The sequence below is a fragment of the Sarcophilus harrisii genome, chromosome 6 (assembly GCF_902635505.1).
Source record: "Sarcophilus harrisii chromosome 6, mSarHar1.11, whole genome shotgun sequence".
NCBI lineage: Eukaryota > Metazoa > Chordata > Mammalia > Dasyuromorphia > Dasyuridae > Sarcophilus > Sarcophilus harrisii.
The window spans coordinates 138,792,509-138,864,597 of NC_045431.1; positions in this window are offsets into that span (position 1 = coordinate 138,792,509).

The window sequence follows — 72,089 nt, forward strand, 5'->3', positions numbered from 1 at the left end:
TACCAAAAAAAATGAGGTTGGCATTACATAGCTTTCTAAGTGTATGGATTTTCAGTTTCTAAGTATATTTGCTTTCAAAATAGTTTCATTTCTAAGTCACTCAAACTCCTTGATTTTGTTCTTTATACTCATAAGAGCAAGAGATGAAAGGAGAGAATATCATATGGTCCAATCTCTGTCTTTTAAGAACCTGATGCCAAGAAAGAAGGTCACCAACGCACAAAAGAGGTACCCAGAAGGAGGCAGGGCTCAGACTTCACATCCTGGTCTCTTTGCATTGAACCAGTCACTCTCTAGTCTGCTACTACATTTCAGGGACTTCTCTGAACATTTGTTCAAGGGTGAGAACAGATCATGATGTCACTGTTGGGGAAAAAAAAAAAAAACTCTTGAGGTCCCTCATTTTAAAGATAAAGAAATTAGACCCAGGGAAGTTCAGTTCAGTTCAGTTCAGTGACCCAAAGTCACACAGGTGGCACAATCAAGATTTCACCTTAGATCTTCTACCATTCAGTCTAGCATTCTTTTCCCTGGCCCCTATTACTAGTTCATTGAAAGGAAGAGAAAGAAAACTGATTGTCAGTTTTCTAATTTCTTCAAGTTTCTGATGAAAGGAGGAATAGGAAAGAAGAAGTTTGGGACAAGAAGTATTTTTGCATTTTTTTTATCTTTATTTTTGTATTTTTCTTTGTTCAGTTCCCATTTACCATGAGGATACTGCCAGTTTATGAAGACTGTGCAGTCACAAATTCAGTGCTTCATGTGACAGCATTGAGCAGAGTGTGGCTTATGGAGCAATAAAGAAGTAACAAAGGTCTGCATAAGTGCTTGGAAAGGACCTGCAAGCATCCTTTAAGCAGGAGATTCTCCTAGTAACAAGCTGAGTTGTACATATTTTCCCCAGGATCCATGAGTTTTGAAATAATATTCACATTTTAAAATTTTGAACCAGACCTGGGATTTCATTAAAATAAAGAAATCCCAGTGAGGAAATTCCCTCTACTCATGCAGTTGTTTGGCCTCTTCTGGTCTTAAAAAGTATCCTAAGTTTCTAAGAGGTTATATGGCTTGTCCAGAATCACATAGTCAATATGTGTCAAAAGAGACATTTAAATTCACATTGCAGCAGTAGTATCTGTCTAGTAGCTACAGAGTTAGAAGATCTGGATTCAAGTCCCACCTAGTGTATGTACTAATAGAAAGATCTTGATTCTGGGAATGGATGTCTCCAAGATCAGCTCTCCATCTACTATGCCATACTACCTTTCTGCAGAAATATAGTGAATACAAAATTAGTAATTCCCCAGACAGAAATGAAAGATTTTTTGATTCCCTGGTATCACTTACCACCATCTTAATATTAAAGTGTTTTCATATATGTAGTTCTATGCTAGAAAAAGATAATCACAGTAACCATGTACTTAGCTTCTCCTGTCTGGGTGTTAAATGCTAAAAGAGACTACATGGATGAGATGCTGATGTGGTGCAACCCTTAGGAATATCCCTGAGGTTATCTGATCTTGAGAATGATGTAATTAGGAATGATGTATTTCTTCCCTTGGGCTATCTTGTCTTAGTTTACTTTATATAGCACTGAAGCTAAGCCCAAAAGATTGCTGATTGTCAACAGCCTGTTGGTCAGTGATAATGGGTTTCTGAAAATAACAAACAACAATAATGAAGTGTTTAAAGTTAATGCACGCACAAAACAAAATTGGGTGCTAGTCACTTAACTTAGTAACCAGGCCTAAAAACTCACCCCTGGAAGGATCCCCCGCCCTCTCCCCACCCTGGCACCTATATACAAAATCAGAACCGATGACTCCTCAATTTTACCTCTAAGTCATAAAATTAGCACATCAGTGATGTGAAGTACCTAATTTCTCTAACTTTTCCCTATAAATTTAACTTATTTTGGAATTTAGTATGTTTTAATTGGAGTTACAATTATAACAAACTTTGCCCCTTGAGCTAGAGATGGGTCTGAGCTTGCAAATTCTTTTTGAGACACCTTGCAACACTGATTTTTAGGGAACCCTCTGGGATATCAACAATACTTAATCTTATACAAGTTAAAATTGTCAAATTAGCTCTATAAGCAAACAATACTGTAATTGAATGAAAAAAATAGAAATAAAATTTTGGCAGACTTTTAAAATAAAGTAAAAGATTACTAATTTTTCATCTGCTACAGAGTTTACCTTTATTTCTTCCATAGAATTTCAGGTTTGGGGATATTCCATCTCTGAAATAAGTAAAGAAAATGGAAAATTGTTGACAATATTGCACTTCACAAGAATTCTGCAGAAGAGGTGGTGGTTCCATTTAAGATACAAAATACAGCTGTGTGGAGGAGCTATCTGCCAATGTAGCTGAGATACCCATTGGTCCCAGAAGGAACAGGTATTGCCTGAGATCATTGAAGTGATCTCTGGGAAATGGTATTCATTTCAGTGACCCAAGAGGTATACCATTGCAGATAGCAGGGACCCAGGAGTGATCTCCTGAAATTCTTATTGCCTTAAAATAATATAGCATATATATATATATATATATATATATATATATATATATCATGTGACATATATATCATAGACTATTTATTTAGCACTTATGCCATACTATCTTCTTTCTTAATTCATTTAGCATATATCTGTGATTTCACTGGCTTAAGAAGTTCCTGGTGAAGAAATCACCTCTACACAGCATTTCAACATCTGCTCTATAATTTATAGTCCAAGAGTATGAGTGGGTACTAGGGTATGGAGGGAAGCTTGAAAAGTTTGAGTAACTGACCCAGAAGCAGTTTGCTTTTTGCCCACAACTATTGTTCTAAACCTTCTCTTCTTAAACCTCCCATTTCTCTCTTCCCCATATTTTCTCAGCTCATGATCCAATCTTATACTTTACTTAATAGCCAAATCTAATGACCTTTTCTTAATAGTTTCACCTTTCTTGACTTCTCTGCAGCATGACATTGTGAACCTCCTAAATAGCACTCCCCCGTCCCCTCTCCCCCCCTTCTCTTTCTTTCTCTCTCTCTCTCTCTCTCTCTCTCTCTCTCTCTCTTTTTTTTTTGGAATTACCTGGTGAGTTAAAATATGGTCTCAAACATTTATTAGCTATATAACCCCAAACAAGTCATTCAAATCTCCATTTACCTCAATTTCTTCAACTGTAAAATTGAGATAATAATAACACCTAGTTTTCAGGATTGTTATAAGGATCAAATGAGATATGGTTTTTTTTTTTTTTAAGTTCTCAGCATACTATTTGTTTATACAAATTAGCTCTATAAGCTAATTTAATAGCTTAATAAAATAAAATAATAATAAAAAGTAAGCACCATATACATATTTATTCCTTGCCCTTATCCATCCCCCAAATTCACCTTTCTAAACTTCCCTATTTCTGTCCAAGTCACCACCATCCTTCCACTTGTCCAAATTGACGGGCCCAGTGTTATCCTTGACTATTCATTTTTCTTTACTTCTCATATCCAGTCACCTATCAAATCTTCATTTCTTTCTTCTCAATATCTTTTTCATCTGTTCATTTATCTCCACTCAGGCAGCACCTTAGCTCAAATCCTTATGACCTCTAGTCTCTGAGATTGCAATGGTGTCCTAAATTTGATTTGAAAAGATGAGGGATGGGGTCTTGGGCCTCAGGTTTCAGGAAGTCACATGATTCCTATTCCTAGGCCTTGAACCATGGGAAAAAAAGAGGGTCTAGCACTCATCCCACACAAACTCAAGTGTGATCTTTTGCCTGAGCCCTTTAGTGATTTCCTTATTTCTTGGTTCCTTCCTGTGCAAGATTCCTTTGTATCTGTTCTGTACAAGCCTGTATGTATGCATGCTATCTCTTATATTTTGGTATTATATCTTCAGCACTTAAAACAAAGCCTGTTACAAAGCTGGCATTTAACAAGTGATAACTGATTGATTATTTGGTTGATGATTTCTAACATCCAGAGCTTTTTTTTCCACTATGTTATATTGCCTCTATTGTTGATTATTTTTAGGTATATACAATATGTATTTAATTGCATATTCTAAGCATGAAGTACTGTTGGAAGAACTAGACATTTTAAATATCTGGCAAAATCAAACTATCTCTCTAATGAACACTGGAACTCCACATAAACTTTTCCCCATTCCACAATTTATCTCACATAGGTCTCAAAGCTACTTGCCTATGGTATTTCAGGATTTTAAATCATAAGCACAGTCAAGGGTCATTTTTCCCCTATCCAAGTTAACAGTCCTCTTAAAACCTATCCAAAGAGCCTTTGAATACCAGTGGACCTCAAACTAAGTATCTCTATCCTAAAGAATTGCCAGTTTCAGGTTGGAGAAATAGTCATCTCTGTCTGGAATGAGCACAGAAAGTGGACAATTGTTGACAACTTCCATCTCTGAACTTTGTTTTGCCATTCTCTGTGTCTGGAATTCCCTCCTTCTCCTCACCAAAAATCATCCAACCTATCAATCAATGTCATGTCAAGTCTCGCCTTCTCAGTAAAAACCTCCCTCATTGCCCCTATTGGAAAAGGGTCTCTCCTTTCTGCATTCATCTCTTCCGTAATCTTATAGCATGTGAACTGTGTTCTACTTGGTTATTTAAACTTAACACATACAAGGGTTGGCTTTTCATGAGCATATTGCTTAGTTGCAGAATGCCTCACTCTAGAATGGGATCAAAAAAAGTTCACTTGATTTGGCTTTACCACTGTCTGATTCTTGATTGTACCACATACCATAGCAATTCACAACAAAGTAAGTTGCTTTAATCAAACCAAATTGAGCAGCAATTTCAAAGTTCCCCATATCTCAAAAACAATTATTGGCCTATAACTTTACACCATGGTTTCCCAACAGAGGCACAGGTACTCTATCTTTTCCTGATTCAATTTCTGTAGTCATAGTTGACTCAAATGCTGAATCATTGTTCTAATGCATGATACATACATTTGTATTTTTCTGTAGTCTGTTGAAACCATTTGATATATTTATTCAACTTGATACTATAGAATCTGACCTTTCTCTAGTCATAGAACTAGACAATTGGGATGGACTTCAGTAGACTCTGAGTCACATTTACCAACCAATTAAAAAATTCTTTCTACAATATCTCTATCGCATGCCCATCCTTCTTCATGAACACTTCTGATGATAAACAACTCACCCTTTGGGGGCCTGATAGAAAATTTTTCTTTCTGTTGAGGTATAACTCCCACATACTGGTTCTACTTCAATTCAATTTGAAAAACATTCATTTAATCTCTACCAGGTGTAGGTCATCAAAGTATATGCTGGGCTCAGGAGCCTGATCTAGAAACACAGACTAAACAGTTCCTTCCTTCAAAGAGGTTAGGGGGAAATGGAATAAGAGGATAAAGAGAGACATGAAATGGCTACTTTTCTTTTGGACTAAGCCTGTGCTTGGTGACTACTGAAAATTTCCTTTTGCAAATGCTTATCAGCAGGTGGTTTTAAGGTGTTATCTAAGGCCCTGAGAGATTAAGTGATCTCCTAGGGGTCAAAAACCCAGTAGATAGCAGAGGCAGACCTGAAACACAGGTCTTCCTAACTCCAAAACTGTCTTTATAATCACTGTTCCATAGTATCTCTACCAAGCAAAAGTACACAAATAAATATGATATAAAACAGAATATGACCAAAGGGACATCAAAGCAAAGTGCTCTAGAAAAATTTAAGAAGGAAGAGAACAATTTTACTTAAAGGCATCACAGAATGTCATGTAAACTGAACTTTGAAGGAAGGAAAGGATTTGATAGGTAACTATTTAATTCCAATTACTCTAATTAATAGGAAGCTAATTAATTCCAATCGTGGAGAAAGTTTGCTGAAATACACAAAGGCAGCAGGCATATTGAATCCAACCTGATAGATAATTTGACCTGATAGAATATGTGAAAGAGAATAATGTATACAATAATGGAAGCTTAGGCTAGATCCAGAATGTCAGGGCCCAAAATAAGGAATTTGTATTTCACCTTTTAAACATTAGGAAGCCACCAAAGATTGGAAGGTTTGAGAGGACATTTAAGCCGGAGAAAAACAGATTTCAGGAAGGACACTCATGATAGCTGTCTTCAACTATTGGAAGAACTTCTCCAAAGAAGGATTTGATTTCTTCTATTTGGCTTCAGAAAGCAGAAGTAGGTGCAATGAGTGAAAGTTGCAAAGAGGCAAATCTATATCTAATATAAGGGAAAAATTCCTAACAGAGAGGAATGTCTATTTTAAGAAATAGGGTGTTGCTTTTAAGCTAGAGCTCTTAAAGTAAAAACTAAAAGATCGTGTGTCAGGCATATTGCAGAGGGAACGCATTCTCATGTATTGATTGGCCTTGAAACCCAACCTTAATATCCCTTTCAAGTCTCAAATTCTGTGATTTTTATAACAATGAAGGACTGGATAAAAAGTCATTGGATTGGGCTATTTTGAAAACTACTCTTTCTCAAAGTTTAGCAGAGGGTAGGAGAGATAAAGAATAACAGCTGCAGTGAATGGCAAAGAATTTTATTTTAGGTTAGGAGAGAACTGAGTTTATGGTAGGGGAAAGTCAGTAGAAAGGCAAAGAAGAGAGTTAAAAAAAAAACAGGAATGACAAATGAAACAAGATTCTAGAAGAGAATGGGAGAATGGAGAGGAAAGATGCAATCAAAAGCAAAGTGTAGAAATACTAATCTTGGCAAGAAATGACATTGTTTGAGTGGGAGAGTTCATGACAGTGTCAATTTTCATAAAAGTCCTCAGAAAGATCTGTACAAAGAGAAGGGTCTGAAGATGGACTTGCCTTGAAGAAGAAAGAGATTTGGAAAAGTTACTATGGGGAATATGATAAAGTCAGAGACAATATTAAGATTGCATTGTTGGGATTTAGACAATTGGAAATAGCATGAATTTACAATGGCCTAAGTCAGCAAGGTTTTGTGACTTACCAACAGGGTATGGCACCCTAGGAGGAAGAATGGAAAAAGATAAATGCATCTACTCTTGGAAGCAAATAATTACTTGCTCTCTTCTTAATATCAGACATTCAAACATTTGACGATTGCTGTTGTATGTCCTTGTAGTCTTCTTTTTCAGGCTAAATAGCTCCAGTTTCCTTAACTATTTATATAATGGTTTTTACACCTCTTCACCATTTTAGCTTTCCTATGAAAACAATGTAGGTTATATTGTCCTTCTTAAAACTTGATGCCCAAGATTGAACCATATATTACCCAGGTGGTCTTACTTATGCAGGATTTGGTACTGTCCCTGCCCAGAAGCAGCTGTATTGCTTAATGGGTAGAGCAATATGCCTGAAGTCTCTGACATCTAATTTTCAATCCTGACCCAGATATTTACTAGTTGTGTGGTAGGTACTATACAAGTTACTTAACCTCTGTTTGCCTCAGTTTTCTCAAATATAAAACAAGATAACCAAAGTTTGTGAGGATCAAATGGGATATCTGTATGTGTGTCAGGGATGCCTGACACACAGCAATCATTTAATAAATGCTTCTTTCCTTCCTCCCTTGATTCCATAAGCTCTCCTAACAATTAAATCAAATTATTAGATCAACTTGAGATTTTGATAAACCAGGTCACTCACAGTCTCTACTTGGGCAATTAATTATTTTAAAACAGCTGCACAAGATTTACATATATTGCTATTCAATTTCATATTACTGGTTTCAATCTTTCAACTTTTTGAGTCTTTGAATGACTGTGCTACTGATGTGACTTTGACACAGTATTAACTATCTCCCATATTTATGTCAACTATAAATTTGATAACCATTTCCATCAGTCTTATTTCAGGTCATTAATAAAAATATTGGACATGATAGGATCAAGGATGGAGATCTGTGATGCTTCCCTGACAATTTGTTGTTTATTTGTTAGGAATAAGATGTTGGAGAAGGGATTCTTAGATGTTGATAGGTCTAGTGGCCAGTAAAGACCCTTCTTTCTTGCATATAGACAAATTCCTATCACACATAAAGTTGTTGGGTTGGGACCTCTGGAAAAGAAATCAACTGAAAATTTTCAACTCTGTAAAGTCTGGTGATGATTGAATATTCCAAAATAAGTAAAATAAAGATTATTAGGAAAATCTAAGTATGAGTAGGCAAAGGACTGCACTAAATGATATTGAGTATGGAAAGGGAAAAAATGTAAAAAGACTTTTTCAAGGAAGAATAAACAGGGTATAGTGACTATAGCCCAATAATAATGATGTATATCTCTATAGTACTTTTAGGTTTCAAAATGCCCCTGGGAGGGCAAATGTTACCATCTGAATTTTACAGATGATGAAATTGAAACTCAGAGACATTAAAGAGGTCCCTGTGGCAGGTGTAAGACTCAAATGTAGGTTGGGATTTGAGGAAGAAGTAGGTTGAATCAAAGGTGAATTTAAGATTTCCTGTCATGAGTGATAGAGTTCTATGTAAGTTGGTCTGATTTTCTATTCTATATAGTGCTGACACTGTAATCTTGTTTTAACACCATTTTCATCCTATCTATTCTGAATCAAAAATTTTCTATGAGTCTTAACAGTATTCTATCTAAGCTTCTCTGGATTGTTTTCAAGTTCTTCAGTAACTACTGTACCCATCTAAACAATTCCCTCTCTCCAATATGTACCCTTTCCTCCAAATGGTCTCATTTTCCAATAAATACACTACTGTCTTTCCTGAAATGCTCATCCCTTGACACTCCATCTATCCATATTCTCATTCTTCTGAAGGTTCTGCTCAAGGTTCTTATTAAGAGAAAGGGGTAAGAAAAGAGTTTATAGAAATGATGGTGTTTTTAGAATTGTTTATGACAAGACATATAATGGAAATTTCTAGTGGAAGTTAGCAATATAACTCTGAAGCCCAGGAGAGAAACAAGGACTAAACATATAGATATGGAAGTTATCTGTCAGAATTCTGAAGGAGACCAAATGTAGAGAGAAAGGAGACACAGCTAAAATATTTTTGAATTATTCTAGTGTTTAATATATTTGTTGAAAAAATCAAATACAGTTATTCATATCTTCTGCTTCGTATTCTTTAAAGATAATTTTGGGTCTTCTCAGAAATATCTACCTAACTTTTTCTTTCCCCCCTGAGGCAATTGGGGTTAAGGAACTTGCCCAGGGTCACACAGCTAGGAAGTGTTAAGTGTCTGAGGGCAAATTTGAACTTAGGTCCTCCTGATTTCAGGGATGGTGCTCTATTCACTGCACCACCTAACTGCCCCTACCTAGCTTTTAAAAGGAAATAAGAGATAAAAAATATCATTTCACAGTCTGCTCTTAAATTTTCTAATGAACATAATAGTGTAAATTCAAATACTACCCCGAATGAGCCATTGATTTGAGAATAAGGTGCATAGCCCTGTGAAATGAATTAACCTTTCTTTAGCATTAGGCTGTGTGAAAAATAAACTCTACCAATGGACAAAGCTGTTTCTCTAGAAGAGGCCATTGACCTCAGGTTGTTGTATACACAATTTATCTTTATGTTATACTGCTTAGAGATTTGTTTGTCATTAAATAGATATGTAAACCTTTGATGGTCCATGATATAGTGTAGCAGAATTAATACAATCTGGAGTTAGAAGACTTTAGTTTGACACGTTACTCTGCCAATTACATTGCCTGGCCTTGAGTAAGTTGCTTAAATTCCTGGGGACCAACCTTCCTCATCTGTAAAATAAGGGAATTACATTAGGTGAACCATTAGGGAATTTCCAGTTCTAAATCTATGATTTATGTGAATACTCCTTTTTAAAACACTTTTGATCTCATTTAATGATGGTCTTTTTCATCTTTACATGTTGTTTTTCCAAACTACTTCAAGGATAATTATGAAATATAATCTCTGTGCATAATAGGTACCCAGCTAATGATAATTAACAAATGATAATAACATTAATTTTCAAATTACTAAAATTAGACCATTTGATCTAAATTAATAATTGAAATTAGTTTCTCCTCCCCCTTCCTTTCAGTGTATAAGGGATTTTATATCCAACTTCCACTTTTGTCATGACTCATCAGAACACATTTATTCCTTACTTTTTCAGTTAACAGTTTTCTATTGTTTAATTGGTCAGTACATTCTGAATATCTTACATTACTACAGACACAAATATTGCACAGTATCCTAGCCCCTTGCAAGATCTTCACATATCTTTTTAAAGGTGATAAAAGGAAATCAATCCAGTTTGTGCATAACCTCCCTTCAGTCTCCTCTTAAATTGGCTTTCCAAATAGCTCCTCAATTCCTACCAATCTTAAACAATAACTAATAAACCCTAATAGCTAGTATTACAATAGCTAGTCATGCCTGCTACATAGCTTTGGAAGAGCTATTTAATCTCTCAGAATCAGTTTTCCTTTCTCTAAAATCGGGAATAATAATGCTTTCATGACATTCTCACAGAGTTGGTATTAGCTCAGAAATCCCATACATAAAATATTTTGTAACAAGAGATACTATGGTATAGAGAATGGGACTTGAGGTCTAAAAGACTAGTTATGGTTCAAATCCTGACTGAAATGTTGTCTATATGACTCTGAGTCAGTCTATTTTCTTATCTATAAAATGGGTATAGTAATAGCCCCTGTTTAAGATCGCTTAATTATCAGTCTGGTTATGTGGGGGAAATAAGGAATGACAAGGGGGACAGCCTGAGGAGTGTTTTATTGGTCTCTTTCCAATGTCAGGAGAAAATAAAGAAGACTCTAGCATGTTAGATGGACCTCAGGCTATCTTAGGGGGAGAGAAGTCACAAGAATTGTGACAAATGTCACATAGATTGGACAAGCAGGCACAGATGAACTTAAAGGGAAGGAGGTGAGGAGGGGGCCTTCCAGCCCTGAGAGACAGCCTGTTCAAAAAAAAAAATAAATACAGAATCTGTATCATCAGAGGGAACCTCTAAATCAGAAAGATCATACATCCATTTGATCAATCATATCACAAGGGTGAAGAGCTGAATGGTATATGAATTGTATTTAAATGAGGCAGAGCTGGACAAAGTCATCAGCCTCACTCTTCCAGAATCACTGAAATTCAGAGATAAGACAAACATCAAGGAGACCTGAGGATCCCCCAGTGGATAAACTTGACCTTTCTAAATTAAGGTCTTTCTCAGGTCTTAGTTTGAAAGTAATACCCATTCAATGACTAAGGATTAGGTGAGAATTGAGACAAAAAATGATCCAATTTATCACCCCAAAACTATCAGTCTAAGAGGAGAAGTTGAGGAATGCCTTAGAAAATGACTCAAAGCTCTCCAAACAAAATTCACTGCCAGCAAAGAAGGAAAACTTGAGGGAGGAGTCACTCCTTTGAGACCTTTAAGCTATCTGTTCAAGTCTCCAACAAATATACTCTGTAGGAACAATTTTGGGAATTACTTTTGTATTGCTGTAATGCTATCCCCAGGGCTGATGTCCAAAGTATCCAGCAACCAATGTGAGTTCTTGATGATATATATATGTGCAGGTGACTCAGCTACAGGAGTAGACCAAGGCAAGGGCAGAGTCAGAGCATAGAGAGTGGAAGCAGGACTATCAATCCAGTTCTGACAGGGTGGGGAACATTCTGATAAATTGAGATTACAGAATAGGGAGAGGCACACAACATTCTGATGATGTCTAAGATAGAAGGTCTTTCTTCTTATCTGGATCATCATGATTAGGAGGGAGGGGTGATGTTGCAGGATTGAACAGAACAATTAGGAACTGAGGCAGAACAATTTAAAGAAACTGAGTCAGGACAATAAAAGGAAACTGTAGCACAACATTCTACACTCTCTCATCTGAATATTCAAATCATTAAATTACCTTCTTCTAGATACCTGGAAGGTCTTAGCACCATAATTTTGACCAACCCCATGTGAAGCAAATAAACCAAAATAAAACTAGAAAAATGCAAGGACTTGTGGCAAGGACAAGTCTGTTCGTGATAACCTCAGAGTTAATCAGCAATACAAAGACTCCCTGTTGCTAGCATGTCAGGTCCTCTGCAGTTCCGGAGCATCTCAGTCAGAGAATCCAGTTTGAGATGGACAGTTCACTGTGAGTTAGGTGGTCTGCAGTCATTTGTGACTCAAAAAAAAAAAAAAAAAAAACAAAACCTCAGTGTCTGCTTAATAGAGCAGCAAGGCTCAAGACAGTCTGGCTACCCATTCAGAAGGGCAACCCACTCCAGGAGAGAAGGGTGAGACTTGGAATGGCTCCACCTGTCCCACCCAGAGAAACAGACAGGGCTACTATTAGGAAACAGAAAGGATCCAGATTTCTGAACAGAGTGTCAGAGTATGCACCATTGGACCATCAAACCCCAACCTTTTAGAAGTCTTATACAAACTTCAAGGTCCTTTGAGAATGCTGAAATACTAATTAAAGAACTGGGGTTACAGGAGTGGAGAAACAGATCAAAGAGACTGCCAGTCACAAAACAGGTGTCTGATTTCTGGTTGTTTCTAAACAATCCCAAAAACTGAGTCTATTAGGGCAATTCCAACAGAATAAGGGATTTCAAACTTAAGCATAATCAGCAAATTATAGTCCAGGAAATTTAAACAAGGAGTAAAAATGAAAAGGACTGTTTAAAGGACTTCTGATTCAGTCTGAACTAGTGAGATAGGGGGTGAGGCAGAAGTGCCTAAGGCAAAGTAAATAGGAACTAGGGGTTACCTTTCTTTCAGGTATTTTGAGAAAAATCTACCAGTTTCCCCAAATTCCTATCTCTTCTTCCCTTTTTTTTTTCTCATGGAAAGGAATTATCAAATAACCATCCTACATATAAATCCCAAGAGTGAATTAAAATTCCTATACTTAACAGACTAGTACAGTAAGGTTTCCTAAAAATCCCTCAAATATAACAGCAATAGTTACACAATTTTAACAATTTCCATCCTAAATCTTAAACACGCAGTAATAGCTGACCCAGTCAGAGTTTAACAGTCATTCATCAACCATTCCCAAATTCCCATATCAGTCCAAAGTACACCAGGAGCAAGGGTGATGGTCTCTCATTCAAAAACTGCTTCGTGCTGAGGACAGGCAGAGACTCTCAGTCCAGGGAGGAGGATAGGTGTGATGTGGTGTGCTGACAATCAAAGCTGAACTAGGTCCCAGATATAGGTGTAATTTGACCAAAATCTAGAACAAAAAAACCCACAAATCTAACAAATAAAAGTTAGAATAGTCTAAGAAAGACTGGTCCACAAGGACTACTACAAGATGTGTGGAGGCCAAAATAGATTGGCCAGTAACTTTGTCCTCTCATTATTTAGAAACCTTTAAAAAACCTTGACTATCCAGACACAATATCCAGTAACAGATAGATGACCAGACTAAATATTTATTTGCCCAAGTATTTAGGATATAATGATTACATATAACCAGATTGGAAATAGCAAGGTATGGTATAATTGAATTGCATTAACAGTTTCTTATTGACCATTACTCTAATTATAGAAATAAATCACAGGAGGAAAAAAATGCAAGGACATAACTATAACATAACATAAGCAATCAAAACTGATTCCTAAGTTCATACAGGATAAATAGCCACTTTAACCCAGTTTTACTCCAGATAATTATCCCAATGAAGTTTAAAACTCCCAAATAGAATTAAGTATAAACCCAAGAAATTTTAACTTCAATAATAAATCCCATTAACCAAAGTTTCAGATAAATCCCAACCAGGTATTTAGCATAACCTTATATTAATAACAGTAAGAAACTTTTCCCAATAAGTTCACAACTTAGAACAATTATCTTTCATATCTAAGCATATATTTCATAAGTGAACATTATACATACAAACCAGTTTGCTTTTAAAATATCCAATACATAGACAAATATCCCAAATTGCATATTGTCCATAACAGAAATATTTTCAAAAGGACAAAGAAAAAAACTATTATTTTCAGAGACCCTTTAAATGACCTCAGGATGACCAAATACAATCAATTAAAAATTAGATAGACTAATTTATATTTTAATATATTTAACATCTACTGGTCATCCTGCCATCTGGGGGAGAGGGTGAGGAGTAAGAGCTGAAAAATTGGAACAAGAGGTTTGGCAATTGTTAATGCTGTAAAGTTACCCATACATATAACCTGTAAATAAAAGGCTATTAAATAAAAAAATTAAAAAAATTAAAAAAAATAGATAGAATATCTTATACAGAATATCCTAATACCACATAAAAGAATCCAAGAGGTTCTTAAAAATATTAAACTTTTAGAAATAACCCAACTAAATTATAAATCACATTTATGACCATATTCCTTAACCAAAGAAACCATTATGTATCAAAAGAAACAAATATTCAGTCAATTAAATTAAATCACAGTTTGTTCCTTTCAGCCAAGAAACAGACAGCTGCAACTTGATTAAAAAAAAAAAAAAAAAAGGCTGGAACACACTTTGGGGGGTGCAGGGCGGGGGAATTCCACATGGCCATCCTTCCCCCTCTTCACCTCCAAGGAGGCAGCCATGGGCAGCGAGTGGCAGGACCCAGCTAAACTGCACCCTGAACAAGATTCCCTCCTGTTTCTCATTCAATTTTCCCCACACAGAAATCCTTCCATTAAAAACTTTCCTCTTTCCTTCTTGCTATATACTTTAACCAATTTCCAACAACCTTTCTAACTAGACTCTTCCATTGCTAAGGTAGCAGAAAGCAGTGGAGGGGTGAGTTGAATCTTCACCTCTGAAGACAAAAGATCCAGTTTCTCCCTACCCCACCCAACCTTTTTTTTTCCACATGCAAATTTTCTTTCTCTTGTCTCTCCTAAATCACTTCATTCTCTTTTTCTTCAAAACTGTTAAGATTCACAATACAGTGAATAGCTAAATGACTCCATAAAATCCATATGTCTAGCAGAGCTGGATTTAAAGCATAATTTACAATGTTAACAAATTACCCAATGTATTTCAGAAGGTAACATACTTTACCTAATTAGAGGCACGTGACCCCTTTCAGGCAAGTTAACAGAACTTCTCTTTAACAAGCCATTGTTCTTAAGATCTTATACTTCAAAGATAACCAAACCTAGCCTATATAGGCAAGAGTAAAATTATTTTAAAACTGCCCAAAAAGATATGTTTTGCTTTGTTTTGTTTCTCATTTAGGTTTAAACTACTTCTCCAAACCTTTCCCCAGGTTTCAAAGCAATTAGCATGAACTCCTTTGTCCTCCAGAGGCCTTATCTACCCAGCCTAGTCTAGGTCAGGCTTGAATTTTATTGCTTTTTTCCTCCTCTCTAACTAGCAGGCTGCTTTTTTTGAGGAAAAAACTTTTCTGCCATTCTTAAAATAGCCAAGTATTTTCTTTTTCCTCTTTAGTAATAAAGGTTTTAATATTCAAACAAATTCCAAGATCTTATACTCAGAATAAACAAATCTAGTATGTAAAGGCAATCATAAAATTATTTCCCACAATTTCAGAATCATCCCAAAATTCCTGATCAAATGTTTTCTCCTGCCTGAGTTTCAATCAGATAAAGTTTTGCAACAGGTTAAAAAGTTTAAAAAAATTTAAAATCACAAACAAATTTTATATTAAGAAGCTTAAAATAAATAAAACTAATTGCAAACTTTTAATCATTTTTTAAACTTAAAGAGTTTAAATTAATAAAAATAAAGACAAATTAAAAAAAATACAAACACAAGACAAAGATTAAGTTAAAATTAAAAAAAATTTATTCACAGACTAGGGGCTTTTCCCCAGGAATACCCCTAAGAGAAGCGTGTTTCAGTTTGAGAATCTTCCTTCCCAGAATCCAAATGGAGCTTTTCATTTTTTTTTTTTTTTTTTTGTTTTTTTTTTTAATTTAATAGCCTTTTATTTTTGGATATTATGGGTAATTTTACAGATTAATAATTGCCAAACTTTGTTCAATTTTTTCACCTTTACTTCCCAGCCCTCCCTAGATGGGGATGATGTAGATGTTAAATATATTAAAATATAAATTAGATACAAATAAGTATAATGACAAAAGTTATTTTGCTGTACAAAAGAATCAGACTTGAAATATTGTAAATTGCATGAAGGAAATCAAAATGCAGGTGGGCAGAATATAGGGATTAATCAATGTAATGGTTTTTATCTTCCGAGTTCTTTTTTCTGGGCATAGCTGGTTGTTCATTACTGCCCATTAGAAATGATTTGGTTGATCTGTTGGAGGATGGCCTTTCCACGCGGTCATCATATTGTATTGTTGTTGAAGTTATAAGATCTCCTGGTCCTGCCTATTTCACTCAGCATCAGTTCGGGTAAGTCTTCCAGGCCTTTCTGAAATCATCCTGTTGGTCATTTCAAGAAAGTAATATTCCATAATATTCATATACAAATTTATTAGCATTTCCAACTGATGGAACCATTCAGTTTCCAGTTTTTAACTAAAAAAGGGCTGCCAAAACATTTTGCAACAGGCCCTTTCCTTCTTTATAATTCTTTTGGGATATAATCCCAGTAGTAAACTGTGGATCAAAGGATATGACAGTTTATAACTTTTTAAGCATAGTTCCAAACATTTCCAAAATGGTTGGATTGCTAAAACCACCAACAATGCATCAATGTCCCAGTTTTCCCTCCCTCCAAAATCATCATTTTTTTCCTGTCATCTTAGCCAATCTGAAGGGGTGTAGTGGTATCTTAGAGTTGTCTTAATTTGATTTCTCTGATTAATAATGACTTGGAGCATCTTTTCATATGACTAGAAAAGTTTCAATTTCTTCATCTGAGAATTTTGTTCATATCCTTTGACCATTTTCAATTGAGAACTTGATTTTTATAAATTAGAGTTTCCAAAATTTTGAAATGAGGCCTTTATCAGAATCCTTTGACTGTAAAAATATTTTCTAGTTTATTGCTTCCTTCTAATTTGTCTGATTAGTTTTGTTTGTCAAAACTTTCAGTTTGGTATATTGAAATTTTCATTTTGTGATCTGTAATGATTCTAGTTCTTTCTTTGGTCATAAAGACCTTTCCCTTCCACAGGTTTAAGGTAAACTATCCTGTGTTCCTCTAATTTATTAATAATTTTATTTTTTTGCCTAGGTCATGAACCCATTTGACCTTATCTTGGGTGTATTTAAGTATGGATCAATGCCTAGTTTCTGCCATATTAGTTTCCAATTTTCCCAGCAATTTTTATCAAACAGTAAGTTCTTATCCCAAAAGCTGGGGTCTTTGGGTTTGTCAAAGACTAGGTTGCTATATTTGTTGACTGTTTTATCCCTTGAATAGCTCATCAGCCCAACTTTTCCTGGAAACCAAATTTGTTAGCAACCAGACCAGATAGAAAATTTACCCTGCAGGGCTTTCAAACCAGATTCTCCCTTAATGAAATGGAGGTATCTACAGTAGATCTTGTCTTGGCTGAGTTCTCTTCCTGGAAACTCTGAAAAAAATCCAGATGACCAGCCTTCCCTAACAAAAGAGACCAGATCCTCAGCCAATCAGAGGCCCAAGGTGGAGAACTGAAGGTCTCTCATCTCTAATTCTGCTCTCATTTCCTAATATCTCACTGGGGCCTTCAAAATGTAATACTGGAGAAATTGAGGCAAGATGGAGATTAGAGAGTTTTTAATATTTTATTTGAAAGAGAGAAATTGTGCTGGGGGCATGCTGCCCCCAAGGCTGATGTCCAAAGCATCCAGCAACCAATGTGAGTTCTCAATGACTTATATATGCAGGTGGCTCAGCTACAGAGGTAGACCGAGGCAGGGGCAGAGTCAGAGCATAGAGAGCAGGAATGGGACTATCAATCCAGTTCTGACAAGGTGAAGGGAAGCACGAGACATTCTGATAAACTGGAATTACAGAATAGGGAGAGGCACCAACATTCTGATGTCTAAAATAGGTCTTTCTCCTTATCTGGATCATCATGACTAGGAGGGAGGGGTGGTGTTGCAGGATTGAGCAGAACAACTAGAAACTGAGGCAAAACAATTCAGGGAAACTGAGGCAGGACAATAAAAGGGAACTGTGGCACAACATCACTTTCTGCTCAGATTTAAACTAACCGTACCTCATTTTTTAAAGATCCAATGGCAGTAGCTACTAGTCTTCTGGAATTTGAACTAGAAACTTAAAGCAAATAGGCATCCTGTGCTACCTCTAGCATGCCTTTTCACCTTACCCAGACAAGAGTGTTTCAGTATAATTCAAATTCTAAAACATGGGGCTAACTCATTTGCAAACAGACCAGGTATAACCACTCAAATCACGTTTCTTTTTTTTTTTTTTTTTTTTTTTGCTGTGACAAGCATACTGCAACTTGCTTAATTCTGAGCCTCCAAGATGACTTTCACTTTGAAGGATATTAGTTACCTAAAGTTGAATGGATTTGTAATTTCTGAACATTATCCAAAAATATTCTCAATGGTATGTTTGAATGTGGTATCCAAGAAATATAGGAGGTTTACCCTAAATTTAAATTTTAATTGGCCGTGTATTGTGAACTATCGTTATTAATTTATTTAACAATGAAATGGATGATTTATACAGCCAGACTTTGCTCTTAAAATAAATACAAAATGTTTCACAGCAGATATTGGCCTCTTAAGAATTCACAGAAGTAATGGGAAAAAATACGTAAATTCCTTTTTTCAGAAGTAAGTGCATCAAAATAGCAAAAATTACAAATGTATCATGAGAGTGGACTTATTGCTGGAGAACAAAAAGTAAATAAAAATTCAGTTGGGCACTGTGTTCCAATATTTGTACTCATCCAGAGAGCTTTAATAAAATTTTTTAATTTTATGGTAGAAGACATGTCAAATACAGTTTACATTTTTCAGTCAGTAATTATATTTTCTTACAAGTGGCTATTACATTTTTAGAGACAGACAAAACAAATAATAAGGGATTTTATTTGAGAGTAGAAACAAGCTTTTTTTTTTTTTAAAGATGAAAGGGGTATAATGAATTTATGAGACCTCACATACAGCTATAATATAATAAATTAGAAGGATTAATGAAATTTCTAGCTACAGTAACCTGCACTGCAAGAATGCCTGTTTTATGGCGCTCGATAATACAGTTTATCATTGACTCCATGGGAATTCCCACAATATATTAGCTGTGGTGTAACAATAAAGCGTACACAGTAAGGGGCATGTCCCTTTTGACACACATTCTCTTCCCACACTTATTTTACCAGGGAAACAACTATGTTGCAGTTTAATTAAACCTCACTGCAATGAATTAGTCCAGGTCTTAGCCCTCTGACAGAGAGGGGCCTGACAATTCCACAGGGGTTTGTCCCCTTCTGACACCAGAAAGACTTTAGAAAACCTGGGAAAAAAAGTGTAGTGTCTCTCAAATGACAATGTGACCATGCAAGCCTTTGGCTGTCAATCAGTCCATTTAAAGAAAGCTATGAGCTCTTGGCAGCAAACTTTATAGGGAACAAATGGGGGGCTACAGGGGAACATGAAGGTGGTCACTTTGGAAGACCAACTAAATGTCTCTGGGAATTATTACTACTTCACTAATTTGAGGGAAAACATTGAGCTTTCCCTGAAATTCATCTAATCTTGCTATTTCAGTAGCCATTGTGTATATTCATCCCTAGCTTTGAAAAGACAGGCAGAAAGTCATAGTTTAAAATATATTTAAGGTAATAAGTTCAAGTAAAACTTGATAGGGAAAAAGGCATTAAAGAAATACCAGCAACCAAAGAACCCTCAAGCTTCAAATGATCTAGAATGATCTTTGCTGAGAGTTTAATATGTCTGATATTATTTCCCTGGAGCTCCTGTTCAACAGTGTCATGAGGTTACCTCTCCCCTCCCCCCCAACTCAATGAGTCAGAAATTCTTGCATTATTGATGACTATTTTTTTATCTGCAAGTCCATTATTAATTCATGAGACTGCTTTCGAACAGGAAAAATAAGAATTTATAGAACTATTGCATTTTTACTTCTGCTTCAAATTAGAGGAATTTGATACATGAAAGCAACAAAGAAATACATCAAACAATGGCAATTAGATCTCAAATAATTTGGCCATGCTGGAATTACTATGGCCCACTTAGATGTCAGGGGTGGCACCTTACTGACTAGTGTTCAATGTTACCTCATTGTCATTGGCTGGTGAGGCTGAGAACAGACAGGTCCTTTAGGTATCAAGAAAAACATCTGACCTCACTCTCTCAGCTTTCGATCTTTGCTTTGAGAATGGTCATTTGTCACTGCTGTCCAGAGATGGAACTTTTATGCCTCAGTTTCTCCAGAAGCTCTTAAAGGGAAGGAGTACTTATAAAATTTAATATTATACTTGTACCACAACAAAACAGATAGCTTAGATTTGTTCAGAAAATGGATAACCAAATGAAAAAGAAAAGGAGTCAGTTGTGAGGATAAAAGGGAGTAAGACAGTTGAGATTCAGAAAAAGATACTCTTTTTCCAAAAATCTTTAGTCAAGAATTTTCTGAGCAGAAAAGTAAAGGAACATGAGTTATTTTCCTAAAAATTCTCTTCTCCCTGTACTATTCTTTTTTCAAAGATAGATAAAATAAAGGACAAATTATTTTGTTAGTGGAACAACCATTGCCACTAATTCCCAGATATAGTACTTCTCTCTGCTACATAAAGTCAGTTCTTACTATAAATTCAAATGAAATGAATACTAATAGCACAATATTAGCAGTATTTTTAAATGTCTTACCTTTTGTTTACCCTCATTTCCAAATATATTTTTCCTCCCTCTCCTATAAATAAAAAGAAAAAAAAGTTCAACAAAATTAACAAACACTTCAACTGAATCTGACAAGTATGTGCAATATTTTTTACCCACTGCCTCGACTTTCATGACTCAATACCTTCCTCACTCTGAAACATCCCTTTACCACAACCCCTTCCTCTGATTTGTCAGTTCCCACTGAATTTCCATTTCAAGGAGGCATTCAGGCCAGTCACATAATCTCCTTCATTCCTGTGGGTTATTGTTCCAGACTGGTCTGACTTCTTTAGTATACATGCCCTGTGTGGATACTTTGGCTCCCTCCCTTACTCCACCTTTTAACTTCTTTTTATGTTATCTTTCATATTAGAATGTAAATTCCTTAAGAGCGAGAGTTCTTTCCTATGGCTTCTATTTGCTTAGCACAGTAAATGGCACATTGTGTTTTTGTGCAGGTATTTCACTCATTTCCAACCTTTCAAGACCCCATTTAGAGTTTTCTTGATAGAGATACTGAAATGGTTTGCTATATCCTTCTCCCTTACTTTTGGTATGAGAAAACAAAATACTAAAGAGTTAAATGACTGAACCAAGTTCACACAAATATTAAGAATCAGAGTTGGAAATTTGATTTAGATCTTCCAAAGCTCCATCAAAAGCTCTTTTCCTATGCCATACCACCAATTCATGTAGAGGTGGATAGATAAGAGGAGAAAACACAAAATACCACAATGTCTTAAGATGCTTTAAGTCAGCAAATAACAATGTGGGGGCATTTTAGTAGTTTAACCTCTGGTTTTATTAAGAATACAGTATTCATAACTGTTGTTGCTGTTGGAAGAATACACTGTTGGTGGAGGTATGATTTGGTCTGATCTGGAGATCAAGTTGGACTTATGTTAATAATCATAATGATTAAATATTTACATCTTTGACCAAAAAGTCTCAATTCTGTTTTTATATCCAACGAATTCAAAATTAGGAAGAATGGTCCCATATGCACCAAAATATTCACAGCAGCATTTCTGTAGTAATAACAAGGAACTTGAAACAAAATAAATGATAAAAACAAATTGTGGTACTGTTGTAAGAAATAACTGTTAAAAAAATTTTTAAAGCACAGGAAGACTTATATGAATTTATAGAGTGAAGCAAATAGAACCAGAAAAGAATCTATACAATCACAATAATATAAATGAAAATATGAAAAGGAAGAAACCAAAAAGAAATTGAATATTGCATAATTTTAATGTCCAAATTTGACTCCCAGAAAAAGGATGAGAAAATGTACCTCTCTTCTTCTTTACAAAGGATATTCACTTTATTTTAACTAATCATTCCTTCAATAATTTGCATATTGGTAGATTTAGAAGTAGATGTAGTTTAGGAAATGAAGGGGATCAGTCTCATAGAAAGAATGAAAGACATCATTTCTCTGAGTTATTAAAAAAAAAAAAAACAGGTCTCCAGAAAGAAGGAAATATGATAATCCCCAAACAAAAATGGCATGGGAGAAAGTGTGAAGGGATGACATGTGTCCCAGGACAAAATAGTATCAGAATAGAGTTGGGAATATCTTCTGATTTTTTTCTGAATTAAGAAAGTCTTTCCAACCTGGTTGATCTCTATGTTCCTTCTTTCTTTGATTCTTATATCCATATTCTTTTTTATATTTGTGGAAAATTGTATGTTTTATGTAATCCTTAAAATACATATAGATAAAAAAATGAAAAATTAAATCATCTAAATATTCCCATACATGATTAAGTATGTTTTTATCTTCTATCCTAATATTTTGGTATAATATGCACATAGCCTTTGAAAAAAAGAAAAAGAAAGGTATAAAATAGGCAGGCAGAGAGAGTTAGCTTCAAAGCCAGGAATATTCTAGTTCCAGACAAATTGGCTCATTTAATGTTTTTTATGTAGGACATTTCATTTCTTCCCATTGTCCTTTGTACAAATTCTCTTCCAAGACAAAAATTCTCTCCCTCCACACCCTCAGCTCCCTTTAATCCTCAGCCTAACTATCCTCTCCTTTCCTAATTTATATTCATTCTTGTAGAGGGCCACAGATAATAGGGGAACTCTGGGTAAGGTATAAGACCCTTCAGCCCAGAGGGGACCTGCTGACAATGTCTGATTTGGCTCCCCATCTCCCTTTGGTGTCTCTCACCCTTCCTGTGACCACCTGTGTTCTACTTGAAGCAAGGGATACTTACAGTAAAGAGGAATTTACATATCAATAGCAGGGTGCTTATAGTTAACACTTGCACAGTGTGCTGTGATAATGTGGTGATGTGGTTCTATAGTTGGCACGTGCTCAGTGTTCTGTAGTGATGTAATCTTACTAAGGTATTTAGGGTCTGAGACAACTGGAAATAAAGGACTCCATCTTTGACCATCCTTATGGTTCTCCAGCCTCATCACTCCTCCACTAAAGACCAAGGACTTGGGCTGGTCCCAAGATCCTCCAGAGAACTAGTCTGGACAGCATATTTTGGCACCCCATTTTGGGGGCTCTAGAAAGCAAGTACATTTGGCATCCCAATTTGGGGGCTCTAGAAAACACACTACACATTCTGTATAAATCTTGTCTATATACTTATATCTATGTGGTATATGTCTACAACATAAATTTCTTGAGGAAAGGGAATTTTCACTTTGATCTTTGTATACCAATGCCAAATCCAGTTCCTGGAATATGATGGCACTTAATAAATTTTCTGCTTAATTTGCTGAACAAATTTTCAAAGGGTTTCATTTTTTTTAAATAATTATAACTTTTTATTGACAGAACCCATGCCTGGGTAATTTTTTTACATTAGGTTTTATAAATTTGATTTGGATCAAGAAATGGCTTCCAAATTTGGGAATCAGATAATGTTATCAACTTTCAAATAAAGAAAAACAAAAGGACCAAAAAAGATAGTATGCAGCTTCCATAGGAAAAGAGTTATCATCATGGAATATCTATACCCCAGAGTATATACAAAGACTGCCAAGGGAGTAGGGAGCATATTTGGTAAATAACTGGATTTTTATTTCCTAGATGGGCATGCATGCACTCTAAAATTTACCTTTAATGTTGATTAGAAATTATAAGAAAGTATATTAAAAATGAAGGAACAGAACCTTAAAAAAAGATTGTGAATCCCTGCCATAGGGTATATGGTTCCCAATTCAGATCAAAGGTTAATGAAAATTTACAGAAAGGCCGCAAAGTTCCTCTGGAAAGAGCCAATAAACTCCACATATCTGTCCAGAATATTTCCTTGATCATGTAACAAAGTTGCCAAAACTCTTGGTATCTTTTAATTCCTCTGTCTACCTTTTCCATCCACTTTTCCCTTTATCCCTGTTTGTTCAAAGAATTCAGGGACTAGGCCAGAGCTGAAGCAATTTTATTCAATACTGTTCCATTCAACAATTAAGCATATACTAAGTTTGAGACATTGTGTATAAAGATAAAAACATATCAGTTCCTGTCTCTAAAGAACCTATATTGTACAATATCCTATGACAACTTGCCTTACTGAGAAATCATTTTGCAACCTTATCTTCTGTATCTATAAATAAAGGCAATTGACTTTATAAGGTAAGCTTTAAATTCAAGTGGCACATCTTTACAGAATGTTGTCAAAACAGCAAAAATTATAGAAATTTATTTTAAATATGTGGAAATATATACAGATATAAAGTAGGTAGAGGAAGTCATATAACAGACAAAAGACATTAATAATTCAGAACAATAGATATCCATGTGACTCTGGAATATAGAGATACACATGCACAAACAGATGCATGTTAAGTAAGACATAAAAATTATTCTATATCATGGCCATCTTGGTCCTTTTCTAGACTGGTCCTATTTTAAAATCAGTGGTCCTAGGAAGAATGAACTAGCCATTTTAAGTATTAGAAGATAATCTTCAAAATGGATAAATTACTAGCAGCTAGGTGACACAGTGGGTAGAGCACCAGTCCTAAAGTCAGGAGGATCTGAGTTCAAATCTGGTCTCAGAGACTTAACACTTCCTATCTGTATGACACTGGGCAAGTCACTTAACCCAATTGCCTCCAGAAAAAAAAAAGATAAATTACTTTTAAATAATTGTTCATCTGTTGTTGTTTGATCATTCAGTCACATCCAATCCTTCCTAACCTCATGGAACAAAGCACACCAACCCCTTATATCCTCTACTATCTCTCAAAGTCTATCCATGTTCACTTTCCTTATCTCCATGACACTATCTATCCATCTCAATCTCAGCTATGTTCTTTTCCTTTTGCCTTAAGTCTTTTCCAAAATCAGGATCTTTTCCAATTAGTCTCATATTTTCATTATCTAGCGAATTATTTAAGCTTTAGCTTCTAGGACCTTATATGTTAAAGACCCAATTTCTCATGTCAATCCCCTAAAACTTACTTGGAATACAAAAACCAGAAGGAAGAAACTAATGTTAAAGTTAAATATTAGGTAGAGATCAGGAAATTTCTTCTAATTTTTCATTTTATGTGTTTATCCTAATCTTTGAACAATTTTTTTTTGTATTGAACTAATGTTCAAAGAACATTAGTCATTTCCAAATAACTAGACTGTTTACTTCAGTAATTTGGATCCATCTTGCAATATAAACTGTAAAAAAAATAGTGACTTAATGATCTAGTGGTAAATTGTGGGACACATGTATTTATATTAATTTATGAAATGTTTTCATAAGAAACTTAGAAATATATTGAAAAGGAATATAACTTGAATTGAGAAAAAGTTATGAAATAAAAGAAAATGTGATTAGATTATGGAAAATTCTACTAGCTCTAGCCAAAAACAGGCAGGCAGATCATTATTCACACTTTTCTCCCAAAGGGGACACTGATATTCTTCCATTAGCTTTGAGGAGGGTCAGGTGACAGATACTCTCACTCAAGACAATCTCCTACTTGTTAATTCTTATACTTTTTATAATTAGCTAAATAAGCAAGACTAAGTATCAAGCATAGAGGTACCTACCATTTGAAAGGTCAAACTTGTAGTTAAAGTTGATTTTGCTTAAAGAGGGTCAAAGTTTGACCTGCAGTTCTGAGTGCATTCCAAGCGAAATTTAATCCTAATATTGGGTAGACAGAAAATGTTAGTAGCATGGTAGAATTCTCATATTAACATAGCTCCTAGGCTTTTTCACAAATACATAAATTCAATATTTCATAAATATATAAATTCAATAATCATGAGAACTGGGGAAGAAGTAATTAAAACTATGTAAAGACCTTAGTAGTCAAGGGGACTGATCATTGTTTATCATTTGGGACATTACCTTTCTCAAGAATTTGAAAAACTGATTTTGTTAGATATCCAGGTCCCTTGCCCATTTCCAGGCTTGGTATAGACTGCATCTCTCCCTTTTGTTTCGCCTTCCTATAGCGGATTTTTACTCCGGAGACTACTTATCTAACTCCAAATTGGTTCCAAACTTGTTTTTGATATACTGTACCCATTTGACTAATTGTAATGGCTCTAAATGTCACACATTGCCGCTTGGGGATAACTATGTATTTTCCCCACATTAGTTCTTCCTTAATCATCCAAAAGAAGATTCATGTGGCCAAAGAATTTGAATACTTGAATCTAATTCTTAAGAGAACCATTTATCACTGTCTTCCAAACATAGCCAGAAAATTCACTGTAGATTTGCAAAGAGAGCAACTAAAATGAAACTTTCTTATATTAAATGGGGAAAAAACATAAAGTGCATTTAGATACAAGATGCATGGAAAAAGAGAAATAGGATATAAGGGAATACATAAATACAGGGTACAATGATGTTAAAATAAATTATCTCATGATTTAAAATTTTTTTTAATAGAAGACATTTTATTAAAAAAAAAAAAAGAACTTGTAAAATCAAGCCATTCTCCAATTGATAAATGGTCAAAGGATATGAACAGACAATTTTCAGATGATGAAATTGAAATTATTTCCACTCATATGAAAGAGTGTTCCAAATCACTATTGATCAGAGAAATGAAAATTAAGACAAGTCTGAGATACCACTACATACCTGTCAGATTGGCTAAAATAAAAGGAAAAAATAATGATGAATGTTGGAAGGGATGCAGGAAAACTGGGACACTGATGCATTGTTGGTAGAGTTGTGAACAAATCCAACAATTCTGGAGAGCAATCTGGAATTATGCCCAAAAAGTTACCAAACTGTGCATACCCTTTGATCCAGCAGTGCTACTACTGGGCTTATATCCCAAAGAAATACTAAAGAAGGGAAAGGGACCTATATGTGCCAAAATGTTTGTGGCAGCCCTGTTGGTAGTGGCCAGAAGCTGGAAAATGAATGGATCCCCATCAACTGGAGAATGGTTGGGTAAATTGTGGTATATAAATATTATGGAGTATTATTATTCCATAAGGAACGACCAGCAGGAGGAATACAGAGAGGTTTGGAGAGATTTACATGAACTGATGCTAAGTGAAATGAGCAGAACCAGGAGATCACTATATACTTCAACAATGATACTGTATGAGGATGTATTCTGATGGAAGTGGATTTCTTTGACAAAGAGAAGATCTAACTCAGTTTCAATTGATCAGTGATGGACAGAAGCAGCTACACCCAAAGAAAGAACACTGGGAATTGAGTGTAAACTGTTTGCACTTTTGTTTTTCTTCCCAGGTTATTTTTACCTTCTCAATCCAATTCTTCCTGTGCAACAAGAGAACTTTTCGGTTCTGCACACATATATTGTATCTAGGATATACTATAACACGTTTAACATGTATAAGATTGCTTGCCATCCAGGGGTGGGGTTGGAGGGAGGGAAGGGAAAAATCGGAACAGAAGTGAGTGCAAGGGATAATGTTGTAAAAAATTACCCAGGCATATGTTCTGTCAATAAAAAGTTATAAATAAATAAAAAAAAAAAAAGAACTTGTAGCAAGAGGCAAGTCACCATTTCTAAAACTTTGACATTTCTGAATGCTTCTATCTCAGCATTTTGTCCTTTCAAATAAAGTGAACATATGTATGTATGTATTATGTATATTTGTGTATATAAGTACATGTGTGTATATGTGTGTATGTGTCTGTGTGCACATGTGTGTCTTTCTCTAAAACACATCACTGGCCAAAGCAGAGATGCACTAAGCAGAGAAAGCAAGCAAAACTCTTATATATTTAAGAAAATTTAAATATATTAGAGTATTACTTTTCTAAAAGTAAATCCATACTTGTAAGATTTTAAACATTTCTGTCTGCATAAAGGATAGTTGTAAGTTTGTCAAAATGGAAATTTTACTATCCATTCTTTTTGAAGAATTGCTATTTACAAGCTTCTTTTTACAAATCTATTAAATTTTATAGACTTCTTTCTTCATTTTTAAAATTTATTATAGATTTACCAGTCATCCATTCAACTCATATTTCTTCTAGAATTCGTTCTTTTTAATTTTTTTTTTTAATATCAACTTAGCATTGTAGGATCATAGTCTCCAAGGAGTAATTTATAAAAAGGAAAAAAATCAAAGAAGACTTTAAAATGTAATGAAAAAATTTAAATAAAAAAGAATGATTCAAGAGAAACAAGATTATGAGAATAAATTAACAAACTAGAAAAGGAGGTACAGATTCTTAAAGAAGAAAACAATTCATTGAAAATTAAAATTGGGCAAGAGGAAGCCAGTGAAGCTATAAGAGACTAACAAATAAGAAAAACAAATATAACAATGAAAAAATAGAACAGAATGTGAAATATCTTATAAGAAAAACAATAAATCTGGATAACAGATCAAGAAGAGAAAATATAAGAATAATTGAACTACCTAAAAGCAAGCAAAAAAAAAAATGAGCCTTGGCACAATAATGCAAGAAATTATCAAAGAAAATTGTCCTGAAGTGATAGAACATGAAAGGAAAGTAGTAATAGAAAAAATCCATGCATAGGTATATATATGTATACAAAATAAGAAAAGAAAAAATACATTGCCATGTACACAGCAGAACATAAAAGACAATTCAATATGAAACAATAAATATCCATTTCAAGAAAACATATATAATAAATAATATACATGTTTGTCAAAACTGTCTGACTTCTTTCTTTTCTTCCTTGTAGATTTTCTTTTGTTCTCTGCTATGCACTTTTTACTTTATTTTTTCCTCTTACTCTTCCTCCTCCCCTAAAAAGGGCTACAATTAAGTGTAAAGATAGAAGATAGATGGATAGATAGATAGATAGAAGCATACATGTAGATACCTATAAACATACACATGGTTTGATTTTTGGTTTGGTTGTTGTCCATTGTGTTAGTCAAGTAAGTGTGTCTGACTATAGTTGATCAGATCATCACAAGATCAGAATGCTCTGCCACAAGTCAGACATACTACATATATATATATACACAAATACACTCTTACACACATGTATAAGACTGTATTGTTTATTTCCACTTGTCATCTGTTTCTCTGAAGATGGATAACATCCTTCTTTATAAGTTCAAATCAACCAGTTCATCATTTCCTACATCACAGAAATATGCCAACCCAAAGACATTCTGTCTGAGAGATTATCTATCAAAGTTTTCCTCCAATTTTCTGCATTCTTTCTATTCTTGGCTTCAAAGGGTATTTTTATACTCAAAATTTTTCATTTAAAATAATCAAAATTATCCATTTTATATTTCAATCATGCTTTTACCTTATAGTTTAAGATCTGATACTACTGAATCTGCTTCCTTTACATATTTTCCCCCGGTTTGTTTGAATTTCTTACCCTTTCATTCTTCCAAATGAACTTTGATATTTTTTAATTCAGTAAGATAATTTTTAGTAATTTCATTAGAATTGAATTATATGAATAGATTAGGTAAAATTTTCATTTTGAAAAATTGTATTTACTTTACCTATCCATGAATAAAAAATATTACTTCAATTATTTATATCTAACTTTATTTGTATAAAAAGTAATTTGTGTTTATGTTCATATAGTTCCTGCATCTGCTTTGCCAGGTATGCTCTCAAGTATTTGTTGTTGGTTCTTCATTCTCAAAGAGAATCCTGACATCAGGGATGTGATGCCATGGTATGCAAGTTAATTGGATTTAAGGGAGGGAGGACTGTTCAAGGTTATTTGCCTCATTTTCCCCTTCAGAGTTAGTTGAGGTCAGCAGCCAGATATAAATCAGCATGACTAGAGATAGCTCTGGATGCAATGGGAGACCTTGGCCTTTTAAAGGTTAGGTCTTCAACTGATCTCAGTATGATTGAGGCCATACTTATTCAGTAATTTAGGCTAGGTCTCAATTGAGGCAAAGAATCCTCTCTTTCACCTCATCAAAAAATAAAGTAAAATCTAAATAAATAAATAAATAAATCTGAGAGAGGAAGATTCCCCAGGGTTTTCCGGCCAAAGCAGAAATAATTGCTATTTGCATTCAATCTGAATCAATCAGGACCCAAACAATGACCAACTGGTACTTTGCCTGGCATCTATTGATGGCTAATCAATGAGAATCAGAGTGGTTTTAGTTTAAGCCATGGTCCTTCAGAAAGAAATTTAGCCAGTAAACCTCCAAGTTATTTTAAATGACTGAATAATGTGACTGACATATAGTGTAGTTTCCCTATTTTTCTCTTTTGATTAAATATATATTTAGCTTTAACTTTGTCTGAGATCATGATTACTACCCCTGCTTTTTGTACATAATAAATTCTACTCCTGCCCATTATTTTATGTTTGTGTGTATCTCTAATTATTATAGGATTTCCTGAATACAAGATATTAATTTACATTTTTCATCTGCTATAAATTTCCATTTTATGGGTAAATTCATCCCATTTACATTCTATGCTATAATTAATTGTAATATAGTTTCCTTCTATTTTTCCTCCTTATTTTCTTACCCTATTCCTATCTCTCTTCATTTCTCTATTCTACTTCTACCCACTACTTTGCCCTCTTATTCCTTGATCTATCCTCCCCTCCAAGAGTCCCTTAACCTCTCCCCCTACTCTGTCCCCTTGCCCTCTTAATGCTTTCTTAATTTAGATGACTTTCATATCATTTTAGATATATATGTGATTCCCTCTTAACCCATTCCCAATAAAAGCAAGGTTTCATCACTACCCACCCTCCCTCTACTAGCTTCTTCTACATCAATTTTTTTTCCTTTATTGTCTCATTTGTATGAAACAGTTGCTTTTTTTACCTCTTCCTACACAGTTTTATGTTTTAGAATCACTCCCATTATATTCAGCTCAGTCCAAGCCTTTATTTCAAACCACTCTAATAAAAACAATAGGGATAAAAGAACTGAGAATAATTTCACATATTACAGCTAGCAAGTAAACAATTTGACCTTAGTGAGTCCCTTATATTTGATCCTTAATGCTTACCTTATATTTCTCCTGGAGATTATATATCATTTTCCCTTAAGTTTGCAGTTTTTGTCACAAATGCCTGAAAGTGTTTCAGTTTGTTATTATTATTTTTATTATTTTATTTATTATATAATCATTAAAGATTATATTTAACTTTGTAGTTTAAGTTATCCTTGTTCATAACCTCAGCTATTTTGCTTTTCAATATAGTATTCCAAGACCTAAAGTTCTTCAACATAGTAATTGCTAAGTCTTGTATTATCCTTATTATAGCTCCAGGATATTTAAATTGTTTATTCTTATTGTTTTCAATAATTTTTTCTTTAATCTGGGAGTTTTGAAACTTGGCTAGGATATAATCCTGTAAGTGTTCCTCCTGAAATCTCTTTCAGGCAGTCATCAATGGATTTTTTTCTATTTCTACTTTTCCCTCTTGTTCTAGAATTTCAAGGCAATTTTCCTTGATAATTTCTTGTAATATTGTACAAGATTCTTTTTTTTAAATCATAATTTCCAGATAGTGATTCATCTTACATTATTTCTTCTCAATCTGTTCTCCAGATCAGTAGTGGGTTTTTTTTTTCTGATGAGATATTTCATATTCTCTTCTATTTTTTCATTATTTATTTTGTTTTATTATTTCTTTGTGTCTTAGAACATTATTCCTTGTGCCCAATTCTGGTTTTGAAAGAATTATTTTCTTATATTTTTGATTCTGTTTTTTAAAGTTCTTCCATGAAATCTTTTTTTGGTTTTGGGACTATTTGACATTTCTCCTTGAAAAAGAAATAGCTTTTTTTAGCTCTATTATCTTCCTCTGAATATGAATGCAGATCTTCTCAATTCCTACAGCAGCTATCTATAGTTGAGTTATTTTTTCCTCTGATTAATCGTTTTTTTAATTTATTTTTTATTTTTAGCAGCTATCTGTATGTATAGATAGGAGTCCTTGACCAAACAAGGGATTGAGAGGATCAAAGAAAATAAAATAGGCAATTATGATTACATAAAATTCAAAGGATTTTGCACAAACAGAATCAATGCAACCCAAATAAGAAGGGAAACAGTTACTAGTTGGGGTGGGAAGTAAGAAGGGATCTTTACAGTAAGATTCTTTGGTAAGAACATTCTTTTTTAAGATATCCAAGGAATTCAGAAAAAAATGAGTTTTCTTAACTCCAGGCTCTTCCTGACTTGGAGATATGAACAAATGATTCTGTGATTCTCTAAACTATCAACAATCTTAGGGGAGGGAGAAGAGGAAATTCTAAATCCATAATAGTTAAGAGAAATGCAAATATAGTCAGTGGGAACTGTATGTAAGAGTAGCAAGCCAGGACAAAGAGTGATCACTGTCCTTGGGCTCTGTACTGAGCAAGGTTAATACAAAAGCAAGCAACAGCTATATGCCTGACCTGAGTACAGAGCAGGATTACACCTCTTGTCCCAAGCCCCAGTCTAAATCCTAGGAAGGAATTACCAGGGCAGGAAGCTTAGGTGAAAGAGGAGTTTATAATTCTATTGTTCTGAATTTGCAGAACTTTCCAATTAGTTGACAATGGCTAAATCCAGCAGCAATCTATTAGTTCTCCAAGTAAGAGCAAGCCTCCAATTGTATTGCTTGGAGCCAAACTCAGATCAGGAATTTTCAGCTCAAACAAGAAAGATTATTCTTGGATTTTGCTGTGGATCAGAATACTTCAGCACACTGAAAGAAGTAGGTCTCCAACCTGAGCTATTATCCATGAAGTCCTGGAATAACAGAAGACTCTATTCTCTAAGTAAGCAGCAATGAGTAAGCAGCTGACAGAGTGGGCAGAATGCCAGACCTGGAATCAGGAAGACTCAGACATTGACTAGTTGGTTAACCCTGGGTGAGTTATTTAACCTTGTTTGCCTCAGTTTCTTGATCTGTAAAATGAGTTAGAGAAGAAAATGCAAACCACTTTAGCATCCTCACCAAGAAAACCCCAAATGGGGTCATAAAGAATAAAATATAACTGATATGACTAAACTGAAAGAAAGGAAAAAAAAAAAAAGAAATAAGGAAAAAAACAAACAAAGCAGCAAGAGAAGACAAAACAGGACTGAGGATGACCCAGATACAACTTCCAGAAGGGTTCATACCCTAAAACTAATACAAAGTCTGAAATTAGAAAGTCATACTGTTTTTAAAAAGTCTTGAGTTTTAAAGTCTTGAGTGAGAGAAATATCACAAACAGTGGTTATGATAATAGAGACACTCAAAACATACATTCAAAAGAAAATAATGACTCCAAACATCTACAATAAAAAACTCAAAGAAAAACTCAAATTGCACACAAAATCAACTAGAGTTTCGGGGTGGGGGGCAGTTTTAAATGATTCTGTAAATAAGTTGTTTTTTTAAGTGAGTTGTGAATTATCAACTTTGAGCATCGAATTATAGGTGAAATGATCATGTTAGAGGGAAAAATTGGAAGAGAAATGAAAGTTATAAAAGAATTTGGAAAAAAGAATTAACAGCTTGGCACAATATGCAATCTTTTTTTTTTTTTTTTTTTTTTTTTTTTTTTATTTAATAGCCTTTAATTTACAGGATATATACATGGGTAACTTTACAGCATTATCAATTGCCAAACCTCTTGTTCCAATTTTTCACCTCTTACCCCCCCCACCCCCTCCCCTAAATGGCAGGATGACCAGTAGATTAAATATATTAAAATATAACTTAGATACACAATAAGTATACATGACCAAAACATTATTTTGCTGTACAAAAAGAATCAGACTCTGAATTATTGTACAATTAGCTTGTGAAGGAAATCAAAGATGCAGGTGTGCATAAATATAGGGACTGGGAATTCAATGTAATGGTTTTTAGTCATCTCCCAGAGTTCTTTTTCTGGGTATAGCTAGTTCAGTTCATTACTGCTCCATTAGAAATGATTTGGTTGATCTCGTTGCTGAGGATGGCCTGATCCATCAGGACTGGTCATCATCTAGAACACAATATGCAATCTTAAGCAACAGATTATTTTAAAATTAGAATAGTGAAAAGAAATATGAATATATAAGCCTATTGGCATGGGACTCTTTCTAATTGGTGAGGATGAATGTTCTGCTTTGCCAGAGGAATAGGGTGGAAAAAGGGAAGTTTTTCAGTTTCTTCAAACTTCGAGTGGGTTTGTGCTATGGGCCAGAACTCTTGTACTTAAAACAAGGATTCTTACAAAGTGCTAACTCAGTGGAATTGATAATACAATGGTTATCTAGTTTAGCATGGTGATTAGTAGTTCTCTAGTTCAGTACATGTATTTAGTACTTAATATAGTTCCACAAGATTCACACCTATGATAATGTAATTAGAATAGAGCATATAAAGTTGGGACAAACTCAGCCAGAGACATTCCAACCAGCTTTGTGGTGGTTCTCCTGGGGGACTAAGAGGCTCGGAGAGAGAGCCAGAGAAGATAAGAGAACTGGAGGCAGGAGCTCAAGCTCTTGGAGCCAAGGAGAGACAGATTCATTCACTTCATCTCACACCACCATGGTGGCTGGCCTGTCCTCCTGCTCCCCCCACTGAGACCAAGGCCTATCTGAAGGGCTTCAAGAAAGCTAACCAGGCCCCAAACAAGGAGACAATAAAGAATTTGGATTTTGGACTTTAACACCTGGCAATTCTTGTGGTGATTACTCAACTGAAGGCTACCCCAAGACCTCCAGAAAACCAACCAAGAATACTATAGTATTGGGTGTTTCTGAATTCCAGATTCAAAAAAAGATGGAAGATGCCAACTCTTACAGTCCTAGAAACCAAACCAAAAACAAATAAGAAACAACATAAAGGCATGAATGGAATTTTAGAAAAGTTAGATAAGAGAGACTTCTGCAAATTATTGAATAGGAATATGAAGGATTATATATGTTCTCAAGTGTGCATAACATTTTCACCAAAATTTGACCTTGTATCAATGCATAATACCATTCCAAAGAAATGTAGAAAGTAGAAATATTAAACACATATTTTAGAAAGCACAATGCAGGGGAAATTATTCTACAAAGGACCACTGAAGAAACTCTGAAAATTAATTGAAGAATAAGTAATTTTTAAAAAATGATTGAATCAAAAAATTATAGAAATAAACACATTTCATTAAAGATAATGATAACAATAAGACAATATACCAAGATTTTGGGGGTAAAGTAAAAGTAGTCCTTGGGGAAATGTTATATCTTTAAAAACTTACATTTTTTTAATTTTTTATTTTTTATTTTATTTAATAGCCTTTTATTTACGGGTTATATGCATGGGTAACTTTACAGTATTAACAATTGCCAAACCTCTTGTTCTAATTTTTCACCTCTTACCCCCCCACCCTCCCCCAGATGGCAGGATGACCAGTAGATGTTAAATATATTGAAATATAAATTAGATACACAATAAGTATACATGACCAAACCGTTATTTTGCTGTGCAAAAAGAATCAGACTCTGAAATATTGTACAATTAGCTTGTGAAGGAAATAAAAAATGCAGGTGGGCATAAATATAGGGATTGGGAATTCAATGTAATGGTTTTTAGTCATCTCCCAGAGTTTTTTCTCTGGGCGTAGCTGGTTCAGTTCATTACTGCTCCATTGGAAATGATTTGGTTGATCTCCTTGCTGAGGATGGCCAGGTCCATCAGAACTGGTCATCATATAGTATTGTTGTTGAAGTATATAATGATCTCCTGGTCCTGCTCATTTCACTCAGCATCAGTTCATGTAAGTCTCTCCAGGCCTTTCTGAAATCATCCTGTTGGTCATTTCTTACAGAACAGTAATATTCCATAATATTCATATACCACAATTTATTCAGCCATTCTCCAACTGATGGACATCCATTCAGTTTCCAGTTTCTAGCCACTACAAACAGGGCTGCCACAAACATTCGTGCACATACAGGTCCCTTTCCCTTCTTTCTAATCTCTTTGGGATATAAGCACAGTAGTAATACTGCTGGATCAAAGGGCATGCACAGTTTGATAACTTTTTGAGCATAGTTCCAAACTACTCTCCAGAATTGTTGGATTCGTAAAAACTTACATTTAAAAGAAAGAGAAAGAACAGATCAATGAATTGGTCATGCAGTAATAATAACAACAACAACAAAAACTAGAAAGTCAACTTGTAGAATTGCAAAATTGGAAATCCTGAAAATCAAGAAAAAACTAATAAAATTAAAAGCAAAAAAATGAATTAATAAGTAAAACTAAGATCTGCTTCTAAAAAACAATAAAATAGTAGATTGATTTTAAAAGAAAAACAAATTATCAGTATCAAAAATAAAATAGTAAATTCACAAGTAGAGATTTTTTTAAAAATTATTTGGTCAAATATGTATCAATAAAATTGATAATTTAAATGAAAGGAATGAATATTAACAAAATTATAAAGTTCCCAGATTAATTAGAATAAGAAATCAATGATTTAAAAATCTCAGAAAAAGAAAATCAACAAGTTATGAATAAGCTCCCAAAGGAAAAAAAAAAAAACCTTATGACCAGTTAATTAAAAAGGAAATTCCACCAAATATTTAAAGAACTTTTCTCATTTTTTTTTCAGTCTGAATTTTCCTACTTCACAGAGACTGAAAGTACAAAACCTACTCATAATAATATCAACACAATAATGATTGGCACAGTATCTTTGGCTTGCAACCTTTTCCAACTCGGGCTGGTTTGCCACATCTTAGGCAACCCTGATCCTAGGGACATATTATAATGCCAGATTTAGTGCAAACATCCAATCAGCATAGGCAACTACATATCAAAACTCCTATACTCAAGAAATCTACTAGTTTTACCTCCCCTGGTAAACTGAGATTACAGGAATGAATCACCACTCCTATTAGAACAATTAATTTCAATATTATATAAGCTATTTGAAAAATAGGAAAAGAAGGGGTCCCTTTTTGGCATGAATATGGTCATTATACCTAAAATAAGGAAGAATCAAAACAGAAAGAAAACAATAGACCAATATTCAAATAATTATGGAAAAACAATTTAAATAAAACATTAGTGAGGAGACTATTGTAATATATTACAAAGATTATATACACTATGAGTAGTCAATCTGTATACTAGAATCTATTAAGCACCTTTGTAACACAATGTTAAATGTGAGAGAAGGGGGAACAAAAAGTCCCTACTCTCTAGAAGCTCAGAGTTTAATGGGGGGAACAAAAAATAAACAACTACATACACACAAGACATATATGGGATAAATTGGGAAAAGTCTCAAGAGAGAAGGCTCAAAGAATAAGGACCAAAAAAGGCTCCATGGTGGGGTTTTAATTGATACGTAAAGGAAGGTGAGGAAACTAGAAAATTTTTAGTTAGAAAATAGAATGAGTAAGGAACAGCAAGATAGGAAACAAGGTGTAAGAAGACCACAAAGGTAGGAAGGGATCAGGTCAAATGAAGGACTTTAAATGGCCAGAGGATGTTATATTTGATCTTTGGAGGTAGTAATAAGCCATATGAGTTTATTTTAAATAGAAAGGTGATATTGTCACTCCTAGTTGAATGGGGTATGAATTATGGGGTGAAAAACTTGAGAAAGGAGACCAAACAATAAATTATTAAAATGGTCCAGATGGGACATACTGAAAACTAACACCATGGTGGCTGCCATGGCAAAGAAGAGAAAGGGGTATATATGAGAGATGTTATGAAGGTACAGAAGTCAGAACTTGACAATTGATTGGAAGTGGTAGAGTGAAAGAGAGATCTCAGATGGCATCTTGGTAACAGTATGTCACAAACCCTACAGTATGATAATAAAGAGTTAAGCTTCATGAAAGGGAGAACATATATTCACAAAGTGAGGAGTAAGTTAGGGGTGACACCTAGATTGTGAGTCTAAATAACTGGGAAAATGGTAGTACTCTCTACAGTAATAAAAATAGGGTCAACTAAAAGAATTCATGAGAAATAATATTAAATCTGGCAAATATTTTCTTTGGGAGATTCTTTTAATTACCACCACTAAGTAGAAGTAAAGCAGAAATAGGGTAAAAGTACTTTGTTTTGACCAGTTAATGGAGTTAGCATCCATTATTCAGTAACACAAGTATATGCTTTCCCACTTATCCATTTAGAAGTCATCTTTCATGGATTTGAGATAAGGAACTATACATATGGCAAACAATGTCTCATAGCTACATTCCTGCCATGGAACAACCATATCTCTTTTATGCCTTTGTTCTCCTTGAGATTTTCAAAACTCCTGCCATAGCTTATATTTGAAAAACTTCTATCTTCTTGTCAGAAGTACAATCTTCATTTTTTAGTTTCCTTTTATCCCAAACTAGAAAGAACAACAAATCTCAAGCTATTTATGGTCAGCCAAGTCCTTGCCAATGGGTGTTACATTCAAAATGTAAATAAACTAAAGGTCTTTCCAATAAAGAAGCAAGACTATCCTTTATTATCACTTCTGTTTGATATAGCTATAAAAATGCTAAGACAATAAAATTTTATCAAATCTTTGCTGCAACTTTAATTAAGGTCATATTTCAGAGTTGAATAAGGATCTGATTCAAACTAATAAGATTAAAAACCAATTTCCAATTAATAAATTAGTTAATAATAAAATTAATAAAGGATTGTAAAAGGTAAATTTTCAGAAGAAAAATCCAAATTATTAGTTGTTATATGAAAAGATACTACAAATAACTAATATTTAGAAAAAGACAAATTAAAGCAGCTCTAAGGTTCTACCTCATAGCTATCAGATTGGTAAAATTGTCAAAAAAAGAAAATGATAGTAACTGGTTGGGTTGTGAGAATATAGGCATCTCAATATCCTGTTATAGCTGTGAACTGATAACATTTATTTTAGAAAATAATTTCAAAATATGTGCAGAAACTTATTAATTGTACATACCCAGAGATAATATTTTTAGATCAAAGAAAGAGAAAAGACACATTTATATATAATATATATGTATGTGTATAAAATATATATCAAATATAATATTATATATGTATCATATCTATATACATATATATTATATATAGCATTTGTAGTAGCTCTTTTTGTGTGGTAAAGAACTGGAAACTAAAGGAGTGCTCACCAAGGTGGGGAAAGGCTTAACAAATTACGATATTATGAAATACTATTGTGCTATGAGAAAAAATGAAGGGAGATTTCAGAGAAACAGTAAAAATTATGCAAAATGATTTAAGAGAACAATTTGTACGACGTTGTAAACACAAGCAACCTTGAAAGACTCAAAAAATACAATCAATTCAATAACCTACCATGATTCCAAAGTTGAATAAGGGTTTGGTTTCCACAGAGTTAACAAAACTTAAATTACAGAAAAGCAGAGTAATGAAGCTTAAATAAGAAAAAACAAAAGTGAAACCTAAAGAAATAGAATCTAAAGATTAGACGTAGAACAAGGGAAAACAAAAAATATATGGAAGGAAGTCATAAATTAGAATGAGAAATACATTATATGATGTAATCAGGGGTGGGGACTCACATTGAAGTAGAGAGAAGATATAATTAGAGGTAGAGAATCATGTGGGGGAATTAGGCTCTCCAGATAAAATGTAATTTTTGTAGTTTCCAGCCAGTGAGAAATTAGGGGAGGGCCTGAACTATGTCCAAATAAAGTGACCACCAACAGAGATGTAATTAAGAATGGAGACTCAAGTGGGAGAATCAGGCACTTCAGACAGATTGTAACCTCTGTAGTACCCAGCCAATGAGGGAAACAGGGAAAGGACTTCCATTTCGGGATAGGGAATAAAAAAATTGTGCTTTTGAACGTCAAGGGTGTCCCTCTTAGCTTAAATATTCACTTTTGCAAGAACTGTATTCATCACCAAGTCAGTGGAATTTTTGATAAGACATTTTGTTTCTTAAAACACTAAGCACATTCTAACTTAGATTTTAAAATGAGACTTTTTTTTTAAATAGCCAAAGCAGAAATTTATTTTTCTTGACCATGCACATTTATTTCAATGGAGAAAGGAGGGATAGAAAGTGGATTTTAATTAATTATAAATTTGATTCAATTTTTAACAATAAATGAGTTCTATAAGAGCAGTGATACTATTTAGAAGTCCCACATCTGATAAATAATGAAACTTATGCAAGACTACATAGTAGAAGAATTAGTAGAGAATAAGAACTAGAACCCTAACATTTTTTGCTGTATCAAATGTTTTTTATAATTTGGTATGTTTCCTCTCCCCAGAGAATTTTTAAGCATTATCTCTAACTGTGAAAGGAAAAGCTTATCTCCTGTTAATGGAATTTCAGACAGCCAGAAGAAGAGATACTATTTGGGCAAACAGTAAATGTCCTATGTTATGTCTGTGATATAATCCAATGAATATGGAACCAGGGGACCAGAGAATAATGATACCCTTTTAAGTGGGAGGAACTGCTCCAAGGGGAAATTCAATAAAATAGACAACTATTAAATCTTTGCAAAGCAAAGAACTATGTGCTGAATATATAAAGAGTTTACAATTCAATTTAACAAATTGTTGTTGAATATGTACAAAGCATTGTGCTAGGAGATGAAGAAGATAAAAAGTTTTTGTTGGATTGAGGCTCAAAACCACTAGCTAATCTTTACTGCTGACTATACATACAAAATAAAGATAGGAATTTGAAATAAACAACTGCGGTACAGGGTGAAGCTCTACCTAAGAAGGTTTTGTCCCTATCTTTTTATTTTCAACTGAGTGCAAAAAATAATCTCAAGTTTGAGAAAAACCCAGATAACCTTTGGTGGTTTGTTGGAAGTAAAACCCCTAAAAAGCACTAGTAACACTTAACACCGTGGCACCCATTTGCCCAAAGACCAATTATATTATGTTTTACCCTTCCCCTTTAATGGAATTTAGAGCTGTTTAGGCTTTTTTCCAATGGCTATAGTCGCCAATGATGTTCCCTCAGTTGTATCAGGGTCCTTTGTATCCCTGTTCCATTTAACTACTGTTGATTAGTTTTTACAAAGAATATGTACTTCAGAGATATATTAGCAAATAGACAAAAATCCACCAATATGTGGAAAACATAATCTCCATTCCCTATATCACTTCAATCTCTAAAGAGGGGGAAAAGATTAGGTTCATAATTTAGCTCATTTCTTATATAGCACAGTACCTGTTCTAAGTTTCATCTTGAACTCAAGTCTCTGGCACCTGGGCTTTCCTGCCAAACTGTTTGACTGCAACATCCTACCTGAAATCCTATCTCCAAGGTCAGTATGGCTTGAACTCTTGGTCCAATGAAGACTCCCTCTTAAAATGATATTTTTAAATGCATGCAAAATATATCAATAAAATTATAATAAAGATGTGGTTTTTTTGAACCTGTACAAATTCAGGGACCAAATGAAAATTATCCATGGATTCCAGGTTAAAAACACTTGCCTAAGAAACAAAACTATTTTGTCTTAGAAAAACCTATGATGGATAAAGCCCTGACAAATTATGGGTTTTCTTATAGAAAGAGAAAAACCTAAGGGCTTTATAGAACAAGTTCTATTACCAGGAGATATATTAACTTTGTATCATTGTTTCCATTTTGTGATTGAGATGTTTTGAGTAAATAATTTTTCTTTAAGTTATATTTTAAAATAAGATAAGTACCTGTTTGTATAATATTGTAAACAAAATGAATATATTATTAAATAATTGATAAAAAATATACAGATCCTCTAATAAGACAGATAACCAATATTATAAATACATATATCAGTAATTCTAAAATAAACTACCAGTCAAATTACCCATAGCTGAAAGTATTAAAAATGTACTTGAGGCCCTTGACTTCAGCCCATGCTTAAGTCACAACTTGGACTGATTTCTACACAGAAGACTCAAACAGATATACTGACTAATGGGCAGGGCTAATTGATGGATATTTGCTAAATGGCTTCCTGGAAGGGAGATACAAGGTCTCTAGCTGAGCAGAAAAGGAAGGTTGCTTGAGTATAGAAAGAAAGGAGATAATTGAAATTGATAAAATGTCAGTCGTGATCTATTTGTATACTTGGATTAATAAAATTTGGTTGTATATATTAAAAAGTATAAGTCTAACTCCCATCTTCTAGTTATCATAAGTAATAGTAAATAGATTATATATGAGGGTACCATATGTTATAGATTTTTTCTTAGTATGATCAATACTGGTTGTGAGAAATCTTTACCTTAAAGACATGGCAGAGCTCACTCTTCCTCTGACAGAGAAGAAGTATCCCAGCAGAAGATTCCAATTGAAGAGAGAAATTGGAAGTAAAAAAACACAAAAAGGGTCCATAACTTATATTCAGTGAAGCTGCACCTAGCAGCATCCAAGGGATCACCAAAAGAACATTATCCAACAGCATCCTCCTTGACCAGCATGGAGTGTCATAAAGACTGCACACCTGGCAGAGACTAGACATCATGCTCTAGATCAACAAGAAGCAGGCAGGCAGACCCAGGGGTGACATTATAATATTACCAGATCACTTCAGCACCTTGAAGGAGTATAGATGTGAGCTGCCCATCCAGACATGCTCTCTACACACTCATGAGTGCCTTCTCATATGTGTTTAGCCAGTAATGCTATGTGTAAGTATGGGAAAATATTCCCTAGGTTTATGATTGAAATATTACTATACTATTTCATTGAATGCCTTTGATTTGAATTAATTATGTCCTCTGTCTGACTAGTAAAAATAAATATATTGCTGAAGTCTCATTAACTATGGTCTTGAGTGAAAGCAGATTCACAGAGTATCTTGAACCTAGGGTAACTTGTCTGAGAGAATCTATATATAATTTGTGAAGTGGGGAACATGAGGTGCTACATATATGTAAAAATGACTACAAATATTCAAATGAAAATAACACCAAAGGACAACTAAAACTATATTTAAAGCAATAGTTAATATTGATTGTAATGGGCCAGAACTCTGGGGAAAGATGTTAACTCAGTGGAATTGATAAGACAATGGTTATCTAGTTTAGCATGGTGATTAATAGTTCTCTAATTCAGTATGATTGAATTAATCTTACAATAAATAATGGTTCCCTAGTGATATAATGATTGGTTTATACTCAGTATGATGAACTGATTTAATTGTAATAGAGTATATAAACTGGGGACAAACTCAGCCACAGAGAAAAAATTTGACCAGCTTCATGGTAGCTCTCCTGCCTTCATCACTTCTCCACTAAGACCAATGACTGGGGTTGGTCCCAAGATCCTCCAGAGAGCTAGTCCGGACACTATATTTTAATCCACCCCAGCGTAGGGGCTCTAAAAAGCAATGGTACATTTTTTCACCCCAATTTGGGGGCTCTAGAAAGCAGAACATTACATTGGGATGTGCAGATTGCTGACTGGCTGGCTGGCTGGCTGACTGAGATTGTTGATACATACTAGGAGACTGAAGGAGACAATAAAGACTTTGAACTTTATCCCTGATTATTCTGCTGAGACCAAGGCTGGTCTGAAGGCCCTCCAGAGAGCTAGACAATTAATCCCAAAAAATAGATCAGGAAGTACACCTCCCTTTTCTTAGCAGGGAAGTGTACATTGCATATACAATCAGACATAATCTTGGTGTTCATTGGCTTAACTTAACTGTTTTTTTCTTTGTGATACAAGAAAATGTCATTAGGAAGAATGAGATCAAAATGCTATGTAAAAAACAGGAAGTTTTAATAATTTTTTTAAGGTTGAAGCAGTTCTTGTCTTCATGAAACATGAATTCTAGAAAGGGAGAATGATACATACATAGAAAACTTTAATAGACTTTCGTATGAAAGAAGTAACATGGCATAATGAATAGAGCACCAATCTGGGATTCAGAAAAGACCTGACATATCAGCATATTATGAGCAAGTCATTTACCCTCTTAATACCTGGGATAATCTTCTAAGTTTATATTAATGATAAATTGCTTTCCAATAGGCTTGCTATGAAAAGACCATTCCCATCCAGAGAGAAGATTATAGACACTGAATGTGGATCGATCGCAGAATAGTATTTTCATCTTTTTTTTTTTGGTTGTTGTTGTTTGTTTGTTTCTCACTTTTTCACCCTTTTGACAAGATTTTTCTTGCACAGCATGATATATGTAGAAAAATATTTAAAAGAATTGCACATGTTTAACCTATATTTGCTGTCTAGAGGAGGGGGGCAGAAAGGGAGAGAGAGAAATTTGCAACACAAGGTTTTGCAATGGTGAATGTTGAAAATTATCTTTGTATTTTAAAAATAAAAAGCTATTATTTTTTAATAAAAGAAAAAAGAAAGATGAGTTGTTGATCTGCTTTGGTCAATGGAGTTTCTATCTTGAGAATAACCTATATTGATTAGATAATATGTGTAGATCTAAAAAGGGTTTTTTCCCAAAAATAATCGCCTTAAAAATGTATTATTTTAAAATGTCATGTAGTATTTAAAGAAAAAACAATCACTTTCATCATGTAGGACAAAGAAATGGTCATGGATAATGTGATGTTTAAGTTAACCTTTAAAGTACTGGCAAGGATTTAAGAAATGAAAAGGGGGAAAAAGTAATACAAGCATAGGGAGCAATGTAAGTAAAGAAGTGAGAGCACAGGGAGTAGTGGAGGTCAGAGAACAGTAATATGAAAGTCATAGCATGATCAAGCTAGAGCTGGAAGGGTCCTTAGAGGTCATCTCTTTTAATCCTCTCTTTTTACATATGAGAAAAAGAGACTACCCTAAATCACACAGGTAGTAATTCTCAAATGCAGTTTTTAAAATTCAACAGAGTTCTTTCAGTAGTGTCACAATGAAGTATAAAATATGCTGAACTGAGTAATGGGTAAAAATATTGGAAAGGGAGTATGGGGCCAGATTGTAGAGATCCCTGCAGGACAGGAAAAGGAAATTGAACTTTCCTTACTAATAGAAAGTTTCTGATAAATATTTTCCAACTAAGGTAAAAAATGATAAAAATCTATGTATATGAAAGATGATTTTCAGATATGGAAAAGATGGATATAGAAAGGTAAGTTAGGAATCCATTGCCTTAATTAAAGTGACTTATAATAAAGAAAGGGTATATGGATATGAGACATGTTATGGATAGTACACATATACATATAAACTGCCTTATACATTAAAAAATGATGACATACATTGAAGAAAAGGTACTAAAAAGAAAAGAATTACTTTTAGTTGATAATATCAAGGACATATCACAGAAGAAATGGAATTTGAATTGAGCCTTGAAAGAGAAGAAGGAAGGAGCTGAGTCAAAATGACACAATAAGGCAGGAATCTAGAACCAGAGGGTAACATAGTAAATGAAAGAGTCCAACAATCACCTCCTGAAATAGACCCATAAATGAAAACTCGCAGGAATTTTGTAGTCAAATTCCAGATTTCCAAGTCAGGGAAAAAATATTGCAAGTAGCTAGAAAGACACAATTCAAATATTGTGGAACAACAATCCAGATTTAGCAGTTTTTACATTAATGGATTGAAGGTCTTGAAATAGAACAAACTCACTCATAAAATGGAAGTAGATATCAGAGTAGATTAAAATACAGAATCCTACAATATGTTATTTACAATAAAAACATTTGAAGCAGAGAAACATGAAGCAAAGGTAAGGAGCTGGAGCAAAATCTATTGTGCTTCAGCTAAAGTTAAAAAAAAAAAAAAGCTGGACAAAACTGACGCAAAAACAGATCTTATTAGATCAAGAAGAAAACTGCATTTGCTAAAAAGGTACCATGAACAATGAAGTAATATCAATACTAAATATATATGGTATATTATCCAAATGGTATAGTATCCAAATTTTAAAAGAAGGAAATAGTAAAATTTTATTAGCAGGGTACCTCAACTTTCCCCCTGAGAACTAGATAAATCTAACAAAACAAAAGAAAAAAAGGAAATGAAAGAAGTTAAGGAAGAAAATAGAATTTTAGAAACATTAAACATGATAGATCTGTTAAGAAATTTGAAGGGGAATAGAAAGGAATATATCTTTCTCACAATGGTACATAGCAATTAGACAGAAATTGACCATATATTAGGGAATAAAAACCTCATAATCAAATTCAGAAAGGGAAAAACATTAAATGAAAGAGAAAAGGGATCTTAAAACTATGTTTAAGATCCTTTTCTTTTCTTTCTAAGTCTTTCCCTTAGAGATCTTCCTGTGTTTATCATGTATATGCAGATGAATCCCAAATCTATATGCCCAGTGCCTGCCTTTCCCCCTATTTCTAATCTTTCATCTCCTGCTGGATGTCTGGTTCTTTCTTACTCATCATAACTAAAAAAATACATTCATCACATTTTCCCCTAAATCTAACCCTCTTTTCAAATTCCTTTTTTTTTGTTCATCTCCTTCATTTTCTTAAGTCATTAAAGATCAATATGTCCAAATTATCTTTGACTCTTCCCCTTTTCCTACCTTTCATGTACAACAATCAAGCAATTCTGCCTCCACAAAATATTTAATATCTGTCCCATTCTCTCCAATGAGGCTATTATCATCCTAGTTTAGGCTTTTATCACGTAGACCATTGTTTAGCCTCCTAGCTTGTCTCCAGTATTTCAGTTTTTTTCCTTCCCAATCTATCTCTCAGACTGTTAAATGATCTTTCTAAAGCATATATCTGACTACAGTTACTAGTGTTCAAAATATGTTCAGTGACTACAATGCTTATTGAAAGACAAATTCCTGAGCCTCACTTTTAAATCCCTCAAGAATATGACTCCAAGCTGTCTTTCATCTTCGTTTCATTTTACTCCTCTTCATATATATTACTTCCCAACTAGACTTAACCAGTAGTCCCTCTTCAAGTCCAGTAGTCCTCTTGCCATTGCTGACTTCACCAATCCATTCTAATGTTTAGGAAGCTTTTCTCCCTCATGTCCATCTGGTAAAATTCTTCTCTCAAGATTCATTTCTGGTATCACCTTCATTAGGATGCTTTTCTAGATTTCACTTCTCCTTTCTCAAATTGTCCTATTTCTCTTTTGTTCCTATTTCATGCCATTTTATTTGATATTTTTCAATTTATGTGTGTGCCATCGATTTTCAGCTTGGCATCCTCTACTTAGCACTTTTAAAATGATCATTGAGAATAGATAAGATGAAAGAGGGAAAAATGTTCTGTAGGAGGCAAGGGAATTGATATTAGTAGAAAATACATGAATGTAATTTTTTTTCTTTCTGGTCCAAAACTAAAACAATGGGTTCATATGAATTTAGAAGATGATATTACTTTAAAGTTTTAATGAGGTTACTTGGGGGGGGGGGAGTTAATAGTTTAAAAAAAAAAAAACAATGCTTCACAACAACAAGGTGCACAAACACCTTTACAGATCACATTCAGCCCTAGAATTGTTCCACTATAAATTTTATAAAGACAATTGCTATTTCGTGGTACAATTTTGCTACACTATGGCAAATATAGATTGGGGGTGAGGGGAAGTGTCCACAGCTGAAAGTAAAATTAGTCAGATAAAAGAGGTAGTTGAGGGATACTGAGAAAAAAATTTTTTTGGAAGAACACAGAACATATTGTTTATTAGACTTACAATAGGTAGACAATTTATAAATAAAATATAGAAAGCAAGGTTAATTATAAAATGCCTACTTTTGATTACACTAAACGAAAAAGGTTTTGTACAAATAAAACAAATGCAACCAAGATCTAGAAAGAAGGAAAAAAATTATAGATAGTATATCAAATAAAGGTCTCATATCCAAAATAGTCAAAGAACTTTGTGAAATCTTTAAGAATGAATCAATCCCCAAATGACAAATAGTCAAAGGATATGAATAGGAAGTCCTCCAATGAAAAAATCAAAATAATTCATAGTCATATGAAAAAAAATGCTCTAAATAACTACTAATCAGAGAAATTCAAATCAAAGCAACCTTGAGATATCATTTTATATCTACGAGACTAGCTGAAATGACAGAAGAGAAAAGTGACAAATGTTGGAGAGGACGTAGAAAAACTGGGACACCAATCCATCTCTGGTGGAATTATGAACCGAGTCAACCACCCTGGAGAGCACTTGGAACCATACTGAAAGTCATCAAACTACCTATATGCCCCTTGACCCAGCAATATCACTACTGGACCTATTTACGAAGATAATTAGGGAAAACAAAAAAGAACTAATATGTTCCATTTTTTTTTTTAAGGAAAATTTTTCAAAAAAAGATTAGATAATGTGCAAAACAATTAGATATTAAGTATAGATCTATGAAATAGTAAAGCACAATGGGCTTGATTGACCAGAGTTTCTGGAGAGAGAGACAGAGAGAGAGAGAGAGAGAGAGAGAGAGAGAAAGAAAAAGAGAGAGAGACAGAGAGACAGAGAGACAGACAGAGAGAGAGAGAGAGAAAGAGAGAGAGAGAGGAGAGAGGAGTAAGTGAGAGAGGGAGAGTGGGAGAGAGGGGGAAAGTAGCAATAATATGAAAGATCAGGCCAAGATGGTTTTAGGAACATCAGAGAGTAAAAGTGAATGAGTCCTACCCTTGGCAGAACGATAGGCAGCCACACAGGGGAATTTGTGGCTTTCTGGAGAGCAGGAAGTCTATTGTCCCAGAATTGGCAGTAGTATAATCATAAGGAGTACCTGTGTCATGCTGAAAACTACAATAACTAGAACTAGAAGTTATAGATGGAGTAGTTGAATTATATTGTAAAGACTATCTAAAATCCTAAATCTTTAACGTTTTTTTTAAAAATCATTATTTTCTGAATAATGGATTGTTTTCAGAGTCAAAAAACATTTACCTCAATATGGTGTGTAAAATGTATTCCACTAATAATCAAACCTCTGGATATGTTTCATGAACCATCCCAAATCCATGTCTCTGCAGCTTCTCACTTCTCTGAGGTTCTTCCCCAGCTTTCCCCAGCTACCTTCTCTATCTACAGTATCTTACTGAGGGGTAAACCCAAGGGTTTATGTCAATGGAGTAGAGTCCCAGAGCAAGAAAACCTCATATCTTATCAAAAGTCATTAACTTTGTCAATGGAATTTCATAACTCCAGATTTCACTGGAGGGTGCAAGCTCTTTCCAGTGGTATTCTTCTTACAATCCATAAACATCATCAAAATAAACATTACTTGTTCTTGATATGGGATTTTGTGCTTAGGTCAGTCCCTTGTGCCACTCTTCATAGTACAATCCTATGATTAGTTTGACTTTGTTGTTGTTCAGTTGTTTCAGTTATGGTTGACTCATCTCATTTGGGGTTTTCATTTTTTTTTTTACCATAATAGCTTGTAATATTCTCTCTAAAATATAATATTCTCTGTTGAGGTTTTCTTGGGATCTCTGGAAGCAGCCTTCATTTCAGTTCAGTAATCACAAGACTACAGCCAGGGGTTAAAGTCCAAATCCTTATTGTCTCTTTCCAAGTCTTGTTTCCTTTCCTATGGCCCAGTTAGCTTTCTTATAGTCCAGATCCTTTATTATCTCCTTCCTGGGGCTTCTGGAGAGCCTTTCAGACTGGCCTTGGTTCCAAGAGCTTGAACTCCCACATGCCTTCTCTGGCTTCTGAATCTCCCCCACTGAATCGTGGCTGAGACTCTAAGAGCTTCTAGTGTGCTTGTCTTTCTGGCCCCGAGAGCTTCTTGCTTATATGCCCCATACTGAGTATACACCAATCATTATATCACTAGGAAACTATTATTTGTTGTAGGATTACACCAATGCTAAACTAGATTTAACCATTGTCTCCTCAATTCCACTTAGTACCTTGTTTCGAGTTCTGGCCCATAACATCTCCTGCTTTCTTTTTTTTTGAAACATAGGTGGTCATGATCTCCCTGATTTCTCAAGGAGATGAGAACCCCCAAAAAGGAGGTGAACACACCTTCCCTGATTTCTCAAAGAAAGGGGTAAAAACATCATAAAAGTAGGTGATCACGCCCTCCCTGACGACTCAGAAAGGGAGATGAAAACACCAAAGGAAATGGGAAATCAAATCAGATTAGTGGGTTTCTGAAGGATCTCACTCTTAAAACAAGTATACATAAATCCATCAATTTGGGAGGTATTACACATATTTACATAGATTACATAAGCACATAGTAATACATCTTAGTATTGATGTAACAAATAACATGAATCAACATGAGGAATTATATATATCCATAAGTCCTAGAAATAGTCCAAAAGGAATCTATTGTTAATTACTTCATGTGCTAGGGATCCAATAATTCCTGCAAGTTTTGACGTCCTGAAATAGTCTCATCTTGTGTTAGGGAATCCAATGATTCCTGCAGATTTTAAAGTTCTTTAACAGTCTCATTATCAGCCATCATCTTTCAGTGTCAGATGTTTTTTAGGTCTTCTTTGTTTTGAGGTTTTTCTTTTTTTTTCTGTCTCTCTCTGAATGGACACGGTGATTATGGCTCATTGGCATCCATTTGATTCCTTCTCCATCTGTAGAAATACAAGCAAACCCTTTCTCCCAAGAAGTTAACTTATCTAGTCCCATCTATTTACCACTTTCTAGATTTCTCCTCATTACCTGGCAATTACATTGGAGCTGTTCTCACTGGACACTACTCTTCTGTTGGGTTAAAAAAGCCTGTATTCTCTACAATTGTAATCCCTTTCTGCCATGTGATTGCTTTTCTCCTGATGGATCACATCAGAGTCCTGAACTTCTAAAGGTGTAACCTCGGTTGCCATCATGCCCCAACTATCTTTTGTATGATATCGTGGGGCTGGGCCCTGCCTCTCATTTCCCTAGGTCAATCTACAGTCTGAGGCCCAGTGGAAGCCTTGGTTGCATTTTGGACATGGGGTTTTGTGTTTTCTCTCACCCTATCTTTTCACTCTATCTCCATATCTGCATTGGGCTCTCAGATGTCCAATGTTTCCACACTGAAAACATTGACGAGTTTCTCTAGAAGTCCCTTACCAAGAGGGACCCTGTCTTCCCATGTTCATCATAGTCTGGGTATAATAAGCATTTGTGCCCACTATGGCACAGTACCTTATGATCTCCTCTAAAGGAGCATCTTTGTGTAGTCCCCATATACTTCTTTTGCAAACCTCATTAGCCAGATGTCTGGTCATTATTTCTGTAGCTGCAATTTCTCCAGTGGTTCTTGTGACAGCTGTTTGCAAACATCCCATAAAATGCACAAAAGGTTCACTGGGACCTTGCTCTATTTTTGTAAAGGCTTCCCCTCAATCTTTCCCTGGGAGGGTGCCCCCAAGCTTTTATTGCAGCAGTAGCAATTTGTTCATATGCTCCTATGGGGTAATTAATCTGTGCTGAATTCTCTGCATACTGACCTTCACCTGCTAATTGGTTAAAAGTAATTTGTTCATTAACTCATGTTGGTGTTCTTTTTCCAAAACACAGCCAGGTGATAAAAGTTCAGATCTTTTATTGTGTCCTTCAATATAGCCCGGTTATTTCAGAGGCCTATCTCTCCACTTGGTTCTAAGAGCTCCGCCCGAATGTCTCCAAATCCAAAGGTTTGTCCTTCCAACTCCAGCCAGCACCAAGGTAGAAGATACAAGGAATCTCTCTTGCCTCAGAGATAGGGCTTGTGGGCTTCCTCCCAGAGTACTCCTCTCCGACCCCAGTCAATGTTCCCAAGAAAAAATTCTCTCCAGCTCTAAAAGCTTCCTGTATATATATGATCTCCCAACGGTTAACTCCTCCTTCTGTAGAGAGAGGGATTCTGGGTTATCTCCCAGAGTGCTCTCTGGCCCTAAGGGAGGTGGGAATTCGGATATCTCATACTAAGCCTGAAATCTCCCAAACATGTGAGCTCCATTGAGTACTTAGATACTTATGAGCTCTCTAAAGGTGTGAACACAAGCATTGTTTCCATCAGTTGTACTTAGTACCTTGTTTCAAGTTCTGGCCCAAAATATCTCTTTTTAAGATGAAATCAATTATATTGAACCATGCCAAATTAGATAATTATTGTCTCTATCAACTCCAATGTTTTAACAGTTTGTAAAGATTCCAACAAACTCAGTTTGCTTATTGTATTGGGCTTGAATCCTACGTAATTCATGATACTCCAAAAGCTACAACAAGTTTTGTCCAGGTTCTAAACATGTCCCTGCTATGGATTTCCAATCACTGAGGGTTAAAATTTCATAAGCCAAACTCTCTAGTAACATCTTAACATAAGATGATGTAGCTCCATAAAGAGTGCAAACCTTTTTCCAATCCTTAATGTTTTCCAGATCAAAAGGAGTGTATCTTCTCCTTTGTTGACCCAAAGAGTCAAGCTCTTCAATCACAGGGTATGTATTTATTAAATCAGATACATCCTGCCCTTCATTTTTTGCCTTAACCAGTGCTTTTTGTCATCTTGTCATAGGCTGATTCATAGGTGGTGCTGATTGTGTTACTGCCTCTCCCCCTACTCCTTCTCCCTCTACCTTGTTTATTTGGATCCTCCTCCCCTCCCCCCGCTCTTTCTTTTTTTTCCTTATTCTATAACTTATATAATTTCCTAAAGCCAGTTGTATTAAATTATATGTATAAAGTGTTTCTTTGGATTGGAATTGTAGTATTCATATAGTTACTCTCCTACTAATTTCTACTCCTCTAGATCTAATTCCAATTCCTTAGAGAATCAAGGAGCTGTGTACTATACAGTTTCTAAAAGTTTAGTGATCTGCTACCAAATTATAATCAAACCTTGGCTTTTCATAAGTCTGACAACGCTCTCTACACATTTTCCTTGAACTGTAAAAGAAGGCTGTTTTCTAAACATCTGTCCCATTTTAGCTGAAGTACTACTTTAGCCTTTTAATAAAGTTTCCTTGTCTATTTTTTGTACTCCCCCTAATTGCTGGGTTGAGGACACTTTTCCACTGAAATCAGGATCATATCTGCCCCACATTTGGACACCAAAATGTAATATTCTCTCTAAAATGCAATATTCTCTTGTTGGGGTTTTCTTGGGGTCTCTGGAGGCAGCCTAACTTTCAGCTCAGTAATCACCACAAGTGCAGCCAGGGATTAAAGTCTAAATCCTTTATTATCTCTTTCCAAGTCTTATCTCCTTCACTTGGGGCTCAGTTAGCTTTCTTAAAAGCTTTCTGGAGTTATTGTCTCCTTCAAAGTCTTGTCTCCTTCACTTGGAACTCTGCTAGTTTTTCTGGAGGCCTTCCAAATCTTGGTTTCAGTGGAGAAGCGAAGGAGGACAGCCTGCCACCACTTCTCTGGTCTTCCCTTGTTTTCATTCTGGCTGGATTTGTCTGAGCTTATATATGGTCTTTTATCAAAGGTGGGAATCTTGTAGAACTATAGTAAGTACTAAGTACATATACTGAACTAGAGAATTGTTAAGCACCATGCTAAACAACTGTTGTCTCTATCAATTCCTCTTAGTACCTTGTTTCAAGTTCTGGCCCATAACAATAACTTTATTATATATTTAAGAAGAATAGCAAGTTGTACATGATTAGCAGTTTCATAAGCATTTATCTTTTTAATATGCTATATTATGGAAATGCATATTTTATTCCATAAATTAAAGATAAAATTAACAAAAAAAAATTTTTAAATATGTACATAGCATTTTTGTGATCTACTATTCTAGTAGTTACCAAAAATGAAGAAACTATGTTCAGGATGAATCATTGATCTCTTTATCTAAAGGTGGTCAACCTAAACCATAAAAGAAACCTAAGTGAGAGAGCTAGCATAGAGGATATATGGGTATTTATTTTTTCAATTTATTTTTTATTTTTATTTTTAAAGCTTTTTTATTTTCAAAACATATGCACGGATAATTTTTCAACATTGATCCTTGCATAGCCATGGTTCAGATTTTTCCCTCCTTCCCCCCACCCCCTCCCCTAGGTGGCAAGTAATCCAATATATGTTATACATGTTAAAATATATGTTAAATCCAATATATGTAAACATATTTATACAATTCTCTTGCTACACAAGAAAAATCAGACCAAAAAGGAAAGAAAATGAGTAAGAAAACAAAATGCAAGTGAACAACAATAAAAAGAGTGACAATGTTATATTGTGATCCACATTCAGTTCCCACAGTCCTCTCTCTGGGTATAGATGGCTCTCTTCATCACAAGATCACTGGAACTGGCATCAATCATCTCATTGTTGGAAAGAGCCATGTCCATCAGAATTGATCTTCCTATACTGATGTTGCTGTGTACAATGATCTGGTTTTGCCCTTTCACTTAGCATCAGTTCATGTAAGTCTCTCCAAACCTCTCTAAAATCATCCTGCTGATCATTTCTTATAGAATAATAATATTCAATAACATTCATATAACAATAATTTATTCAGCCATTCTCCAACTGATGGACATCCTCTCAGTTTCCAGTCATTTGGGCTTTTCTTGACAAAGATACTGGAGTGGTATGTCATTTCCTTCTTCAGTTCATTTTACAGTTGAGAAACTGAGGCAAACAGGATTAAGTGACTTGCCCAGGGTCACACAGTTGGTAAGTGTCTGAGATTAAATTTAAATTCACAAAGTTAAGTCTTTCTGACTCCAAGACAGGCATTGTATCCACTGGGCTGCTAGCTGTCATTTGGTTATATCTCCCTACTGTATGGCTGCTACTGATACTGTGGATCTTTCAGAATCCCACTGTTTTCAAAGGACAAAAAGGGAATTAAATAAGATAAACACAGGACTTTGGATGTGGTGATTCAGTTTTGTTGGTTTTAAATGAAGGAAGAAAAGAAAGGAAAAAAAATAAAATAGTAAAGAAATAGGAAGGAGGAGAAACTACTTTGCAAAAATGGGGTACATAAAACAATATAAAAACTTGAAGAAAGAACTGACAAAATGAATATCTCATAATCTCACTCTTTTGTAAACTGAATGAAGGATTAAACACACATAGAAATTTTTTTTTAAAAAATAAAGAATTTGATATAGAAACATATTAACTTGAGAAGGAATAGAGAAAAAGATGAGGAGAATATAAGATTGAAAGTAGATCCAGGGAAGGAAAAATTACAACCAAAACAAAATCAAATCCTGGAGAATTGATCATAAAGAGAAACTTAACAAGAAAGAAAGCATAAGTACCAAAATTCTAGATCTAGGTTTGGTGAAGAGGACAAAGAATTAAGAATACAACTTCTATGAATGTTGATCAATATCTTTTCTTTCTCCATTCCCTTCTTTGTAAAGTATTTATTTGTTGGGGAGATTGAAATAAAAAAATTATGATGAAAGAAAATAAGGTATTAGTAATTATAAGAAAGAATAAATACAAATGGGATGAACTCATCCATAAAATGGAACAGGGTAGCTAGATGTGTTAGAAAGTAGAATCATATATTCTTTACAGGAAAAAGCCTTGAAAGAAAAAAAGATTCACACAGAGTTAAAAATGAAGAGCTGGCATACTAGATCTCAAATTATTCTATGAAACAGTAGTATATGGGATGCTAGACTCCCTTACCCAACTTAACTAATCAAAGACATCCTCAGATAGAAAGAGAAAGCATTTATTCAGTCCTTGCAAGGAGAGGCCAAACACCCTTAGGAGACGTAGAGGCTCTCGGCTTCCAACATATGCCTGACCTGACCGGCCAGAAATAGTAAAGCTGGTTAAATAGCAAAAGACTCAAATGTTTTCATTGGATGGACTAAAAAGGAAGTAATCATTATTGACCAACAGTCACCAGTGTTGTCTATTTCCTGTGGGTCACATCACTTTCTGTCACTTTCTGAAGGTTAGACCTAGATTCTGACCTTTTTTGCCCTTGAGAACTCTAGGCTTATAGATTATGTGACTTCCTGCATCTTGGGCCTAAGTTCTGACCTACTCCATCTCATACACTTTTTGAGAAAACTTCACCTGGTCTCATTCAGTAAGAACAGATTAGGTATAACCCATACAAAAGGAAACAAACCTAGTAACCTAGTGTAAACCCAAAGACCTCAACTACAACCAGATAATATTGAGAAAACTAAAGAAAAATCTGGGAGAAATTAGAGTTAGAAGATATCATTATATATCAAGATAAACTCCTACTGTATACATGACTTAAGATATAAAAGGATACTAAATCATTTAGAGGAACAAGGATGAAATTGTCTTTCAGATCAATAGATAGGGAATGAGTTCATGATCAAATAAAAGAGTAGAGGAGATCAAAGAAGATAAGTTGGATATTTCTGATAACACAAAATTCTCACAAATTTGCATAAGTAAAACTAATCCAACTAAGATTAAAAGAGAAATGATTAATTGGGGGAAAGTTAACTTTACAATAATTTATTTTTATATACAGGTCTCATTTCCAAGACTATCAAGAATTGATTTAAAATTATAAGAGCCATTTTCTAATTAATAAATACCAAAGGATATGGTAGTTTTCAAAGGAAAAAAATCTAATCTTTCAATGGTTATATGAAAAAAGGTTCTAAAGCACTAATAATTAGAGAAATAAAAATGAAAATAGCTCTGGAGTTTTAATTCATACACATCAGATTGGCAGAGCTGAACAAAAAAGGAAATGACAAATACTGGGGGAACAATTTGAAAATAGGGATATTAATGCACCAGTGGTAGAATTATGAACTGAACTAGTCCAACAATTATACAAAATGAATTGGAACTAGGTCCAAAAATTTAGTAAAAGGTGTTTCCTGTCTACCCCAGCAATAACATTACAAGATTAATACCCCCAAAAGATCTAAGAAATATGAAAAGGACACACCCACATAGATAAAAAAAATCTTTATAAGCTTCTTTTGTAGGATGAAAGATCTGGAAATTAAAGTAGTACCCATCAATAGAAGAATAACTAAACAAATTATAATATATGAATGCAATAAATATTATGTCAAAAAATCTCAGTTCAATGAGCAGGTGTTAATCCTAAAATTCCAAGACCTTAGGCAAGGAATACTGCTCAACAAGATGATTATATTTATATAAAACTATAAGATAACTAGGGATGACCATACATACAAAACATATATAAATGTCTCCAGCTAGGGATAGCCTAATGATACAGCCTATCTGCCAATATTCCATTCAATGGAATTGCATCCACTCTAATGCTCAGAAAAAGAGTGCTTGTCATTTTTTTCTCAGGGGCTGGTAGATATTTATCTAGATATACATAATTATATGCACACATAGGCCTACTAGGTTCCTATAAATACTGTTTGGAGCTTGAATTATTTTTGGATTCACAATATGGACCAATATGTTTTCACATAGTTCAAGGAGTATGATGAACTTAATCTACCATGTTTAGTGATTCCTCTTCTAAAGAGATAAGGGAAAAGTTCGAATAGCATTTTTCATAAATCCCCAAAAAGTAAGGGCACGAAAAATTTCCTTTTAAATCTGCTATATTCCAAGTAGGATTAGCTACCTTTACATTTCCAAAAGGGCAATCAAAATTAGTCATACACAAATTTCACTGCAAGGTCTCTAAGATATAAAGATACTATATTTAAATTACAAATACTTTCTCAAAACTTGGAGTAGGTTTCTTTTAATAGTCTTCCTCTAGCCCATTAAGTGACTCTACCATTAGTCATCCAAACCTTTCTGGTTGGAGGGGGTGGGACCAAGATGATGGGGAGTACTCAAGACATTGTTTAAACTCTCCCCAGTTTCCCTCTGAATCAACGAAATCAAGACTCTGAATGGGTTTCAGAGTGATAGAACCCATAAATATTGAGTGTAATAAGTTTTTAGCTTAAGATGTCTTGCAAGAACTTCAGGAAAAATCTGTTTCAAATAGGCAGAGAGAAATGTGGCCCAATATAAGCTTAGTGCAGTGAGGCAGGGCAATCTAGTGGGAAGCTCTGAGACAAAGTACAGCAGTGTTGGCTACTCTGTCCTACTTCAGAAGGGCAATGGATTAGCAGACCAGCTATAAGACCTCCAATACAATCACAGAAAAAAAATTGTGAGCCCCCCCCAACCCTAGCAAATCAGGCAGGATTTGGCCAGGCCCGTCCAGCATAGTGAGAAAGTCTACACTACCAGCAGCCTGAGAGTAATCAGTGAAAGCCCACGTCCCTCTGCAAAAGAAGCTAGGGACAATCTCTCCTGTGCCTTAGGAGCAGAGCTCAGCTTTTTAAAATGGTGGGGGGGGAGGGGGGAGGAAGAGCTCTTACTATAGAAAGCTTTTATGAAGACAGGAAATATCAGAACACAAAACCAGAAGAGTTCAGCAAAGCAATATGTCATCAGATGAAGTTTCAAAGAGGGGCATAAATTGGTCTCAAGCTCAAAAAGTTCTTTTGGAAGAGATAAAAAAAGGATCTTTAAAGAGATAGAAGAAATATGGAGGGGAAAAAGAGAACTATGCAGGCGAATTATGAAAGGGGGGTGGGGGGCGGGAAAGCCAACAGTTTGGAAAAGGAAACACAGAAATTGACTGAAGAACAGAATTCCTTAAAAAATAAATTCAATGAAATGGAAGAATGAAGAAATGATAATGAAGAAATATAATGAAGAAAACCAATTCTTAAAAATAAATTTGGTAAAATGGAAAACTATGTACTGAACCATAAAAACCTCATAAGGAAATATACAGCAAATTTAAAATTTTAAGCTGACCAAAACACAATAAAAATTGTAATGAATAAGGAGTCTTTTTTCTAAAAAGTATAACACTTAATAAATTTATTCCCTTCAAAAAATAATCAAGAAATGACTGATATAGGTGTAGATGATTTCAATAAAAAAAAAATGTTATTTCATATGGAAACTTTAAACATAGAACAAAAGCAATCCTCAGAAGAAAATAGTTTCAAAAAGAAAGGAGAGAAAAAAGATATCAATGAACTGGACATAACAATAGCAACAAAACCAACAAAAACAAAAATAGAATTAATGGAAAGTCAAAGAAGAAATCAATAAAACTGAAAACAAAAAAAGAATGCATAAATAAAAGTAGGGACATTTTTTTAAATCTAATAAAAAGTTGGTGAATCTAATTTTAAAAAGAAAGAAAATCATATGATGAAAAATAAAGGAAAGCATTAGAAACTATTTGATGCAATTGCATTTCAAACTGATAAATGAAATGGATGAATATTTATAAAAATATGAAATACGAAGATTAACAGAATGAGAAATAAAGAATTTGAAAATATTAAATTATATATAGTTTAGAGGGCTGAAACTCCAAAAAGGCATGTTTGAATCAAACAACTGACCACTTAAGACTGTTATCTATTTGATGTGAGATAATGACTCTATTAGCATATATTTGGATAATGGCTCTTTTCACCATTGGTGCTTGCTGAATGTTTGGTGTTAAGATAATCATAGGCAAGGATTGAAGAGGGGAGGGGGAATGAGGAGAGGGAAGGGGGGGAGAGCCAGAGTCACTTGGTGCTAGGATGAGGAGGAGACCAGTTGGTGACTACGGACTCCAGAATCCAGGCTAGGTCATTGGCAAGCCTTGTGACAACTTGCCTGCCTCCTTCACTTCTCCTCCTAAAGACCAAGCCTCTGATTTATCCTGACTCTGGCTGACTCTGAAGCTTTCCAAGGAGCTAGCCTGTACTTTACATTATAGAAGTAGAGAAAACTATAAATGAACTACAAAAGAAAAAAAAATCGGTCCAGATAAATTTACAAATGAATTATTACAAAAATTAAAAGAAAAATTAATTCAGTTATGACAAATTCCTTGCAAAAATAAACAAAGAAAAAAATCCTGCCAAACTCCTTCTATTAGACAAATGTGGTTTTTAATACGAAAGCAAGGAAGACATAAAGAACAAAATGAGCAAACATGGCTTTAATGAATATTGATGAAAAAAATATTGAATGAGATATTAGCAAAGAAATTACACCATAGTAAAATAATGATATACAATGATCATATTATTTTTATATTATGAAAACTATGAACATAAAAATTAGAACTTAACCTATATTTTTATAGGGAACTCATAGAAATCCACTCTACTGATGAGAGTTTTACACCTTTCATGCAACTTATAGTTTAAGAAATTTGTCTTGAGCACTAAAAAGTGAAGTGGCTTGCCTGGGTTCACACATCCTAGGTGTCAAAGGAAAAATTCAAACTTAGCTAGTCTTGAGGCCTGCTTTGAAAAGTCCACCATACTATGCTGTCCATTGTCTGTAAACTATAAACCATGTTAATAACAAAAATAATAAAAACTAACCCTTTCATTAACCCAATCCCCTAATCCTTTCAATTGAGAAATTTGCCTCATATTTTACAAAAAAAATTTCAGGCCATTAATCATGAGATTACCTCTTTCCTTTCTTAATCCAGAATCACTCAGAAGCTTCTGCCACTTCTCCCATCTCACGTGAAGAGTTGCCTTATTCCTTACTAAAGCCAAGCCTTCACTTGGACCAAGAATCTCTTTCCTATCCACCTCCTCAAATAGATTTGTTTCTTCTAATATTCCCCACTCTATCAGTTATCTTCAATCTCTCCCCAACTACTGGCTCCTTCTCTTCAGCTTAATAAACATATCCATGTCTCTCTCATTCTGAAAAAAAATCTCACTTGATGCTCCCAACCCTACTAATCATTATTCTATATTTCTTCTGCCCTTTTTGGCCAAATTTATCAAAAAGATTATATAAATTAAATACCCCCACTGTCTCTCTTCTCACTTCTTATTATTTTTAAGTGTTTTAATTCTTTCTGACTCTTCATAACCCCATTTAAGGTTTTCTTGGCAAAGATAATGCAGTAGTTTGCCATTCTCTCTCTAACTCAATTTACAAATAAGGAAATTAAGGCAAAAATTGACTTTCCCAGAGTCACACAGTTAGTATGTCTGAGACAGGATCTGAACTCAGATATTCTGACTTTAGGAGTTGTGCTCAATACATCATGCAATCTACCTGCCTGTGACTGCTCACTTCTTTATTCCTTTACAATGACTTCCAATCTCCTCCTCCCACTAAAACTGCTCTCTTCTGTCTCTGCTTCTGTCACACACACACACACACACACACACACACACACACACACTTTTTTTTAATTTGCTTTGGTTTTTGGAGACTGATTTTTGGATGTGACTTGTCCAAGGTTACATAGCTAATAAGTGTCTGAGGGTGCATTTGAACTCAGGTCCTCCTGACACCAGGGCTTATGCTCTATCCAGTGCACCACCAATGATCTCTTAATTGGTACTTCCAGTGGTCTTTTCTCAATCCTCATTTTTCTTTTTTTCTTTTCTTTTTTTTATAATAGCTTTTTATTTACAAGTTATATGTATGGGTAATTTTACAGCATTGGCAATTGCTAAACCTTTTGTTCCAATTTTTCCCCTCTTTCCCCCACCCCCTCCCCCAGATGGCAGGATGATCAGTAGATGTTAAATATATTAAAGTATAAATTAGATACACAATAAGTATACATGTCCAAACAGTTATTTTGCTGTACAAAAAGAATCGGACTCTGAAATATTGAAAAATTAGCCTGTGAAGGAAATCAAAAATGCAGGTGGGCATAAATATAGGGATTGGGAATTCAATGTAATGGTTCTTAGTCATTTCCCAGAGTTCTTTCTCTGGGCGTAGCTGGTTCAGTTCATTACTGCTCCATTGGAACTGATTTGGTTCATCTCATTGCTGAGGATGGCCAGGTCCATCAGAATTGATGATATAGTATTGTTGTTGAAGTATATAATGATCTCCTGGTCCTGCTCATTTCACTCAGCATCAGTTCGTGTAAGTCTCTCCAGGCCTTTCTGAAATCATCTTGCTGGTCATTTCTTATAGAACAATAATATTCCATAATATTCATATACCACAATTTATTCAGCCATTCTCCAATTGATGGGCATCTTACTTAGTTTCCAGTTTCTGGCCACTACAAAGAGACCTGCCACAAACATTCTTGCACATACAGGTCCCTTTCCCTTCTTTAAAATCTCTTTGGGATATAAGCTCAGTAATAACACTGCTGGATCAAAGGGTATGCACAATTTGGAGCATAGTTCCAAATTGCTCTCCAGAATGGCTGGATGTGTTCACAATTCCACCAACAATGTATTAGTGTCCCTATTTTCCCACATCCCCTCCAACATTCCGCATTATCTTTCCCTGTCATTCTAGCCAATCTGACAGGTGTGTAGTGGTATCTCAGAGTTGTCTTAATTTGCATTTCTCTGATTAATAATGATAATCCTCATTTTTCTTGACTTCTATGTAGCCCTTCATCCTGCTGATGACCCCCTTCTCAATAATGACTTCTCTAGGTTTTTCAGCCCAGCATTTTCTTCTATCTTACCACTCCCTCTCAATCTCCTTTAATGGATCCTCATTCAAGTCATGCCCACTAAATATGGATGTCTTACAAAGTGAGACACTACATTTCTTGGCTCCAGGAATTTTCTCTTCCTTATCTTTGCCTATTGACTTCCCTGGCAACCTTCAAAGGAAGCCTTTTCCAATTCTTTTCTAATTCTAATGCCTTCCTTGATTAATTCTTTCCTTTTTTTACTGTTTGTAGCTTTTTTGTATATATTTTTTATATTGTTGTCTCCCTCATTAGATTAGGAACTCTTTCAGGGCAGGAAGTGCCTTTTGCTTCTGTTTGTATCTTCAGCATTCAATGTCTAGCACACAGTGGGTATTTAATAAGTATTTATTGATGAATTACATCAAAATATGCAGAAAAAGTTCTTGATATAAATATAATGTCCCTTTATGCTTAAAAAATTAAAAATCATAGGAATAAATAAGACACTCTTTAATAGGATAAATTTTACTTATTTATAAATCTTACTTATTTAAACAAGAGCTGAGTATATCACTCAGTGAAGAGTAGAGTATAAGCAACTCAAGGGTAGAGCTGCCTTTATATTTATATTTGTATTTCCAGTGTTTAGCAAAATGCTTGGCACAGAGTTAGAGCTCAATAAATATCATGTCAATCTATATCTATTTATGACTGTGATTTTTCACGCAGCTAATATGATATTGAAATATTTAAATATTAGATCATTTATTACGTTGTCAGAAAATTATATGCTCAGAAATATTGAATTTTTTTCAGTTCACGAGACCAGAAGTTTGCAGGGGAGAGGAAGTTTGCAGGGAAGAGGGCAGGGGAAAAAAAAACATAAATGAGGAAGTAGAGAAAGAAAGTTCATGGGAAAATATTGGTTTCTTCATTTACTTGCAGACTATGAATTCTCCTTAATAGGATAAATATTATCAGTTTAAATCTAAGAGCTAACATCTGTAGGAAGAAGGCCTTTCCGAGAGTAAGGCAAAGAATCATTTGATATAGTGCTAGAAATTATCTTCCTCAAGTAGAATATAAGCTCCTCAAAGGAAGATCTGCCTTTATATTTATATTTCCAATGTTTATCCAAAATGCTTGGCACAGAGTTAGAACTCAATAAATATTATGTCAATCTATATCTATGACTGTGATTTTTCACACAACTAATGTGACGTTGAAATACTTAAATGTGTTTTGTATCATTTATTACATTGTCAGTAAATTATATATTCAGAAACATTGATTTTTTTTAGTTCATGAGACTAGGAGTTTGCAGGGTAGAGAAAAGGAAAAAAGAAAGATAAAGGAGGAAAAGGAGAAAGACAAAGTTCATGGGAAAGTGTTGGTTTCTTCATTTATTTGCAAACTTAATGAAATATTTTTACTTTATAAACTATAAATTGCACTCAGATGTAATTAATTAATAATTAATGAGAGAATATGCCATTCTACTAACATGAGAAAATATCAATTCATACTCTCTTATTGCTCTAGAATCCAGAATATAAGGAAATAAAAAAAAAATAAGCCTGTTGCAGGTAAAGAAGAGTAAGGATAGGTTACATATGGGGTCATTATCCCTAAAACTTTATTAAATTCATTCTATGGTTGCTATTGTGCTTGAATTCTTTCCAATATAGAAACTCCTAGAATTCATGCTCCACTGACATTGAATTAATGAATTCAAGGTTAACTGCACACCATGATGACATTAAATTTAGGCAATAATAAAAGTTAGAATATGCTTAAGTACTTAAAAGGGTCAAGGAATGAAAAAAAAAAAATCAGCCAGGAATACTGATAAACAGTAAGTAGTTATATGTTACACAGTTATGTTTCATAGTCTAAAATACAAAACAGAAAAATTTCCAATAAAATGTCTTCAACAGGTAGTCTGTGCTCTTCCTTTCATGGATACCATGAGCTTGTACCTGTATGGCTTAGGATTTAGATGAAGCTTTTCACAAAGAAATCTAAAAAGTACTAGTAAAGTTTAGCCTCTGAAGCTCTCTCTTGGGAATATATCATGCCTAAAAGATCTATAGGGAGCCTATATGAAGCAGCTAGGTGGCCCAGTGGATAGAGTGTCTGATGGAGTCAGGAAGACCAGAGTTCAAATCTGGCCTCAGACATGATATCTGTATGACCCTGGGAAAGTCATTTAACTCTTGCCTCAGTTTCCTCATATGTAAAATGAGCTAGAGAATGAAATGGCAAACCACTTCAGTATCTTTGCCAGGAAAACCCCAAATGGAATCATGAAGAGCTGGACATGACTGAAATTACAACACAGCAAGAGAAAGCAGGGCTTCTTTTAGGTAATATGATGAAGTTTACCTTTGATATACCCAATCAGCAGAAATTTTTCATTTATCTCATTTTCAACACTATTTTAAAAATACCTTATTTTTATCAGTGTTTTTATTTACTATGAGTATAGTAATATTGTGTAGAAACAGACATATTTTAATACTTATATGGGAGAATGTTTCAATAGATGTGATTGTATTAGAAAGAGATGTGGTAGACCACCATAGTTCTCTACTTTCTCATTACATATATTCATGTAATTCTCAGCTTGTTTGGTATCTAGCAATACTTGGTGACAGCTTGATGTGGCTGAATTATTCTGGTTAAAACCCCTCTCCTTATAAAATCCAAGATGTAGCCACCATTTTCCTTCTCCTCTGGCTATCATCTATGTGGCATAATCACCCTGTACCCGATAAATACTGATTGAGACACTGACAGTCACAGAACCAGACATTTTTTTCAAAACTCTAAGCAAAGCTTAATGGGAAGAATACTGTTTCAATGATGGTTATATAAAATAACAAAAATATAGGATGATATAAATGCACACGAGTTTTTTTTTATTTTAATGTAGTTGACGTTAGTGGAATGTGTTTGTACAAAACATATGCAAATTATTTTATGCCTACTTCCAGTGGATCATATGAGACTGAGTGAGGGTGAGGGGAGAAATTGGGGCACAGACTTGTGTGTGTGTGTGTGTGTGTGTGTGTGTGTGTGTATGTGTGTGTGTGTGAGACTCATAGCTAACAATCCCCTAATCCGCTTCTAAGCCAGAATTGACGATCACTCAGGGGACCTTTTAAAATAAGACAGCTTCCAGCTAAGGTCTTTTTGCAGCTTTAGGCTTTCCCCGGTAAATAGTGTGACAGTTCATTCAGTGAGCTGGGAAAGAGCTTTGATTTGAATTCATTGATAGTATCTAAAGACCATAGTATTCTGTACATTCTATCTGAATGAATTCCATTGGTAAAAGGATATTCCTCACCAGTATTCCTTTATACCAATTAAATCACTAGTTCAGTTTAAAAAATAAGGAGTCAGGATTCTTTTGCTATTCATTCATTCAACAATAAGCAGTTCCTATGTGTGAAGATCGTGTATTTTTAAATCAGCAGGAGTCAGGAATTCAGGTTAGGGGAAAATCGTCAGTCTTTATTCTCAGTGAAGAAAGATAGAAGGTGGAAGAGAATCGGCGATAGCAATGTGTGCAGCTGAGTCAAGAAGCTAGCTCAACCAGCAGCCACACAACCAGCAGCTCGGAGTCTCAAACCCAGGCCCAATCTCTCCCAGCTTCTCTTCCTCCCTCTCTCTCTGCCTCCACCCACCAAAATCGTCATTTCCTCTACAACACATCAGGACTTGCACAGAGAGTGGGCAGGGACCATTCTTTATCCAATCATGTATATTAATAGAGTATAGCCCAATTACTATTTAGCCTCACGTACTTGGGACCTCAGTGCATCAACTCAAACCTCAGCCCATTACATCTCCCGCTTTCTTTTATTTTAGAACACAGGTGGTCATGCCATCCCTGACTCCTCAGGGAAGTCAGAGCCCCCAAGGGGAGGTGATCACAGCCTTCCTAATTTCTCAGAGAAGGAGGTGAAAGCACCGAAAAGGAGGTGATCACAGCCTCCCTGACTTCTCAGAAAAGGCAGTGAAAGCACTAAAAAGGAGATGATCACGCCCTACCTGACATCTCAGGAAGGGAGATGAAAAGCACCTAAGGGAAATGGGGGTTGCTAGCGAGTTTCTGGGCTGAAGGGTCTTATTATGCACAAACCCATCAGCATGGGAGGTATTACACAAGCACATAGCAATAACGCAGAGGCTATTAGGGATGACCCTCCCCTCAGTCAGTGCATGCTCGATGTGGTGTAACAAACATGAATTGTACACGCAAGTAGCGGAATAGCAAACAATATAAATCAACATGGTGTTGGAAAAGATCGCCAGAAGTCCTAGAAGGAGGGTATGTAAACAACAGTCACACATACACCTTCTTTAGCAGCCAAGAGATAGTCCAAAACCAATCTATTGTCCATTGCTTCACATGTCAGGGAATCCAATGATCCCCCTGAGTTTTTGAAGTCCTGCAAAAGTCTTTTTATGTGTTAGGGAATCCAATGATTCCAGCAGATTTTGAAGTGTTGTAACAGTCTTATCATTTCTCAGAGAATCCAATGATTCCTGAGAGTTTTCCAGTCCTATGGCTCAGAGAATCCAATGATTCCTGAGGGTTTTCCAGTCCTATGTCTCAGAGAATCCAATGATTCCTGAGGATTTTCAAGCCCTATGTCTCAGAGAATCCAATGATTCCTGAGGGTTTTCGAGTCCTATATCTCAGAGAATCCAATGATTCCTGAGGGTTTTCGAGTCCAACAATCTTTGATGTCCATGAGTCAAACGCCATAACTGCCAGGCTCTTTCAATGGTGAGCACAATCAGCAACAGAACCACCCGATATTTCTTGGGTCTTCTCCTTTGTTTCAAGGGTCTGCTCCGTCTCTCTGCAATGGACAAGGCGAATATGGCTCGTTGGCACCCATCTGACTCCTTCTCCACCTGTAGAGATACAAGCAAACCCTCTCCCCCAAGCAGTTAGCCTATCTGGTCCTTTCCATTCACCACTTTCTGGGTCTCTCCACATCACCTGGCGATTATCTAAAGATAGTGGAGCTGCTCTCACTGGACACTGACCTTCTGGTGGGTTATAAAACCTGTCTGCCGGAGCCAGTGCATCTTTGTCAAAAATCAAGAAGTTAATGTGTCAGATATGTTTTCTAAGACAAAAACTATCTCTCTAGGAGTTTATATTCTAATCAGCAAGACAAGCATTTTGCTACCTACATAACCTTAACTTAATTACATAACATAACTTAACCTACATAACATTTGGACTACCTACATAACTTAAAATCACACTGGCAAGTTGAGTGTTCAGGGTTCAGTTTATTCTATGGATGTGCATCACTAAAACTACAGCTTATGATTATTTAATAGTCAGCCAGCAAACTCAATTATCTCAAAGTAAAGGCATCAATTGACATGCCATAGTAAGAAGAGTAGCTACAAAACATTCCCCATAACTCCATAACCTCCCACAAATATACATAGCATCAACTGGAAGAATGAGCACATACATAGAGTACACTGGGACCACATGGATCCAAGACAATCAACACTCCCAGCACTCTCTACCTCCAAAGTCCTTTCCTTCATCACAATGTCATCATGTTCTTATTCTGAGAAGATCATCAGCTTGGTTCCCTAGGTCTCTTTCTCTCTGTACCTCAGGTATTTCTCTAAACAGGAGAGTTTTTCTTCCATAGTTGGTTCCTTTTCTGCTAAAAGATTATGTTTCTCAGGGTTTTTTCTTACCTCAAATGTCCTCTTAGAAAATTGTCTTAATTTTTTTAAATGTCATCAGGGCCTGATCACATAGATCTAGTGATTAGCTATCCCCTAATTCCACAAGTCTGATTTAGGAACTTTTTTGTAGGGATACTTTATACTTTATTGAAAATCTCATCACTTGCTTTTTATGTCTAATCATTACACTATTGGGCTTAAAGAGCCATATCTAAATTAGATACATAAAAGGCATATTGTTACTCTGATTTATGCATTCAGTACATATATCCATTTGGGAATCAAATTATAAGCCTTCAAAATGATTTATAACTCCTTTTTTAAAAATAAAGTTCATTTAAAAAAAAAAGTAATCCAGATACAGTAGATTTTGGTTTTAAGTGGCTATTTGTTAGTAGTTTTGAACATTTATAATATAAACAATGTAGATGACAACAGTCTGATTTAAATGAAAAGCAGCTCTTATTTTCCATCCTGTACATAAATAAAGTGGACTTGTTTTTTTCTTTTGAGGTATTGTCATATAATTCCCAATATCGTTAAACTATAAACAAAAGAAAACAATTGGAATAAGAATATAAGCCTTAGCTTCCATGGTAGTTTTAGCTCTTTTTATATAATAATAATTGTGATGCTATTTTTCAACTATATATATATAATTTTTAAAAGTCAAAAGCACTTTGTTTCTTTGTTTTGAATTAATCTCATGTTTTATTACCAGTAAGATGCTTCAGCAAATTCAGTGCTATCAGGGAAGCATATTCTGAATAAAGAATGCTAAGAATTAAAACCAAAAATTTTCATCACCTTGTTGTCTCTAATATCTACTCTTTTACTTCTGTGATTTTATCATTGAAAAGTCAATTGATTAGCAGTGCTTGGATCAACTTCCCCTACCAAGTACATATATACTAATTAAATGCAAGAAAAGGACTCCTGGAGAAGATGGAACTTAAACTGAGTCTTAAAAGAAATCAAAAATGCCAAGAGAATGAGGAACTGAGAGAGAGCAATCTAAGCATAAGGGACAGCCAGAGCAAAAACACAGAGACAGGAAACTTTTCATATCCAATTAGTAAAACAAATTTCAAATGATTCCAGTTATGCAATATTCACATTGATAATCTCCCTTCTGTACTCATTGCCACAACCCTAATAATTGATTCTCAAAAATATCCTTCACTTTCATCCTTATAGATTTTTTCTATTCTAATCTATCCTTCACACTACTAAAAGAATAATCTATTCAAAAATCTTCTGGTTTAATTAGCAAATAAAATTCAAAGATAATAGGGCTTATCATTTTTTTATAGCACAGTAGGGAGGTAGGGAAAAGTGAAAGAAAAAAAAGGAAAAAAGGAAAAAATTTATATAACATGTTAAAGGAATAGCAAATTATATATAATAGATCTTCAAGTTCATGAACAATTATCTTTTTATTACATTATGTTATGGAAATACTTGTCTTATTCCATAAATTAAAAACAAAATAAAAAATATAAAAAAATTAGTTATTTTTATTTATTTTCAAAACCCTATAAAATCTGGCACCATTTTATCTATCTTTATCTCATGCTACTTTACTTCATAAAAAAATCTATGTTCTAGTTAAACTAGACTATTCTCTTTCCCTTAATGTCCTATACACTCCCACCTCTGTGTTTTTACTCCTTTTTCTATACAAGAATATCTTCCTTTCCCCTCTTCATTTGCTGAATTCTTATCTATCCTTTAGAGAATTATGTTGCTCTTTCATCAAAACCATATTGATTTCTACCATCTTCTTTGGTAATTATTTTTCCCTCACTCCTTACAAAGCATTTATTTTGAAATTTTTAATGCATTTATTATGCAATATCTTGGACTTCAGTTATCTTATGGTAGTCTCCTAAAAATAGGGACTGTATCTTATCTAAAATATGTATTTCCTTCAATCCCTAAACCATGATCTGTGTATAGCAGATGCCTAATAAATATTAAGTGCATCTAATTATCATGGCAATAGAAGTATTCTTCCAATATCCCATGTTAAAAGCTGAAATAAAGTAAAAACCAGTAGATATGATCAGAGAAGAAGGTGATCAATGTGATAGCATTCAACATCACACACACACACACACACACACACACACACACACACACACATACTTTTTCAGAACAGTAGGATTTGAATATGTTAATTTTCAAAAAAATTTCTTTGTTTCATTATATGAGTCAAATAAATTAAACCATTGGATCCATGTTCCCCAAATATCTACAATTACCAAAGCATTTTCCCTTTATGTAACAATAATTTTTATAGGTAGTTTTAAATCTGTTTCACTGATGTGGGGATTTACTTTAACAAAGCAGATTAAAAGAATCTACTCTTTGGGGTCAAGCTCTCAGGATCAAATCTTGTCTGTGTGAGCCTACACGCTTTGGGGGAATGATTTGGGATACTATATAATAAATGGTGACCTTATATACACATATACTGCTAGACATCCTATTTGTACTGAAGCATGGGGGGAAAGGAGGATACAATGGCCATTCTTCTTTTTTTTTCATTTATTCCCCTTAGTTCTTAGTTAGATTATATGGTGGATAGAATGCTTGGCTTGGCAGGAAAATTTATCTTCCAAAGGAAGAGCACTAGCAACTGGAGGATAGCAACAGGATAGGCCTTTGTGAAAGAGGTGGTCTTTCAGTCGTAGATATTCTACAAGATGAAGATAATGACAGAATACATTCCAGGTGTAGGGAAAGACATGAAGATACAAGAGAAAAATGTTTTCCACATAAAATGGCAGATAAGTGTTTGGCTAGCATTTGAGATAGATGTGATAGATAGATTACATAACTCAGAATCCACCAAACCTGGTTAGAATTATTGTGTAAAAGATTTTAAATAACAAATCTAGGAGCCTGTATTTGATCTTAAACTGGAACTTCTTGAGTAGGGAGGTTAAGAATGATATGGTAAAATTATCCTTTAGGAATAGCATTTTTCAACTTCAAAGAAAATGGGATAGAGATAAGGAGTCTGGAGACAAGAAATTTATTGCAATAGTCCAAAAGAGAGATAAGAGAGGGAAGGTAAAATCACCAAAACTTGAAAATTAGCTGATTATGAAAATTGAGAGGCTATGTCCAATTTTGTGAAACTGAGCTTCTAATAGGAGGTGATATCCTCAACAGAAATTTGGAAACTAAGAAAAGGGAACACAAAAAGTTTGGGCCATATTAAGCTTAAGACACTTTCAGGAAGAGCTGGAAATATTCATTTGGTAGTTGGTGATTCACAACTATCACTCAGCAAAGAAAATAGAGCTAGATACATAAAATTGGTAGTCATCTGCGCAGAAAGGATGATTAAACCCACGGGTAGGTAGATTATTGAAGGTTCTCTTCCCAGATGACATACAATAAAATAGGAAGTGATAAAACACCCAAATAAAGAAATTATGATCAATTTTTAATTTTTCATTCAGTAAACCTGTTATCTAAATGTATGGACATTGAATGGATTCAAGTTTATTGACTCCCCTTAGGGATCCTACATGCCTGATCTCATTGTTAAAGTGGAGATCAAGGATACTCTTGTTCTTTCAACTTATATCAGATAGAAAAAATACATTTTTAGAAGGAGGAGGCAGGACAAGGATATACTTTTCCTTTTCCATCATGAATCTACCCAAAGTAATTTCTAGATTTGAGCAGCCTGGACAATTTTCATTAATTTATTTATTTGATGAAATGCTAACACTTTAGTAGCAAGATGCCTAGGAAAAGGAACCAGATTTTTGAGTTAAATAAGAGCACAAGAAATAAACTTTGGTTATTTTCACAGAAGCTCAGATAAATCCTTACTTTAATTAATATAGGACATTGTAACCACTAGCATACCACAAAAAAATTAGTTTGTGGGATGCTTTTCCTATCTCTAATAAATTTCTTGCTCATTCCCTTTGTCTGGAAAGTGTTCCTTCCCCTTCACTACATTAAATTAGTTTAAATTTATTAAATTAA